This window comes from Schistocerca serialis, chromosome 5, assembly GCF_023864345.2.
Source record: "Schistocerca serialis cubense isolate TAMUIC-IGC-003099 chromosome 5, iqSchSeri2.2, whole genome shotgun sequence".
Taxonomy (NCBI): domain Eukaryota; kingdom Metazoa; phylum Arthropoda; class Insecta; order Orthoptera; family Acrididae; genus Schistocerca; species Schistocerca serialis.
The window spans coordinates 513,823,196-513,895,284 of record NC_064642.1 but is presented as its reverse complement, the minus strand read 5'-3'; the positions used below and the strand labels follow the sequence as shown (position 1 = coordinate 513,895,284).

Sequence of the window (72,089 nt, the reverse complement as noted above, 5' to 3'; positions counted from 1 at the left end):
CCAAGTGAAGAAAATGCATTTATTTAGTATACATTGCCAGCTTTATGACTGCATCGCGACAGGATATTTAGGATGAAAACTCATCCAGAGACAAGGAAGTCGTTTCAGATATGCCTTAGAGAACATTCTAGGGCCTAAGTACATTAATAATATAAATTGAAATTCAAAATTTTTTGCAGATGCACCAGTTTTCAGTGAATAAGCATCTACAAAAAAGTAAAGAAATACCTACTCAAATCTTGAAAAGATATCTGCATAATATATAACCAGCCACCTAAATCCAAAGAAAAACAAAGTCGTGAACTTGACAAAACATAAGCATGCTTGGTATTTGTAATACCAGATCTTATGAAATGAAAAATATCACGTAGGTCGAGCTGTTTGTAAAGCAAGTTGTAAGCTACGATTGTTTCATAGGCTATTGGGAAATGAACATGTCTATAGAACTTGTCGCCTGTCAGACGCTTGTACAGTACATACTGCGTCGAATTCTTATTAGCCAGAACTATCAAAGCACATCAGGCATGCAAGAATACAAGAAATGGTTATATGAATGACCATGGTTTTGTTTGTTTCATGAGGATAGTCACAGAAAAGCTGAAACATGTGAGCAGATAGACACATACAAGAAACGCAGGAAAGCAGTAGAAAAATACGTTTAGAAAATTCCAAGAACTGATTTAACTACACATACTTCTTATTTGTATTCATTTTGTTTCGTTAAGTACAGTAAAAGTACCACAGCAGCAGTACGACGTCTCAGAGAGACATGTAACTAATCATTTCTAAAAAAAATCGGAACACAAGAAACTTTAATCATTTTCGTAGAGGAGGTATTTTTAAATTAGATTTTTCTCGTTTTGAACAAAAATTCTATTACATAACTATACAGTGTAAGTATATTTTGTTGTGGTAAAATGTATGTTGTGGTTGATTGTAAAAAGCAGTGTAGGAAGGAAGGGTGTAGCAGTTCTGCAGTCCCTTGTTCCCTAGATGGAAATTTGTGTGGTGGTAGACGCAGAAGTGAGACGATTTACGGCAAGAGTCACATGCAGCTCATGAGCCATCCTGTGGTCACCGTTCTTATACAGGGAAGCAGCAGAGCTTCTGACTTCCATTTCTTTTCTACTGGGATCACGCATTACACATTCAGCAAAGTGTGATGTCACACTGTCTGTGTTGTTAACAAGAACATTGCAAAGTTACTCCTGACATGAATGCGTATCCGTCGGAACAGCCACTGGGGCGACTACAGCTGTGATGAAATACATGAAATGTATAAGCTGCTGCGGACATGAACAACTATCAGCTGTGTAAGCAAATATCGACAACGAAAACTTGTACCAGACTGGGACTCTAACCTGGATTTTCCACTTCATTTATGACGAGCAGTCGCCATAACTGCTTTGGCCACCCGTGCATGACCCACGACCAAGCATGTGTGTTCAAAGGAACATTGCATTGTTCTTCTTAACAACACAGGCACTGCAATATTGTATTTATCTGTCGATACCGGGAGGCGTTGGGGGGAATTTCAATTAAAATGTCCTCAAAGTGTAGGAATTACATAATGTGTGTACGAGGACAGGTTGTGACACAGTAACGACGACATATGGAAGTTTAGGTCTGACTGAGTCGTGCACAGATATCCAGAGCGGTTAAGACGACCACTAGCGTAAAGTTGAAAATCTGGGTTTGAGTCCCAGTCTGGCGAAATTTTCATCTTTGTCATTCCATTATACAGCTGATGGTTGTTCGTATTTGTAACTCTAAATGCGTTTCATGTATTCATGAAAGTCATGTCAATATGGAAGCTGTTTGTATATCTTACACTGAAACTTTCCCTTGAAAAATTAAGAATGATTGTTCTGGTAAACTTATACGTTATTTGATTTTCAAACAGCTCAGCAAAACTGAAGGTACTCAGTTCTCTCTTCACTTATTCTGATCATAACTAAACTGACACACAATATTTTTTAGCGCAACTCAATCTGACTTTCAATAATCTCTACAAAAGAATGGCCCTAACTAACAATAACCTATACCTTTCATGAATCACTTACCTCACACACACACACACACACACACACACACACACACACACACACACACACACACACATAAAGTTCATGACATCCACTCTTACAAATTTCCTTTTTCTGGTGGACACACCTTCAGATCGTCCGCTCTCAAAACTCTAGCATCTCTCCCCACATCGACCACTGTTGGCGGCTCACCTCCAACTGTCCAACGTTACGTGCTGTTCACGTCCAACTGCCCAACACTACACAAGCAAATATTCCAACAATGAGTCCAACCAGCCACAGACTGCACACAGCGTTGTTAGCGATTTTCATACAGAGCACTACGTGGCGTTACCAACATAAAAACCTAAACAGCTACTTACAATACATTCCTCGGTAGCTGATAGTTTACATGTAGTATCCTTAAAATTCTTATCGATTGCGACATACTGTAAAGTGATTAACCAACGTTTCCTCCACTGCTACAACTGTCATTCATGAGAGTACATACACTCCTGGAAATTGAAATAAGAACACCGTGAATTCATTGTCCCAGGAAGGGGAAACTTTATTGACACATTCCTGGGGTCAGATACATCACATGATCACACTGACAGAACCACAGGCACATAGACACAGGCAACAGAGCATGCACAATGTCGGCACTAGTACAGTGTATACCCACCTTTCGCAGCAATGCAGGCTGCTATTCTCCCATGGAGACGACCGTAGAGATGCTGGATGTAGTCCTGTGGAACGGCTTGCCATGCCATTTCCACCTGGCGCCTCAGTTGGACCAGCGTTCGTGCTGGACGTGCAGACCGCGTGAGACGACGCTTCATCCAGTCCCAAACATGCTCAATGGGGGACAGATCCGGAGATCTTGCTGGCCAGGGTAGTTGACGTACACCTTCTAGAGCACGTTGGGTGGCACGGGATACATGCGGACGTGCATTGTCCTGTTGGAACAGCAAGTTCCCTTGCCGGTCTAGGAATGGTAGAACGATGGGTTCGATGACGGTTTGGATGTACCGTGCACTATTCAGTGTCCCCTCGACGATCACCAGTGGTGTACGGCCAGTGTAGGAGATCGCTCCCCACACCATGATGCCGGGTGTTGGCCCTGTGTGCCTCGGTCGTATGCAGTCCTGATTGTGGCGCACACCTGCACGGCGCCAAACACGCATACGACCATCATTGGCACCAAGGCAGAAGCGACTCTCATCGCTGAAGACGACACGTCTCCATTCGTCCCTCGATTCACGCCTGTCGCGAGACCACTGGAGCCGGGCTGCACGATGTTGGGGCGTGAGCGGAAGACGGCCTAACGGTGTGCGGGACCGTAGCCCAGCTTCATGGAGACGGTTGCGAATGGTCCTCGCCGATACCCCAGGAGCAACAGTGTCCCTAATTTGCTGGGAAGTGGCGGTGCGGTCCCCTACAGCACTGCGTAGGATCCTACGGTCTTGGCGTGCATCCGTGCGTCGCTGCTGTCCGGTCCCAGGTCGACGGGCACGTGCACCTTCCGCCGACCACTGGCGACACCATCGATGTACTGTGGAGACCTCACGCCCCACGTGTTGAGTAATTCGGCGGTACGTCCACCCGGCCTCCCGCATGCCCACTATACGCCATCGCTCAAAGTCCGTCAACTGCACATACGGTTCACGTCCACACTGTCGCGGCATGCTACCAGTGTTAAAGACTGCGATGGAGCTCCGTATGCCACGGCAAACTGGCTGACACTGACGGCGGCGGTGCACAAATGCTGCGCAGCTAGCGCCATTCGACGGCCAACACCGCGGTTCCTGGTGTGTCCGCTGTGCCGTGCGTGTGATTATTGCTTGTACAGCCCTCTCGCAGTGTCCGGAGCAAGTATGGTGGGTCTGACACACCGGTGTCAATGTGTTCGTTTTCCCTTTTCCAGGAGTGTATAAAAGCAGGAGAGAAGATGGTATATTTGCATTCAAGCGCATTGCTGCTGTAGCGTGACAAAGCTTGGTGAAGGCAGCTCGAAGAAGTGGCCAGTACATTGGAGTGCAGCCCAGGTGAATTTTATGTTATCTTACTGTTGCTGTGTAAGCCTAACGAACATCCAGTGTGCACAATGGCTTCTACTGTGTTGGTGTCTTCAACAAATAATAGGCACTTCCTCAGCTTGGAACTAATGTTACTGACACTCCTTGAGGTCATTCTTTCTATGACTAGGCAACTCGAGTGATGAACATCAGTAACAGACACCTGTGGCAACGGTCTCAAACCAGCTCAGATGAGTGGAAAAATCTTCCCTTAGTAGTAAGAGTGAGCCTGAATTTATCAGTCCTCCGTACACACTGATGTATTAGTATGAGTCAGTGGCGTATGCTCGCGGCAGGCTTCGCGCCGTCGCGGCCGGTCTAGCGGATCCAGCAGAGGTGGAGCGCCTGCTGGCGGAGGAGGCGCGCTGCCTGATGGAACAGCAGCTGGCCGACATCGAGCGCAAACACCTGCAGGGGCTGCTGAGCCGCGAGGAGGCGGCGCTCGCCAGGCAGGCCGTGCTGCAGCGCAACCGCGAGGCCCACCAGCGCTGCCTCCAGGAGGTCAGTACAGCTGCCATCGCCCTTCCCTCCGGAATGATCGCGTCCTCCACCTTTTCCTGTTACGTACTATTATTTTCACCCCCTTCTTCTACTTCAGGCTCTATATGTGCACTCCTGGACATTCGCCTCCTGCAACTATTACGGTGTTTATCTTTGCTTGATCGTCTGGATGCAGCTTCTTCCTGCAAGTCGATGGATGTCGTCCCTCTATCTACATCTACATCTACATCTATACTCCGCGAGCCACCTTACGGTGTGTGGCGGAGGGTACTTATTGTACCACTATCTGATCCCCCCTTCCCTGTTCCATTCACGAATTGTGCGTGGGAAGAACGACTGCTTGTAAGTCTCCGTATTTGCTCTAATTTCTCGGATCTTTTCGTTGTGATCATTACGCGAGATATATGTGGGCGGTAGTAATATGTTGCCCATCTCTTCCCGGAATGTGCTCTCTCGTAATTTCGATAATAAACCTCTCCGTATTGCGTAACGCCTTTCTTGAAGTGTCCGCCACTGGAGCTTGTTCAGCATCTCCGTAACGCTCTCGCGCTGACTAAATGTCCCCATGACGAATCGCGCTGCTTTTCGCTGGATCATGTCTATCTCTTCTATTAATCCAACCTGGTAAGGGTCCCATACTGATGAGCAATACTCAAGAATCGGACGAACAAGCGTTTTGTAAGCTACTTCTTTCGTCGATGAGTCACATTTTCTTAGAATTCTTCCTATGAATCTCAACCTGGCGCCTGCTTTTCCCACTATTTGTTTTATGTGATCATTCCACTTCAGATCGCTCCGGATAGTAACTCCTAAGTATTTTACGGTCGTTACCGCTTCCAATGATTTACCACCTATGGCATAATCGTACTGGAGTGGATTTCTGCCCCTATGTATCTCATCAAAGGATGTCCAACGCTCCTCTATGACTTACTTGTACGCCACTGCAACAGTCTTTTGGTCCATTAGTAGTTGTTCCTTGCCTCATGTCCTGTCCAACATCTCTTCAGTCCCACTATTCGCTCGAAAATGTTATAGACACTTGTTCTTCTCCTTATCTCTTCACTCTTGATACTGTCTCTCAGACTCACTCCAAGCATTACTCTCTATGTATTGCCCTTTCGATTTGCACTGTTTGTTGCAAATATCATTGTTTTCAGTCCATATGTTTACAGAGGATGTAATCAAGTTTCTAGAAGGCCATCGAGAAGAGACCAATTCCCTGGGTGATTTCTCCTGCCTGGTTATCTTTTCCAAGTTGGATTATCCCCAAAATGAAGATGGTTGAAACATTTTCCATCCATATTAAACATGTTTTGTCTCCAGCACAGACACTTGAATACGTCCTCCTGTGTCAAGGTCAATAATTTAGGTGATATTTATCTTCTTGTCTGATGCCTCTTCTCACAGGAACCTTTCCAGTGATCTAGCTTTCCTTTATTTTCACGTGTACAGTTGCATCCTCACACGTGGCATCCCCAGACGTCTTCGATTCCCAGTTTACTCAATATTATGTTCTATGTAGTACTAAAAGTCTTGTGCACCACCAAAATGCTTAACCTCGAGTGTTTCTACCAGTACCAAGTTAATCATTCTTTCATTCTTTGCAGGTGGACCACAAATATGATTTTTTAAACTGCACTTTTTCCATGAAGTTATACAAAGCTCTCAGGTTCGCAAAGAGTGAGAATGCAGAAATATGGCGCGACATATTTATGAATGTCGCTTCCATCACATTCTGGAAAAGATATTTGTCACAAGATGATAAGAGTCGAACTCTTCAAAATATCGTGCTATACTGATGAACTCACTTGGCTTCTAACTCGAGAACGTTATATTAGACGAACCTGACGACAAAGAAAGTGACATTATCTCATAAATTTTTTGCTCTCCTATCTGTCATAGTTCTTCTTAACTTTTTATTTTACCTCTGCATTTCATTTTTTGACAGTCTTCCGTGGCATCGCATTTCGAATGCTTCCAGTTTCTTCCCTTGAAGTGCCGTAATGCCTGTCATTAGCTTTCCACATAATATGTTGCTCCAGTCATAAATTTGTAGAAACCACTCCCTCAGTTACCTGTAAATACTTGATACAGGTTAAGTTCTTTCGATAAAGGAAGCTATTTTCTATTGCCTCAATCTGCTTTTCACGTCTTACTTTGGCTATTATTTGTAATCCCAGTTACCCAGTAATGCTTTTTATCAAGATTTTAATCTCCCTTATACTATTGTTCTTCACTTTCCTCATTTCTTTATTTCACCTTGAATCAAATTCTGTATTAATTAATCTGCTCCAAATCTTTCTTATTTTTTACTATAAGAGGTATGTTTTCATTGAACCTTAGCATTTGTGTTGGTTACCCTTTCACTTTTATTAAAGTAAACAGACTTCATTAGTAAACATAAATGTGGGACCAAGAAGAACGACATGAATTATGTGTCTTGCTTTTGTAAGTGCAGGGTTATCCGGTCCACTACAATGAAAATAAATGAAACACTTAGTATGAATGTAACTGTGAAATGTAGTCCCAGTTGAGTCTCGAAATTTCGTTGTATGTTTGTTTCTCAATCCAGGCATAAAAATTCTATTTTCAGCCACTCTCAAACAGTGTTGTATTACAAGTTCAGCTTCCAAAATCTTGATGGTAGAAGAATGTTAAATTCAGAGTCTGTCACAAATCAGAACGTTGGGTTAACTGTATGAAATAGGAAGAGTTCATTTTCAGCCTGAGATTACCTTTTATACGTATTAATACACTCAAAATTAGGAGGCTTCATACATGATCATAGAATTATATGTTTTTATGAGTGTTAAAATTGTGTGGAGTAAAGTAAGACTATGGTTTTGTTTTAAGTATGAGTCAAAAGGCAGTTTTACATGCAGTTGACAGGAACTGGGCAGAACACACAGTGTGCTGTTGGTCTTGACGTCCACATTTCGAAGATTTTCTCCTTTTTATGCGAAAAATTTCATTGCAAGTCGTGAGAAACGTAATATTACGCTACTCGAATTTTGTAGGTCTCCAGAACGCCAATGCAATGTGTGTTGTTCAATTATAAATATATTTCTTCAATGTCTTATTAGATAAAAAAGATAGAGACATTGGAAACGCAACAAACTGTCATACCTCTGCAACCTAACAGCTGCTTAAAACCCTGCATTGCCATCTTCAGCTGTTCTGGTAGCATGTAAATATGTCAGGTTAAAATATTATGAATATCACTCTGTAAAAGTGAAGCACATTAAATATATGAAAAGAATACCCATACTCATAAAATACCTACAGCTTGGTTCCGATGTGGTGTTACAAACTTTCAGGAACGATAGAGAAGGGTAAACGAATCAATTTGAAGTAAGGGACTCTGGTCCAGAAAGGCCAAGTCGAAATTTATTAGCAGAAATCGCTCTAGTACCCCTGACAGTGGACTACATGTATCACTACTAGTAATCCGAACAAGAAAAAAAATAGCGAGTAAATATGGGCGCCAAAATGCATATCTTAATAGCTGTGGCCACTCGTTCAGTAGAAGAGAAGTGTTTCAGAGTACTGAAGATGAAGAAGTGGTGATACTTCTGAAGGTATACTATTGGTATACTATTAGAGCTCATGTTTACTCGATTTTTTCCTTGTTTTGGTCCATACTACCATGTCTCCAAGTTGCCTACCCAACAGTCTTAGGAACAACAGTACTGACATATTTGTTCCACTGTCAGAGGCATCAGTACGATTTTCGGTTGTAATTTTCGACCCAGTCGCTACTAGATCAGGGTCCCTTACCTCAGATTGATACATTTACCCTTCTGAAAATTTGTAACATCATCACGAAATGACCCTATAGGCAGGGTGATTTTTATTAAAATTTAAAAGGCGATGTACAGTACCTGGTGACGTTACATGTTCAACATTTGTCACCCACTTTCAGGGTATTTCCCGACATTTGCGGCCCAATGTGTCTTATATCAAATCACTTGTCTCGTTGTATATAAAATAAGTCGTCTCAGCATCATCTACGTCGCTTTGTGGTTTTTTAAACGTTAATAAGAATCACCATATATATCTGAAACTCTGTAACAGTATAATTTGAAGAACAAGATCAACAAAAGAAGGAATACCATTCAAAAGCAAAAGATTGCGAATCACAGAGTTTGAGAAGACACAGTAAAGAAATTAGGGCCAAAATAAGAATCAAGCGTGGAACAATTTACACGGATAGATACAACAATTCCACACGAACAGATTAATTTGTTCCTAATGCTGAACTTGTTCGCTATCGCTACATTTGACTTTGTGTTTCTGTCAGAGTGAGGAGCTGTCGGCGATGCTGGAACAAATGCGGGAGGAGGAGCTGCTGAGGGCGCAACAGATGGCGGAGAAGAGCCGCGCCGTGCAGCAGGCGGCGCGCGAGGCGCAGCAGCAGCTCCAGAGCCGCAGGCACGCCGCAGGTGGGTGGCGCGTGGCGCTGGCTAAATGTGCTGTCGCGTGGCAGCAGCTACTGTCTCTGCTGCAGAGCACTCTCCTACCTACAATGCCTGGCAACCTGGACATATGCACTGATTCGGTTGGGAAGAGGGTCATAAATCCACCGTATCCTCTCAAGACACAAGCTGGCCCACAAATATTGCACATGGTCCTCGATATGCTGGATGGCAGTGGAACAGAGTTGATGTCTGAGCTGGACCCACACATGTTCTATTAGGCACAGATCTGGGGATCTTCCTGGACATGGAAGTACTTAAATATCATGCTGATAGTTCATAGAGACATGTGTCCTGTGTGAATGACCACTGTGCTGCTGAAAGAAGGCACAACGATACTGTCACATGAGACATAACACATGAGCATTCAGGATGCCCATCACGTGCAATTATGTCTTCAGAGTTGTCTCAATCACTGTCATATCTGACATGAAGTCGTACCTGATGGCTCCCCGCACCATGACACCAGGAACAACATTTCCATACCCCTCCAAAACATGGCAAGAATGAGACCTCTTTCTAGATCGCCGCCATAGTCGCTGACGACTCATCTCTGAACACAATGCGACGCCATCCATCACCAGTCCATGCTTCCCAGTCACAATGCTACTCCTAATGCAGCTGTATATGCTGTGGCGTTAATGGCAGCCTATGAATGTGTTGGTAACTACCCACTCCAACTGATACTCCCTTGTGGTATGAAATGTGGTCGATCAGAACTTTGACAATGAGTATGCCTGCCCTGATATTCCCTTCCAGGGCAGAATTGTGCCATAGCCATATTCAAATGCCCCACAAACCTGAATATTGCACAAAACCTGCAATGAGGCACTATTCATACTCTGTCGGGTGCTGACATTCCTGTCTCACATGAGTAGGCGGGGTCTCTGTGTCCTTCACAGTAAATCAAAATCTGCTGCTGTTTATGCCCCTTGAAAATTCTACCAGATCTAGTAACAATGCATTCTTGTATCCGTTTTACTTGTCACAGAGAATTGGAACTTTAATCAATTACATACTCACCAATAGTGTGTATGTGTGTGAAGTTACATTGAAATCCGAGAATGTCGTTTTGGTGCTTCACTTCTTTTGTCAGGAAGTGTATACATCACTGTCATATCATCACTTGGACTGTAACGAAGGAAATTGGGCAGCACTTAGGTATTAGAATCTCATTCTTCACAAACAGGGTTCAAATCTCTATTGCTCATCTATCAACACTGTCTTTCTCTTTATCATCCAATTCTCCATGTCCTTGCCCAAGTAATTTCAATCGACTTCCCCCCCACCCCCCACACCATGAACTCATTCTTGAGACATAGCCCTCCTGCTAGTGACAACCTACCCAGTCCATCCCATCCAGTACAAAATGAAGGCTCCAGTCCACCATTCCCTTCACCAGCTGGCATCCCACTCATCTCCTAACACCCACATCCTACTGCTAACGTATCATTTTGTGGCCAAGACTGTGTGTTCTTGTAGCTACTGTCTACTCCACAATCAGTATGTTGGGGAAGGGAGTTTCTCTAGCCTGGATCTGATGTGCTGCTCTTCCTCCAATCTTCCTAAATTGATTTTGGAGTAAACTTAAAAGACTCGATTAGGTATTAATAAGATTCCCAGGATGGCATGTGTTTGCATCACCTGTCGCTGACGTGTGACTGGTCAAAAGGTCTGAATGTTAAGTAGTTTTGTTGAGCGGTCTGGAGCTCGTGGAATTGAGGAGTCGCCAGTAGTCCCCACTGGTGTACATGGTATTGGGTGCTCTCTGGGGTGGAGGTACTCTAAAGCATGATTCTGAAATAAGTAGTTGGTGATACTCAGTGATCAGCCAAGATATTTTACCAGTATGGAAAGGATATACAAGCAATCTAAAGCGCTTTCCAGTGCACCAGCGTGGAACTCTGTTTAGACACTTACAAATTTTCTTGACGAGTGTTGTCTATAAGAAATCGCTCACGTGCCCAATAGGTAGAGCCCTTACATTGGACTGCAGGGTCAATTGCTATCTCAATGTTGGTATTTCACTGAAAAAAACGAAGTGGTGAGGTTTAACTAAAGGAAATGAATTCCATTTGATTCCGTGCAAATCTGACCGTTGTGTTTTTGAGAGACTATTCCCTTTATCGAGACTGAACCGTATTTCTGTTTTGTTTTGCGGAGATGACCGGCAGAAGTTGATAGGAGCCATTAGGAGGCGATGTAGGAACTGTAAGCGGTGTACATATTTCATCGTAGTGGTCGGATTTCTAAGTGGTAACATAGTGTTGACGTAGGAGTAGTGAGAAGTTTAACCCTGTCTCCCGGATCAAAGCGAAGCTGCCAGCCCTTATTCAGACTGATTAGAAAGTGTAACAGAGCAAGCAGAGCAGAGAATTAATCCAGGTCCGCCAATAAATCTTGTCACGGCCGCGAGTGGGACTTCACTACCTGTCAGTTCCTTCCCACGCAGACGTACCACATATCCTTTTCTATATAGTAGCCTCCCCAACGTTTCCCAAATCCCAATCACTACCCACAGTTACCAGGAGCTCCCATAATATCATGCTCATGAAAAAAATAATGTGCATCACATCACTTTATTCATCTACATCTATATCTACATCCATACTCCGCAAGCCACCTGACGGTGTGTGGCGGAGGGTACCTTGAATACCTCTATCGGTTCTCCCTTCTATTCCAGTCTCGTATTGTTCGTGGAAAGAAAGATCGTCGGTATGCCTCTGTGTGGGCTCTAATCTCTCTGATTTTATCCCCATGGTCTCTTCGCGAGATATACGTAGGAGGGAGCATTATACTGCTTGACTCCTCGGTGAAGGTATGTTCTCGAAACTTCAACAAAAGCCCGTACCGAGCTACTGAGCGTCTCTCCTGCAGAGTCTTCCATTGGAGTTTATCTGTCATCTTCGTAACGCTTTCGCGGTTACTAAGTGATCCTGTAACGAAGCGCACCGCTCTCCGTCGGATCTCTATCTCTTCTATCAACCCTATCTGGTACGGATCCCACACTGGTGAGCAATATTCAAGCAGTGGGCGAACAAGTGTACTGTAACTTAATTCCTTTGTTTTCGGATTGCATTTCCTTAGGATTCTTCCAATGAATCTCAGTCTGGCATCTGCTTTACCGGCGATCAACTTTATATGATCATTCCATTTTAAATCACTCCTAATGCCTACTCCCAGATAATTTATGGAATTAACTGCTTCCAGTTGCTGACCTGCTATATTGTCGCTAAATGATAAAGGATCTTTCTTTCTGTGTATTCGTAGCACATTACACTTGTCTACATCGAGATTCAATTGCCATTCCCTGCACCACGCGTCAATTCGTTGCAGATCCTCCTGCATTTCAGTACAATTTTCCATTGTTACAACTTCTCGATATACTACAGCATCATCCGCAAAAAGCCTCAGTGAACTTCCGATGTTATCCACAAGGTCATTTATATATATTGTGAATAGCAACGGTCCCACGGCACTCCCCTGCGGCACACCTGAAATCACTCTCACTTCGGAAGACTTCTCTCCATTGAGAATGACATGCTGCGTTCTGTTATCTAGGAACTCTTCAATCCAATCACACAATCGGTCTGATAGTCCATATGTTCTTACTTTGTTCATTAAACGACTGTGGGGTACTGTGTCAAACGCCTTGCGGAAGTCAAGAAACACGGCATCCACCTGTGAACTCGTGTGTATGGCCCTCTGAGACTCATGGACGAATAGCGCGAGCTGGGTTTCACATGACCGTCTTTTTCGAAACCCATGCTGATTCCTACAGAGTAGATTTCTAGTCTCCGGAAAAGTCATTATACTCGAACATAATACGTGTTCCAAAATTCTACAGCTGATCGACGTTAGAGATATAGGTCTATTGTTCTGCACATCTTTCGACGTCCCTTCTTGAAAACGGGGATGACCTGTGCCCTTTTAAAATCTTTTGGAACGCTACGCTCTTCTAGAGACCTACGGCAAACCGCTCACTCTGTCATGAGGATTATCATGTTTTACCTCCTTAAATTTTTTTGTATGAAATTGTAAATTTTATAATGTAATGACTAAGAGTGCCGCCAGCTTGCTTCCAGTAGGAAGAATGTAACTGACTGTTTTAACAAAATCCTGAATTTGGCTTTCAATGGTTTTCTAAATCATTCCAGATTAATACTAGGATGTTTCCTTCATTAGGATCACAGATGAACTGTTGATTACTTTGAGTGATCCATCATTAATGATCCTCATGTCAAATGGACTTTAACCTGCAAGCTTCCTTCCTATATTTTTCTTCTCTCTTGTTGCGTACCTGCTCCACAAGTAACAGCAGTCACTTTTCAGTCGTTATAAGGCAGGTAGAGTGAGCTTGGAGTGTCACAAGGGGTTTTTCAATAGTCAATATTTGGAAGGGGATTTGCACCTCCGGAATTTCGATCACAACCAAAAAAACCCTCCCAAACATATCCATCGAAAGCGAGAGATTGTCCCATTTTATTTTATCAGTGGGATATCGAAATCTAAAGTATGAAAGACTACTGTACGCAGGGATGTCTGGTTATGTACACAAACGAGTAAAGTTGATAATTGTAATCTAATTGTTCTGCAAAATAGTTCTAATGCAATCTACTTGTATGTTTAGAAGAGACCACCAACACTGGTAAGGACGGAACAAGCTTTTACATTTACGAACGTACGGAAAAGAATTGTGAGAACCACAATAGCTCACGGTTTGCACATCAGTCGTGTGAGAGTGTGTGCATTTCTGCGTTCACACGAGATTTACCGATCCAGAAAATTGTCTCTGCGAGAATTCTAGCTGCTGTAACTATGAATGTTATCATCATTATCATCAGCTCATCGCTGCAACAAGCTTGTGCAATCGCATAAGCAACAAGTTTCTCTGTTCACTGTTTTACGCCGACTGGGGAATTTGTCTCTCTGACAGAACTTAGGTATTTAGCCCAGGACGTTTCTTTAAAAAGGTTTTTGCCGCCTTTCTGTTCCAATTCGTACCCTGTACATGAGTAGATCAACACAGTCTTTTTAGTTCTACAGTACTGGCCAATAAAAATGTAACAACGGGCAAGTGGCACGCAACACACGCGAAGTTAGCATTATTACATTATGGGATATGCGAATGGTTAGCATTTTAGCGCGACCACACAAAACAGCTAAGAGTAACGCTATGTATATAAGTGGTTGGATAAGCTGCACGCAACTCTCAGGAGCTCACATACTCATTACCGTCAATGGGACGACGACGAGTGAAGCGTTATGGTAGCTAAATCATTCTTCAGGTTAATAGCAGCTTCGCCGCTTTTACGTTCATCTCCACCAAATGTCTCTTTTAAATACACTAAACTCGAAAGAGTCTCGCCGAATGAGTAGAAACTGCATCATGAATTTATTCAGTAAAATTTTCTGACAGTATGGTTTTGGCCTTCAGTAATTATTAGCTGTTTCTCCAAAATCATATGGGCCAGTCACGGATACTATGTTTAATGAAGAACCAGTGAAGTTACCAACCCGACTAGTCAGTGAAGTTTAATTTTACTCAATTCAGCAGACAACAGATGAAGAACTGGAATGCCACTTTCTGCCACATCTATCATAAGCTCAAATATTTGTCTAGTCAGTTACCAGTTTCGATCACTTTGATCATTTTCAGATAGATATGTCTTACGCAAGCGACGACCAAAAGACGTTATGAGGCATGTGTGGCTGCTATTTTATCATGATTTAACTCGACGTGATAATGCCATGAAGGAAAATCAGTCTAAAGATGATCAAAATGATCGAGACCGGTAACTGAACAAACAAATATTTGCGATCAGTGGCTGTTGTGGCATTTACAAAATTTCGTAGCTTTGGATAGTTGTTACCTTCACAGTGACTGTGTCACTCCTAATCAATATCATGAACTCATCACACTAATGTCATTGGCCATATTAATAAATGTAGACATGTTTAACACAACATTTAGGATATACAGAACGAAAGTGTTTTCTCATAATTTGATGAGAAATCAATTTTAAATAATTTTTGAATTTAATTGTTTTAATTACTTCACGAAGTTTTCTGTAAAATCCTGAAACTTGTCTCAGATTTAATGGCACATTTAAATGTTGCTTGTAAGCTGAGAAACCATGCAGATTTCTATCTATGGTTAAGAGAATGACATCTGTGTCAAGGGTTCATTGAAGATTTGATCCCGAAAAGCGTCTATAATCTACATCTTATCAGCTTACATTGTAGCTAATGTTAGACACAGGTTGTAACAGATGACAGTCTAAAAAATGAGAGGAATAGTCTTCAGTTAACTCATTACTTGACAAGTATAACAGTTTAATGAAGCTATAATATTTGGTAACCATAAATTCACTGGTGCAGATTTTCGACTTGTACTTTCTTGTAACGGATACGAAAAAGTGCAACATACGTGTTAAATACAAAAGCTGCCTCACATCACTGTAAATCCAGATTTCCAGTAGAGCTTTGATTATCCGAAACAGTTAGGAACGAAGTGTTCGGATAACTGATTTTTTAGATAATCGATCACTTACGAAAACATATCTTCCAAATAACACAGAGAACTGACTACATATCCTCCTCTGAACAGTTCCAAATGGCCATTAAAGGAGGCCTACAGTTAAAGAAAAGGAGTCCAGAATTTGTTTTTGCTGCTAAATCCACCCGCAAGTGTTTTAAGGACAGCGTTACATTGTTCTTATTTTTTCCACTCCATCACCATCTGAAGGCAGTGAAAAGCTTGCCCACTGAATGGTTATTTTTCAGCAACAACGTTGTCACTAGGCTCTTCCTCATCGTTGTAAGGGTCATTGTAGTCGACAGGACTGGCAATCGTCATCAGTTTGACAGCCAGGGTCATTGATCACATTCGAACGAGCCTTCAATATTTTACTGCTCGCATTTTTCAAATGCTGAAGATTCCTTAACCAGCCCAGCCAGCGTGCGTACGAATTGGCTGTTTGGTGGCTCTTCGGGTTACGGTGACAGACTCATCTGAAGGAAGGAGCTGATTTCAAGTTTTTGCCAGTGCTGTGTCTTTGACAGGAGTCCAAGCCTTTTTCTCATACTCTTTTAACATCTTTCTTTGACTGATTTATCGTTTCAAGTTTATAGGAAACACTTAAGACCAACGCCTTTACGTTCAGTCGTCACTGCGAATAGCACAACAGCACGATCTGTCACAAACGAAGTTTCAGACGCCAACACAGAACAGCAAGAACGACAATTGGCAAGGAAGAAGAAACTCTCCAGATGGCCAGCCCAGCCTCGTCAGAAGCGCTACACAGCGCGCGTGCAAATCTGAATTTGGCGACTGGGACGCTTTTCGTTAAACGACGTTTCGGTTGATCAGTATTCTCATTATAAATGCTCTGCTGTACATTCAAATACATGTCCAGTAATCTTAAAGAATGTTATAGACGTTTGCATAACCTTCTTCTCTTTCCTCTAACACGTAAGGGCAGGCCTACTAATTGTAGATACATACGTTGTGTATTATGTAGTGCAAAGTAACGTAATTACTAATATAATCTCTCTTGTTACTATTAAACTGAAGTTTGTCATAACAGTATACGACTAAATGTCCTTATCTTTGTTGCAGTTCAAGAAATGAATGAAGAAACCAGAGCTATGCTAGAGAAAGCACTGAAGGAGGTAAGTCTGCAACATTTCGCGCGAGTACTGTCAGAAAATTGTTATATTTATTTCCTTATTTCGTACACAAAAACCTAATTTAGTTGTGGATAATGTAAAATCTAGTACACTACCACCTTTAATCAAACAAATCTACGATTCAAATACGCAACACTTTTACCGGTACGTGCTGATAAAGCAGCAGTCTCAGTTTCGAATTATACACAAGAACAAATCATTTTCTTTTATGGACAATAACGGCGAACTTCGCCAAAATATGTTTCATGTGTGGAAAGATAATTGACCAGATCAATAACACATCAACAGTTACTTTGCTAGCTCAACCTAAGACCGAATATTGTTTATGAGAGACTCTTTCGCCTATCGACACAGCAGTTACATATTGTTGTAAGTTGCCATTTGGAAGGTACAGTAACACGATGATCAGGTAGAAAGTGAGAAAAGTCAGACGAGACGTTCCCAAAACGTCGTCTCCAAGTTAGAACAGGTAGCAATGAACTACCTTGACTTCGACTTGTCACCACTGTTTAGCCGTTGCAGCGACGTTCTCGGCATCATATGTACAGGTATCCAGGTGTTTGAGGAGTAAGCACCTAACTGCATGAATATTTTCTGACGTCTCGTACTGCGTGGACTTATTTAGGACCATACCGCAGTTGTTCAGTTCACTTTAGGCACTGATCGTTAAAAATTGCATCCTTTTTGTGAGTTAACGAGCATTGCGCTCTCATTTAAGTATATGGCCGAAAGAGTCATCCTACGGGAATTGTGAAACGGACCCTGTCGCCCAGGAACGCGTGCCACAAAGGGCGCAGATCCACCACGAGATGGGGAAACTCACAGGAGTCTATTGTCTATTGAGGCCTAAGCGCTGTAGAGTGTGAGTGAGACAGACGAGGACCTATGTCATAGGGAAACCCAGTAGAAGCCATTTGTGGCCGAGCAGACGTAGCAGTGTTAAATATAGCGGACCTAAGATCGGATATAAAGGGAAATATTTATGGAAACTATTTAATTCTGTAGTAATGCAGGGAATCAAACCACAGTAATTTTAATCTGCCATCCTCCATAAATTTTCATGGTGATCCCAATATAACTTGAATACTGATCATATCTATAATAGTTTAGGATTCACTGTCAAAGTGAAATTAACAAGTTTTGTAACAAAGACGTGCATGCTAAAATATGAACGCTTTGGTCGATCGTAACGACCGACATTTCATATAGAAGCGCGTAATTAAAATGACAAACGTTGTAAATATCAACTCTGTAACATTATTTGTTTAAAAGATATGGTAAATTTAAATTACAAATCATCATTTCCTCCACACAAAACACATTGAAGGATGACAGCATGACACCTTATTGAAGCATTAGGTAATAGAATATTTGTTGTGAAGTTTAGTGCGTAATAGTTTTTTTTTTTTTTTTTTTCTTTATTGTATTTCAATTCCCCATCGGGGCGGGCTGGCAGCAGCATATGCGCTGCTCTTCAGCCGAAAGACATAGAACAAAACAATAGAAGACATTGAAAAACAGCAAAGGAGAGAAGAAGGCGAACATAGATATAAAAAAGGGAGAACATCATGGAAGGCAATATACAAAAAAACGGGGTGACTGTAAAACGGAGATAAAAAACTGTTTAAAAGTAGCACACACAAAAAGCCACACTCTGCGACGATTAAAAGAACACAAGGCACAGTATTACTGGAGCATAAAGGCGTTGATGGATGGCATAGCACACAACGTAATACTGACGGCGAACCTCAAGGCAGTACACAATTAAAATCACACCTCCGGACGCACACGAGAAACAGCACGAAACACAACACTGACGTGGCACACTGATGATGATCAATACAGAGGATCTGCCAGGTTCAAGGAGATGAGGGAGACCTGAAGAAAGGAGGGTGGGGAAGAGATGGGGGAGGGGAATGGGGGGCGCTCGGAAGAGGGCCAGGTAGGGAGGGATGTGGGAAGGAGACAGGCAAGTATGGGGTGCAGGGTCTCAGGGGAGGGGGGGATGGAGGAAAATCCGCTCTGGGAGGAGGAGGAAAGAGGAGAAGGGGGCCCTGGGGAGGGGGGGGGGGAAGAAGGTCGGGTTATAGTTGGAAGGAAGGGTATATGACACGGCGAAGTTCGTCATCCGGGAGGGGGAGGCGTTGGAAATTGCCCTGATGAAGGAGATGGAGGGTGTGGAGGTGGAGAGAGGGAGGGATACAGCGATAGAGGCGCGGCAACGGGCGAGGGGTGGAGAGGAAGGAGGAAACCAGAGGGTGGGGGGGATCAACCCTGCGAACAATGTAAAGGATGCGGAGATGTTGGAGGAACAAGAGGAGGTGGGGGAAGGGGATCAGTTCATACAGGAGCCGTGTGGGGGAAGGAAGGCGGATACGGAAGGCAAGGCGGAGCGCATGGCGTTCAAGGATTTGGAGAGCCTTGTAAAAGCGGGTGGGGGCGGAGATCCAGGCGACGCTGGCATAACAGAGGATAGGACGGATGAGGGATTTGTAGGTGTGGAGGATGGTAGAAGGATGCAATCCCCATGTCCGGCCGGACAGGAGTTTCAGCAGGCGGAGGCGGGAATGGGCTTTCTGCTGGATGGTCAGGAGATGAGGGGTCCAGGTGAGGTGTCGGTCAAGGGTGAGGCCGAGGTATTTCAGGGTGGGGGTGAGTTGGATAGGACGACCATAAAGGGTGAGGTAGAAATCTTGGAGGCGAAAGGAGCGAGTGGTACGGCCTATGATGATTGCCTGGGTTTTGGAGGGGTTCAGACGGAGGAGCCACTGGTTACACCAAGTGGTGAACTGGTTAAGGTGGGTTTGGAGGGTACGTTGAGACCGTTGAAGGGTAGGATAGAGAGCCAGGAAGGCGGTGTCATCAGCATATTGGAGAAGGTGAACTGGTGGGGGTGGCTTGGGCATATCAGCTGTATACAAGAGATAAAGGAGAGGGGAGAGGACAGAACCCTGGGGGACGCCAGCCGTGGGATAAAAGATACGGGAGTTGGTGTTGTGGAGGGTGACATAGGAAGGACGGTGCGAGAGGAAGGAAGCGACCAGACGGACAAAATTGATAGGCAGGGCGTAGGTTTGGAGTTTAAAGAGGAGACCGGGATGCCATACACGGTCATAGGCATTTTGGAGGTCAAGGGAAACAAAAATGGCGGAGCGACGGGAGTTGAGCTGGAGGGACAGAAGGTGAACAAGGTTGAGGAGTTGGTCGTCAGCAGAGAAGGAGGGTCGGAAGCCACACTGGGTAAGGGGGAGGAGGTGGTGTTGAGCAAGGTGCCGATGGATACGGTGGGAGAGGATGGATTCAAGGACCTTACTGAAGACGGACGTGAGGCAGATGGGACGATAGGAAGAGGCGGCAGAAGGGGGTTTGTTGGGTTTGAGGAAGAGGAGGACGCGGGAGGTCTTCCACAGGTCAGGGTAGAAGCCAGTAGAGAGGATGACATTATAGAGATGGGCGAGGACAGTTAGGAAGGAATAGGGGCTTTCTCGAAGGTGACGGTAGGTGACACAGTCGTGACCAGGGGCCGTGTTGCGTTTGGACTGGAGGAGAAGTTTAATGTCTTGTGCTGTGATGGGAGTGTTGATGTCGGAGGGGGGCAACTGCCCCAAGTACTGGAGACTAGGAGCAAGTGGAGCGACTGAGGTATCAGCACGTTCCATGACGGTGGGGAAAAGAGAATAATCAAAGTGGGGATCATCGGGGATGGAGAAGACCTCGGAAAGGTGGGAAGCGAAGTGGTTGGCCTTACTGAAGTTGTCTGGAAGGGGGCGATCGTTATGGAGAAGGGGGTAGTGGGGAGCGGAAAGGGAACCAGTAAGACGATGGAAGGCAGACCAGTACTTGGAGGAGTTGATAGGGAGGGTGGCATTGAGTCGTGTGCAGGTCTGGCGCCAGTCCCGGCGTTTCGTTGCTGTAATAAGGTTCCGTACGTGTCGCTGTATTTGCCGGTGGCGTTGGAGTGTATCCCTGTCACGAGTGCGGAGGAAGGAGCGATAGAGGCGGCGGGATTCACGGAGGAGGAGGACAGCCCGCGGAGGGAGAGTGGGACGGTGTGGGTGGATGGTTTTAGTAGGAACATGGGCCTCCACGGCGTCAGTAATTACCGTCTGAAGGAAGGACGAGGCGCGGATGATGTCGTCAGGATGGCGATAGGTAAGAGGGTGGCTTTCGACCTGGGTGGAGATGGAGTCCCGGTAGGCATCCCAGTTGGCACGGCGATAGTCATGGACGACCTTGGGAGGGGGTGCAGGTTGCGGAGCTGGAGGGGGGCGGTTTGCAGACGTTATGGTGAGAAGGACAGGGAGGTGATCGCTACCTGTGGGGTCAAGGACGGCGACAGTGATACGCCCAAGGAGGTTGGCGGAGGCAATGACAACATCGGGGGTGGTGTTACTTTCGGGTCGGGTGTGCTGGGGAATGGGAACAAGGTCACCCTGGATTGTGGAGAGGAACTGATGCCACCGCCGAAGGGCAGCAGGAGTGCGGCTATGGACGTTGAGGTCGGCGGCAATCACATAGGTGGAGAAGGTGTGGTCAATGTGTGAGATGAAGTCATAAGGAAGAGGAGCAGTGGAGCGGACATAGATGGTGGCACAGGTAACAGTGAGGGAGGGGAAGAAGACGCTAAGGATAAGGTGTTCAGTGGGGTCATTGAGGAGAGGTTGTGGCCGGACGGGGATATGCTTAAGGTGGCCAATCGCGACTCCACCCTGCGCACGAGGACCAGGAGCATCAGTGCGGTGGAGGATATAGGGGGAGGAGCGGATAGAATGGTGGGGCTGGAGAAAGGTTTCGTTCAAGAGGAAGGTGTCGACCTGGTGGTGGGAGAGGGTGTGCATGAGGAGGTATTTGTTGGAGCGGAAGGAGCGAATGTTCTGGAAGAGGATGCGAGACTCGTACCGCGCCATGACGGGAAGGAGGGGGGGAAGAGAGGGAAGGGAAGAGACTTAAACTAGGGTGTCGAGGCGGGTGAAGGTGAAGTGGGCTTGGTTGTGGGAGTAAGTGGTGAAGGTGTTCAGGTGGAAAACAGAGCGAGCAGCAAGGGATATTCGTTGGAAGGTGTGTGGGCGCTGAAAGGGGTGAATGTTTTGGAGTACAACGGTAATGAACCGGATGATGTCCTCGGCCGTGGGGGGTGGACGGAGGGAATTGTTAGGATGGACAGGAGGATCGACGGGACGAACTGGGACTGTAAGTTCAGGGGTGGCTGGAGGGGGTTTAGCTTTACACTTGTGGGAGTATGTGGGATGGGGGCCATTGCAGGTATTACAGGAAGGAGGAGCAGCGAGGTTGGGGCAGTTCTTGAGAAAGTGGGAGGCCTTGCAATGGGGACAGGTGGGGGGGTTTTTGCAGTTGGGAGTCAGGTGGTCATTGTACATCAGGCACCGTTGGCAACGGTAGGATTGGGGAGGGGATTTGGAGGATTCAACAGGGTGGCGACGGTGGTATATCAGGGCACCCTGGGTGAGGAGATGGTCTATGGACGGGGCGGACTCTGAGAATACCCGCATGAGGTAGGTGGGACCAGAGGCATTGTGGATACGGCGAGCAGAGCGGAGCGTAATAGTTACTTTTATTCTTTATTTATTTATCAGAAAGGACATTGATGCAAGGCTACTGGCCGTGACATTCAAAGTTAAGAAGGAAATTGTATTGGTTTTATGTAAAAGAATTTGACGTTTATTATGTAATGGATATTACTGTTACTTTATTTAGAACATGAAAGTGGTCAAGCTTTGATTATTTAATATGTTAAAATGTAAAATAATGCAGAATAAGCTGTAGCCAATCAGATGGACGGCTTCAGGAAAGGGAACTGCCCTAGTCAGTTGAGCGAAGACGGGCAGAGGGCAGTACTGGTGCAGACGCCAAAGCGGACAGTTCGGCTAGACACACCGAAGGGGACAGTTCGGATTGAGACCCGAAAGCGGACAGTCGATCTTTAGGCAGCTAGGAAGTGAATCGACTTAGAAAATTTCGCGTTGTGTGGTATCGCGTGACATAGTCTGAGCGGTGAGCAGCCGCGCGCCTGGTGTGAACTCAAACTTCTCGCATCGTTAACGAGGTGGAGTAGTGAACTTGTATTTCGCGATGAGATTGTGAATGATCGAACTGTGTCAAATGGATGCGCTCGAGTGTAGTAGTAACTCTACATACGACCACTTTCGCAACTAGTTTGCTTTCTGAATAAACATTATTCTAACCAAATCGCAACTGTGTGCCCTACAACATTTATGGGTCGTTAATTTAGTTCCCGATATTACTATTACTGTTATTATGTCATATTAACTTCATACAATTTCGAAAACTTGCCATCAGCCAGAAAATTTAACCATAGGGTCACAAGTGTCTAATTTAGGGCGTGTAATGCGACACGCGCTGTTCAACCCCTAGACGAGTTTGGGCCAAGACATTTCGACGAAGAGAAACCGCGTGTGAGCCCGAACATCTTTGGGATGTTAGCTCGCACTTTGGAAGGATGGGTATGGTTTAACGTTCCATCGATGACGAGGTCTTTAGAAATGAGACACAAGCTCTGACTGGAGCAGGATGGGGAAGGAATACGGATGGATCTCTTTCAACTGAACCAACCCGGCACTTGCTATAAGCGATTTATTATATGAATGCGTTGTGTCTGTTCTTTCAGACATTTACGTTCGACTTCCGGCGGGGATCTAAAATTAGCAAGCGTGGGTGACATGGACGAGGACTGCAGATAAGGGGCGCTAGTGGCAGTGTGGGTCCACCAGGCACTGTACCGAGATAGTCCGCACATTTGCGATAAACACCATGTACGGGTGACGTACTAGTTAAGGCAGCTGCCTCTCAAGCAGGAGTCCCCTGGTTCGAGTTCTGGTCCGGCACACATTTTGACTCCTCGCCGCTGATTTCTCATAGAGTCCCGGCGTATCTGAACGATTTAGGTAAATCACGGAAAACCTTAATCTTGATAGCCTGATCGAGATTGGAACTGTTGTCCTCCCGAGTGTAAGTCGAGTGTCTTACTACTACGCCAGTTATTTTTAACCTCGCTTGGTCTCTGCAGTGTACCGTTTCTTCCTATACTAGTATAGCACACCTCCAGCGGTGCACCTGTGAAGTCTTTCTTTTATCCTTGGCGTCTCGTTCAAGAGCGTAATAGTCTGGAAGAAACCGGTTCAGGTGGGGACACTAAACTTGAGTCTGAGAGAACAACAATTCCTTCAGCGTTTCGTTCAAGAGCGTAATAGTCTGGAAGAAACCGATTTAGATGGGGACACTAAACTGGAGTCTGGGAGAATAACAATTCGAATCTCGATCGGGTAGTCCAGATCTACGTTTTCCACCATTTTCCTAAATCTCTTAAGACAGATGTCAGCATGATTCCTTTGAAATGGCTGGCCGATATCCTTTCTCACTCTTCCTCAACCCGAGCTTGTGCTCTATCTCTAATAACTTCGTCTCTGACGACGCGGTAAACCCTGATTGGGAAAAGTTTTCTTCGCCAGATTTTGCCAGGGAGAGAAAGCAAAGTTACTGATCTCGGGTGCTGAAGTCGACAAACCTGATTTAATCCAAAAAGACTCCTCAGTGAGCCTGAAGCCTCAGAATACAGTTCATGGCAGTCGTCTCTCGTTCCAACATGAGCAAAACAGGCTGTCTGATGCTGCTCATTCCACCTCCACAATAAAGCATTCTGGCCAACAGCTCCTGAGACAAAGGTTCAAACTACACTCATGTTCATAAAAAACATAACACCTTGGAGGACTAGAGATAGGACGTTCATATTCACAGGACATGTACATTAGAATGTTCTGCAGAAGTGATTAGCATTTGATCCCATGGTCGCTCGCGGGTCCAACGTCAAAATCGATATCGCGGCGCAATACAAATAAAATGTTCCTGCGGCTCTCGTTTTTGCTGTAAACCAAATATGGATCAAAATGACTGGAGTAGGCGTGCAGGATGCCTCATAAACGTATGCGCGAACCATACAGTCAAGCCAGTTAGTTTGAAAGAGGGTGGATTATTGGCATGAGAGAATCCGATGCATCAATCCGGGAAGAAGCGAGGGACGAAATATTTCGACAGGGCAACGGGTGTGTGCCGAATGGTTCACGGAAGGCAGTAGAACACGACGAGATGGGCCAGGTTTCACCACCCAGACCACTCCTGAGAAGATCGACACCTCATCCGAATGGCATTGCAGGATGCGTCCTTCTCGGCTCTGGCGCAATAGCGGAACAGTGTAACACCTAGTACACTGTCAGGGGTGACAGTCCGTCACCGTTTATTACGGCATGGATTACGTGCGCGTCGTCCATTTTTCCGCCTACTTTTGACGAACGTGCAGAAGCATGCTAGATGGCAATGGTGTATGAAACGACGTCACTGGGGACAGGAATGGCATCAGACAGTGTTTTCGGACGAATCCAGGTTCTGTTTCTTTGCAAATGATGACCGCATTTTTGTTCGCCGCAGACAGGGGGAGCGGCTTCACAGTGACTGCCTTCGCACGAGATATACAGCTTCAACTCAAGGTCTTACGTGTGGGGGTGCTATTAGGGTACAACCACAAATCACAGTTCGTCCGTGTCCAAGACACTGTGACCAGTGTGACCTATGGGAATGACATCCTGCGACCGATAGCCATACCCTTTCTGCGCAACACCCCAGATGCCATTTTTCACCAAGACAATGCGCGATCACATGCATGAACACGTCCCTTCTTGGTGTCACAGGATGTCAGTCTTTTGCCCTGGCCTCCCAGATCACCAGACGTGTCTCCAATTGAAAATGTGTGGGATACTGTGAAATGACCCAATGCCAGCCACCAAAGGTGAACTTAGGAACCAGGTGAATGCAGCATGGTTGACTAACCAGAGGACGCCATTTTCCGCCTTGTAAGCGTCGATGGCCTCACGCATGGAACAAACTATCAGGTGCCTACCAGGCAACAGGACACATGCTGAACCGAGGTGACTGAAATGCTACTCATTTCTGTAGAAAATACTAATGTACACGTCCTGTGAATAGGAACTTCTATCTCTGGTCGTTCAAAGTGTTCTGTCTTTTCTTAACATGAGTGTACTATTGTAATGCTGCATGTTATATCAGAAGTTAAAACAGCTATTCATAACCTTCCAAGCATTAACAAACATCCAAGCATGAACTTGTAATTATTAGTATGATTTTATCTGTTAATTTTTGTCGAACATTAACCTGAAAATAAAGATACAAGTCTAAAAAAATTATTTTTCTTTATGAACTGGCCACTGTGCTGTTTCCTCTGATTCCTTCATTGTCACAATCCACCATATCATATTTTCTGCAGTATTGTGCTCGAAAAGTGAGTACAAAATGGCTGCGTGCGAATTTCACCATTTGTGATACAGACCACACTCGCTGTGGAAGTATCCAACGATTTGTACAACACTGCGAGTGCCACTGAAATGTCTTCTAAATCAGGAACACCTTAGACTAGATAGTAAATTGCTTGTTGGTGGAGTGAAATTCTTTCTTCTTCCTTTCCAAACCCATGCTGTTCTTCACTCAGCTCCTTTTCTATCTTTTCACTTATTCGATTTAGTAAAATTCTTTAAAAAATCTTGGCTATATGGCTCATAGGGATTATTCCTCTGTAGTTTTTACAAAGTCTTTTAATGCCTTTTCTGAAGATGGGAACAATGTCTCCTCCAGTCATCAGGTATTGTACTATTTCTCCACACACTTGACAGTACTTTCTACAGCCACTGCATTCCCACTGGACCTGCTGCTCTTATCATGTCCACTGATACTTCATCTGGTCCTGGGAGCTACAACAAGTTTCAAATTTAGATGATAAAGTAGACCAGCTTGACAAGGCGCATAACATCTTGGAGAACCAAGTGGAAATCATCAGCAAAACTATTGATGATATTACGCAAGGTTTAGAACAATGAATTGACGAGGGTGAGTCGGAAATTATGGTTCAAATGGCTCTGAGCACTATGGGACTTAACTTCTGAGGTCATCAGTCCCCTAGAACTTAGAACTACTTAAACCTAACTAACCTAAGGACAACACAAACACCCATGCCCGAGGCAGGATTCGAACCTGCGACCGCAGCGGTCGCGCGGTTCCAGACTGCAGCGCCTAGAACCAACCGCTCGGCCACTCCAGCCGGCTCAGAAATTATGGCTTGACTTTATGTTGGCATACAATTTCAGTCGCGCGTGACTGAACCACTCCGTCAACTGATGGAAAAAAGTTGGGAGTATAACAAAAGGGTGATAATGATTTTTGTAGACATAGAAAAGGCATATGACTTAATTAACTGGGAAAGACTCTGGGAAGAAATGAAGACGATAGATATAGAAGATGGCTACATTAATGTGATAAAGACAGTGTACAGAGGACACAACTGTAGAATTACAACACCACTGGGGAACTCTGAGTACTTCGAAATAAGACAAGGACTTAAACAAGGAAGTAGTCTATCTCCTGCACTTTTTAATGTTATGATGAAGGCAATGAACAGGGCAGTTAAAGATATAGCAAAAGAAAAAGACAAAAAGATGATTTTTTCAGATGATATGGTAATTCGGGGCAATAAAGAGGTGGATGTACAGCTACAGTTTGATGCGTGGAAGGAAATAATGATAAGGTATTGATTAAAAATAAATAAAGATAACAGTGAAGTAATGGTATCTGGAAGAGACAAAGGGATCAATGGGGTTATTACTTTGAATGAAGAACCCCTCAAAGTGGTAGACAGTTTCACTTATTTAGGGAGTGAAATGTCTAGTGGCGGAAGAATAACCTACAACATTAATGGGAGGTTACAGAAGGGAGACAATTTCTACCAAACAATAAAACACCTGATTTGGAATAAGGAAGTTTCTGAAAAATCAAAATTCCTTATGTATAAGAGTTATTACTTACCTATTGTCACCTATGGCAGAGAAACATGGACAATGGCAGAAAGGGACTGGAGCAGACTGCAAGCAGGGGGAATGAAATTTCTCAGAGCAGTTAAGGGAAAAACAAGAATGGACAGAGTAATGAATGTAGATATTAGAAAGGACCTTAAACAAGAAAGTATGAGAGAAGAAATCGAAAAAAGAGGTTAAGATGGTACGGGCATGTTAAGAGGATGCATGGGCAGAGACTTCCCAAAATTATGGAAGAACTAAAGATGGATAGAAGAAGACCTAGAGGGCTCCCAAGAACACGTTGGAAAACGGGAGTGAGAATATCTGTGGAAAGGAGAGCTGTGACCTGGGAGGAAGAAAATTGGTGGGAGGACTGAGCCAAATGGAGAGGACTCGTCAGCACCCAGAGCCGGCATTAGCTTGAGCGGGATCTGGATACATACATACATTGTTGGTGGAGTAAAACTTTTAGTTACAAGTAAAAAAAAAAAGTCATTTCAACGATAAACGGACAGCTGACCGTTCTGTGGATTAGTACCACAGCAGTTACGAAATTGTGGTGGAATATATACAGAATTACAAAAGAGTATATGTAAATTTTATTTAAAGTTAATAGTACACGAATGAATTTTGGTGATTTCTTGTGTATATAACACAGTGACGTAGCTCCCATTGTTGTTTACACTGTTATATCAACATACACAGTTGTCAAAGATAAAATTACAAATTTAAAAAAAAATGACAAATTTCGTGAATATTTAATTCGTATAAATACACTAAATAACTTAAATACTATACAACACAATTTAACCTTTAAGCAATTTTTTGTTACATATCCTGCAGAAGAAATAGTAATGTCATCTATTCTTGTCAGTGGTGGAATTTGAGCATGTAAATTAGTGTATCAGGTTACAAATCATAGGTGAATTGTTTAACAATCATGCAGGTTTCATACATGCAAGAATTCTACTATATTGTGCAGGAATACATAATGCAAAAAACTTTTTATACCATATACAATAACCATTTGTTAATACGACAAATTAACAGAAATTATTAATAGCGAACTCATAGGTGTAATCAGATTGGGTGCATGGAATATGTTGACTGACAGAAGAAAGCAAAAGTTGGGAAAAGAAGCAGAGGTGGGAATTTCTGAATATTGTTAGAACTTTGCTGAATTAGTGTTTAGTCTTTTGAGTCAGCTGATTTAACTTATCAGATTGACTTGGTTCGTGAATTAATTTTGAAGCGAGTTTTCTCTGGATTGTGAATTAATGTTAAAGGTGTTTTGTATAGAAACTTATATTTGTATGGCACTGCTGTACGATGTTTGCTATTTTGTAGGAAGGTTTTTTGACAAATTCAAAGCTATGGTACCTAACTTTCTCATAGCCAGTGCCTTTTATGTGTGCATCTGTACCATGTGCACGATTTTGTGCTATTAATTTCTGATGGGACTGATCAGTTTTCCAATGTGGATAGTCATTTTTATTAGTTTCAGCTAAAACCTACATACATTCTTGTGTAATTGTGTGTATACTCCAGGACCATTGCGTACACTGCAGTTAATGATGCTCTGTAACTTCCGTTGATATGTGTCTCTTGCATACTGACATTGCAGTGGAGGTCGTTGTATAACAACTCAAGCCCACTTGATGAAGCTGTGACTTCTTACATTGACAAAGTAAAAACTTTGTTAAGCGACAGAAGGCAGATTATATCGTTATGTTTTCTATTTATTTCACTGCCTGTGCCACGATGGCTAAAACGAAATACCCTACTATAGTTTAAACGGTAGTTGGATATTGTTGCTATAGTAAGGTAAATTAAGGAGTATTTAGTGATACAGCGCTCAGTTTACTTAAACTCGCTGTAAGACGCATTCATGTCGGCGTTTCGAGTGGGTAGGCAGCCGTCTGGATGAGCCCTCCCACGACTTTCCATTCGCGCCAGCGGGAGACATTCAAGCCGATATTGCGTCACGGGCAGAAGATGGATGGGCCGACGTGCCCAAGTGCTGCGGCGTCACTGCTCCACTGCGTGGCTGTCTCAGCAGTTCCTGGACCGTTTCTGCGCGGTTGTCCCCCAGTGCTGTTGCGAAATCCAAGCAGCTTCCACACAAAACCGTTCCTCTTCTCGTAAAAACCTGTCGGCATAGCTTTTTAGAGCCTCTCATCTCACTCACTCCTTTTTCCTTAACATATTCTACAGTACTTACGCCGTCTTATCTACGTTGGTTGTTGTTATGACCAGACGACACTACTTTCTCCCAGTCATAACAGACAGTTCTCTGATTGCACGGTGAAAAGGCGACACATAGCAGTTGTAACTCATGAAATATTAGTTCACTTTATTAAATCAATGAATACAAGATCTACGTAACTTTGACAGACTTCTGTATCACAGGAGTACTGATGTGAGATTTAAAACTTTCCCGGCGTACATATTGTTCCACAAAATCTCGGGCGAACTGCCGGATTTTTGCAACTTCTTGCCACAATATTTCGGAACAGAGTCTTCTGGCCATCTTCAGGTGATACTAGCGAAAACTCCCTGACCTCTGGTATTTAAGGTCCCTCCGGCACATGCGTGGTGGATTCACTTGTCATTTCGCGTGCGCTACTTGAGCGCGTTCGATTCTGCTGCGTCGCGCGCCCTCCGTGGTGAAAACTCGCCCCATCGATATCAATTCGATTGTCTTTCCGCCGGTTCCATCACAGAACTACGCCGGATACGGAGAACACGAAGGTTTTCGACGATTGGATTCCATGCCGAATTCAGCTGGTAACCGCCGTCACGATTAATAAGAGACTCATTGCCAGACAGCCGTATTTCCACGGATTCGTTAAATAATAGAACTCCAAAAGTCAGACGTATGGGCCACAATTTTTGCCTCATTGTAATTCATGGCATGACTAGTGGAAATACAGTGTTCTATGGCAGACTTACAAGGCTGAAGAAGGCGTGTATGCCGCTTATGTTCTACAGTGCGATCCAGGTTTACCAGCACAGTCATTCATAATTTTCCAAAGGGGACGTTTCAACCTTCACACTGACTTCTGTGGGAGATCTTGCAACAATGAAGATTGTACTTGAAGGAACTTTGTCCCAGTACTAGTGATTTGCCTTTAGATTTCAACGTATCTCTTAGGGCTTATAGTCACCTGGAGCTACCGGAAATTCTTTCATGTTCTTCAGTCTCTATTTGTAACAATTACACCAACCTAGGTGCTTGAAGTGATAAACACACTAGTCCTTGTCTTCATCAACTGTGAACTTGTTTTGTGCAAAGTTAGTTCTGTCTACTTGCGCATGTTCTGTTTTTTGTGTATTGCTAAGTAGCCCTGCTTTACTTGCTGCTGTGGCGACATTTCGCTTATGTCCGCAAGATCTTGTTCACATTCGCTCACCAAAGCTATGTTCTCTGGGTAAGCAAATATCTGGAACCCGCCACCTTCTATTTATAGACCATTACATTCTTCAACTTTGCTGTCTCTTATGACTTCCTCCAGTGTGAGATTAAACAGTGCACCTGACAGTGCATCCCCCTGACTTAATCCATGTCTTATGGGAATAGGCTACAAGTATGTTCCTGCAGGTTGCGCTATCACTCTTGATGCAGTGATACATACCCTAATCACTTCAGTTAGTTGGTTTGGAGTGGAGAACTCTTTCAAGGTGTTACGGAGGCTGCCTTGATGCGTACTGTCATAAGCTCTTTGAAAAACTATTAACAGTTCCGTTTCCCTACAATTTGCGTAACAGTGAACACACTGTCAGTAGTTGAACGGTTTGGGCGGAATCCAGTCTGATGTTCTCCAATGATAATCTCTGTAAATGGTTTTAGTTTTTCTAAAATAACTGTAGAAAGGATCTTGTACGCCTTGTTAAGTAAACTGAGCCCTCATTAGTCAGGGCAGAGCATCTTGTTTACTTTCTTGTATACTGGGTAAATGATTGCTGTCTTCCAGATTTCTGACAACGCTTCAGTCTTCCAAATGCGCTAAATGAATTTGCATAGCTCAGTTTGTAGTCTGTTCTCACCATTACTAAATGTTTCTGCATCTACCATATCCTCTTCTGTTCTGTACTGATTTTCGTCTTCCGTGTGGCTTTTGCTATGTCTTCCTTCGCGATGTCAATCTCTGTGTAATTTGTTTTTTCTTGGTTTTCACTGAAACTTAGCTCTTGGTTAGGGCAGTTGAATAGTTAGATGAAATATTATTTCCATCAGTCTGAGACTGATTCAGCGTCCGTAGTCATGTTTTCATTTTCATTACTGAAAACATTAAAACTCAATAAATTAAGGACAATATGTACAAGGAAAAAAACGAGTGTGAGGGATAAACTTCTATACACCACAGACACTATGCCAACATACCCCTATACTAAGATTTGAACTCGCTCCAACAAATTTTTTAGACATGTTTTACAAAAATTTAATAAAGCAATCCAGCACTTTAATAGAATTGTTATGACACCTCATCACAACAGTTTCAAACGTCTTCACGCATTCGAGAGCGTCACAGAAAAACAAAAACAAACGCATGAAGTAAAATATTCACCTGGGTGGAAATCAGGAAAATTGCACTGGTTTTTGTATGTCAGTCCTCACCGTACTGAAACTAAAGTGAGAGATGGCGACATGGTTAGACTCTTAGACATGGGCGCTACTAGAGCTCAGTGATAACAGCTGTGCTAGAAAAAACTGAATTCCATCTTACCTCTTATCCCAACTACCCGTGGTCTCCCTTAGTCAACGATGGGTCGGTCAAGCGTTCTGTAGGCTGTCTCCTTTATAGGTGCACTACGTTTTCCGAGACTGTACCATTATCTGCCTTCCCAACAACTCTTTGTCGCTGTTCCATTTCATGTCGTAGCCGAAAATTACGCCTACACATTTTACCGAGATACTGAGTCTAAATAGGAGGTAGAATTTTTGAAAGGCAAATGCGTAGCGTTGTAAAGTCAGTCTAAACCTGTGATGCGGACCCCACTTGGAGAAACTGGAAACTAAACTGCAAATATAGCATTTCAGTACATTTTTCGAATTAAAAGCCTGTAATGCATTATTTAAAACTTATTGTTTAATGATATAAAATTTTAGTATACAATGAATTAACGAGATTAGAAGGTTAGAATATTTATTTGGCCCCTACAATTTTAAATTTTTAATTCTTGTTTTGTTGTTAGTTTGTATTTTGTGGTGATCCATAACAATATGTTACACAGATAAATCCGAAAACCAGGTTATTACAGTGGTAGATTTTCTTTCCTCTTAGACTGTTATTATTCGCCTACAACAATGGATACAGTCGCCACAGCAGTTATCAGCTTTGTGCTACATGTTAGGTACAACCCTGACAATGCTGCAGTAGGGATGTTAGCATATTTTCGTGGTTTCCAGTTTGTAGTAGTATAATTGTTACAGCAACGAAAATATTTCTCATAAAATTACATTCGTATTAAAAAAAGCGTTTGTATATTTGACTTTTGAACTTCCTGCTGAAACAATCATGTGACATATCTACAACGTCAGGAATGAATTATTATCTTCTCACACTATATGAATCTGAAGATACGTTATTTATTTCTCCACAATATCTCCTTAACTTTAGAGACCAGTCGCTTAGATGAATAACGAGCCTACGGAGCCGGACACTTATACCATTTTTAAAGCGTTACGTGCACATATGTAATTGATGTATTTTCAAGCGTAAAAATACTAAAAAAAGACCAATCTACATTTACTTTTCACATTTATTTTAGTTGTCTGATAGATTACAAATTTTACAATATTTCTTACAAAAATATAATTATTCTTATAAAAAAAAGGATGAAGCGTGTTATTGCGCAATTTCTTCCTCCTCTTCTAATATTTTTTGCACCTTCAACAAACATACCATATTTGTAGCAGAATTACAGCAAACTGCGAAACTTGACGAGTACACGCACGAAATTATGTCAAAGCCATCATATTGGCTCGACCATTCACGACAGCAGCTGTTATATTCGTTTATGTTTCTTTCGAAATAATTCTACAAATTCACAGCAAAAGGCAGCACTAGACAATGGACAGGTCGTGAGTCGTCCGGACTTTGTTGTCATACATAATGATATATACTCGGGCGCGGTCCTTTAATACAAAATTGTAACCCAAGGTATGTTCGAGTTTGGTCTGCAAAGTGTTTGAATAAACTTAACTGAAAATTGTTTAACTCACCTTTGAGATTCAAGACTCCTTGTCTGGCCTAGATAAGTAACAGATTTTGTGTGTCCCGGTTTTCGGCGAAATCGAACTCACTTCAACTGTTAGAATTTCGCTAGTCGTCATTTTAAAAGCCTAAGCGATTTCGCCAAGTAAAGTGTCAAGAGATCGACTGGCCGCCAATGCGGCGGCCAGTAAATGCCAAACGATCATTTCATTTTCTTTACCACGAAATTATAACGAAGACATCTATACATATTACAAATTAAAGCCGCCGCTGCGTTTTTCTGTTTATATGCGAGGTTTATCTCAGGGATTACTGTAGGGATTGTGATGTGATTTTCACTAACAGACAGATTTAGTCATGAGGGAGATCTGTGTATATAACTAACGGTTATACGGGGGTGATTACTCGTTAACACAACGAGGCCGGCTGCTGTGCCCGCAGTGCGGGTGATAGGATGTTCGCAGTGAATATAGGACAGTTTGGCACGTAAGTTATTTCTTACACACACAACATAAACACTTGCCGGCCGGAGTGGCCGAGCGGTTCTAGGCGCTACAGTCTGGAACCGCGCGACCGCTGCGGTCGCAGGTTCGAATCCTGCCTCGGGCATGGATGTGTGTGATGTCCCTAGGTTAGTTAGGTTTAAGTAGTTCTAAGTCCTAGGGGACTGATGACCTGAGAAGTTAAGTCCCATAGTGCTCAGAGCCATTTGAACCATAAACACTTCAAAAGGAAAGTAAATTACTCACGTATATTAAGCAAGGAGATGCTGGAGCTGCCTCCCTTCGTTGTTTAAGAAATTCTCACACCTACTTAGCAAATTGCTCATTACACTCTGCAGTTCCCTCGGAGAATGGTAGCAATTTCTTGACGGATGTTAGTTCTAAGCTCATCTAAAGCGTGCGGATGTGATTTGCATACTTCCTCTTTTAATACACCCCAGTCATAGAAATCGCTGGGGGTTGAATTGGGGACGAGGGGCTCGTATGTTGTTTGTGATAGCTCTATCTTGAAATACTCCAAGAATATCCTGTAATGAGAAGTTGGTTGTATCTGCCGTCGCAGATTTCTTTTGAAAGGTAGCGAAACCAAGTTCTCTCTCAATTAATTGGTAAAAAAAGGCTGCACATTTTTTTCCAAATACCTGTCACTGTTAATTCTTTCCTGAAAAAAAAATAAGACCTAATATTCTCTCATCGCTAATAGCGCGCAACTCTCCTATTTTTTGATCATCCAGGGGTTCCCTGTGTTTTACGCTTGCCTTTTCAGAGCTCGAATAACGGTTATTTTGTGAATTAACACTCGCATTTAGGAGCTGCCACGATTCATCTGACAAGAAAGTTAGGTTAGGGTGAATTTCTCCATCATACACGCTGTTCAAAATCCATTCACAAAACCGCAACATTTTTGCAGGATCACCCTATTTAAGTTATTTTATAGGCCTGTGACTTAAGTAGATTCGTAGCCATTGTAACAGACCCATAGGAAATTCCCATTTGCTGAGAAAGATACTAAACTGATTTTTCAGGAAACCTTTCCAGAGCATGTCCTATCTAGTCCAGAGTTTCTTCCGTGAGTACTGTACATGGTTGATTGTCTTTGTGTCCTATCAAGAACACTTCCTGTGTCACGAAATTTATTTACCGATCGATGAATCGTACTCTGATTAGGAACTTGAACATCAGGAAATTCAAAAATGTTGTTTGGCCACTTGTTGACAAACTGCCAATTGGCTTCTGTCTTGGGTTCTTTGGTCGTTCGCTGCAGTAGGGGAAACCAAGATCCGTTTACCTTAAGGTGAACCGTCGCAGGTAGCCAGAGGAAAACCGCACCGAAAATAACCACGGAGAAGCCCTCGGACGTTAGCGCGCCAGGTACATATAGTCTGCGGCCGCGAGCTCAGCTCCAGTTCACCACCGGCGATGGAGGGTGAAGCTTTGACAATGCCAGCCACTCGTGCTGTAAGCTCATCAGACGAACGTCGGCAGAAGAACCCGAGACAGAAGCCAATAGCCAGTTTGTCATTAGGAAACTCCTTTTGAAATAATCTCTCAAAATGCATTCGCTGATTCTGTACGCAAGTATGAATCATAGATTAATACTCTTTGGCGAACAGAATAATTGTATTTCCCCATCTCACTTGAAACACTTTTACTCAATACAGTATACTGCTCCACCTAACGCAAACGTGCTACTTGCGCTAGATTTCTACACTCACAAAGGACCTGCAGCAGATGGAGAACATACTCTCCAACAGCACCGCCAGGCGGTTGCGTTAACGACTGTCACCCTGTAGTAATACTGTGAGTATAATATTTGTATTGCTGTCTGTCTCATATTTAACTGGCGTTTGCAAAGACATCTCGAAGCAATGATGAGAGCTACAAGCAGGTGAGGCACAAGGACTCTGTCTGGCGGCAAAAAGCAGTAAACAGTCACCACAGTTCCAGAGAGCAGCGAAGCTTGATCATAATCTATGCATATCTACACACATTATAGTCCGTCTGCTTAGCTGGGTGGTAACATGCTCCCCTCCTATGCACACAGGTCCGGTTTCTATTGCCGTCCGGGTGGAGATTTCCTCCGCTCGGGGACTGGGTGTTGTGTTATCCTCATCCACGGCGCTCAAGTTGCCCCATCTGGCGTCGACTGAAATAAGACTTGCACTTGGCGACCGAATTTCCCCGAATGGGGCCTTCTGGCCAACGATGCCATACGCTCATTTCATTTCATTTTACACGCATTATAGATTAAAGTCCCCCGTCGCTTTTTCCGGTCTGTATGTGAAGGTAATTCTTAGCACTAATTTAGAGATTTTGATATGATTTTTCGTTAATAGACAGGTTGATTCATGGGGAAGGTTTATGTATATAATTTATAACCACTAATCCAGACAAGTCTGACTGTAGACACTTAATTATACTTATGCAAGCACAGAGCACGTTTAGCTTACTATTTACGACCGTCCTTACTGGTTAACTAACACGCTAAAATATCTTGGACGAATCCTCAACTGGCAGTTAACGTGAAAACCTCACCAACCATCCAATAGAAAGCCCACAGTAGACTAAAACTACTATAACTAATAACGGGATGAACTGGGAATTACACCCCTCGACTACTCTCCGCACTTACAAATTCTGGTCTGACCAATCCTGTGCTATGAGAATGTTGCATGGATATCAGTCCCATCACCTTGAACGACTTACGCCCCATCTTGCTTTCAGTACCCATTTACCTTCCCGCACATGGATCCTCTACCATCTCATGAAATTCCTAACCCTCGTCACCTACACTGAACGCCTCTGCTTTCATATGCTATATGTAAAGTAGATTCCAATAACCCTATTGTCTCCCATTTGATCACCAACCTAGGTATGCTGACGCACCCTTAGAAACACATCCCACTATCCCTACACCTACAACCGAGCGAGGTGGCCCAGTGGCTAGCCCACTGGACCTGTGATTTCCCTAAATCACTTCAGGCAAATGCTGGGATGGTTCCTTTCAAAGGGCATGGCCGACTTTCTTCCCCATCCTTTCCTAATCCGATGGGACCGATGACCTCGCTTTTTGGTCCCCTTCCTCCAAATCAACCAGCAACAACCTACACCTACATACATTCCACTCCTGTCTCAACGAAACTTCAGCCAACTCCATCTCCCTCACTCTTACCAACTTCAACTCTTCCTACATACCCATTACACGTCAGGACTCCCCTTTCCTTATCATCTGCATGCATCCCCCATCCCTTTCTTCATGTTACCATTACCCTTCCCACACACCAGACTCTTCCTCACCTTCTGTCTCCCCCACCTTCTGTATGCTGACTAGTACCCCAACCCCTACCTTCCTCTCCATATCATATAACTGACCCCTATCTTTTCTACCCCACACCCCTCAGTCCTATGGAACATATTCTCTGCTCCCAAAATAATTCTCAAGCAGCACATGGCCTTCAGATGTTATGTGAAACTGTAGTGCTTCAGTGTTTTTTCTCAGAAGACTTTCACCATTTTGCGATATGTTTTCGGAATGTATATGTTTTCGTTTTTTAACTGTCCATCTTTGATTTTTAATTTATTATAAAAACAAAAGCAAAATAAGGATAATGGAATGTAGCCCAATTAAGTCCGGTGATGCTGAGGGAATTAGATGAGGAAATGAGACACTTAAAGTAGTAAAGGAGTTTTGCTATTTGGGGAGCAAAATAACTGATGATGGTCGAAGTAGAGTGGACATAAAATGTAAACTGGCAATGGCAAGGAAAGCGTTTCTGAAGAAGAGAAATTTGTTAACATCGAGTATAAATTGAAGTGTCAGGAAGTCGTTTCTGAAAGTATTTGTATGGAGTGTAGCCATGTATGGAAGTGAAACGTGGATGATAAATAGCTTAGACAAGAAGAGAATAGAAGCTTTCGAGTTGTGGTGCTACACAAGAATGCTGAAGATTAGATGGGTAGATCACATAACTTATGAGGAGGTATTAAATAGAACTGGTGAGAAGAGGAGTTTGTGGTACAACTTGACAAGAAGAAGGGACCGGTTGGTAGGACATGTTCTGAGGCATCAAGGGATCACCAATTTAGTATCGGAGGGCAGCGTGGAGGGTAAAAATCGTAGAGGGAGACCAAGAGATGAATACACCAAGCAGATTCAGAAAGATGTAGGTTGCAGTAGGTACTGGGAGATGAAGAAGCTTGCACAGGATAGAGTAGCATGGAGAGCTGCATCAAACCAGTCTCAGGACTGAAGACCACAACAACAATAAAAAACAGTTCTAATGTTTTTTTCTCATTCTCGTTATATTGTATCCATGACAGCCCTCACCCTGCCCACGAGGGGCGAGGGGAATGAAATCACAATAAAGGAAAAAAAGAAAAACGAGCAGGTCACTAGTTTACTTGTGTGCCCAGTGTTTGTGGTGCGGGTCTGTCTGTGGTGCAAGCCCCTATGCTGCAGCCTACTTAGCCTGCAGACCCGTGTTGAGCAGTAAGCTGCCAGCCTCTGGTATCTGTGTGTGTGTGTTGCGCAGCGCGAGGAGGAGCTGCGGCAGCGCGAGGCGCTGATCCGGGAGGTTCGCGCGCTGCAGCAGGTGCGCGCGGCCTGCGCACGCGCAGAAGCCGAGGAGCGACGCCGCGACGACGCCACCACCGCAGGCCTGGGCCTGCTCTGCGAGATGTCCATCGCGGAGGTCAGTCTGCCCAGCGTTACAGCCATCACACCAACTTAACTGCAAGCAAATACTTCTCGTAAACTCTGTAGTGGCTAAACTACTCATACGTGATACGTGTCTCACGCATATGCTCAATACCGACACATTTTCACACAGCCTCAGGCGAGGAATTCGCCATCAGCTATTGAGAAGCGTTACTCTCGTAAATCAGACATTGAATAAACCGTCTTATACGCTATGTTATCTTCCTTTCGTATACAGGGGGTGGACAAAATAATATGAACACCATGCAATAGAGTACATCTTGTTGCAAGTTGGCATCACTGCATACGCGGAAATACTGCAAGGTGGCTGCAGTAAAGAGTTGACACGCCAAATCTTGGAGGTTATCTTTCAGTGTATAATAAGGGGAGTTCTCATGATGTAACAGACTTGAAGCCGACGTCTGCAATGTTACGAGGGTCACTCCAAAAGAAATGCACACTATTTTTTAATCCATCTTTTATTCTACATGTTTGAAAGTTTTACAGTGTGTAGATACAACCTTTAGGAACAATATTTTCATTTCTCCACATAATTTCCATCCCTCTCAACTGCCTTACGCCATCTTGGAACCAGCGTCTGTTTACCCACATGGTTAAAATTCTGGGCCAACCTGTCTGGCAGCGTGCACAAGGGAGTCATCATCTTCAAACCTTGTTCCACGAACACAGTCTTTCACTTTCCTAAACAGATGATAGTCACATGGAGCCAGGTCAGGACTGTAAGGCGAGTGTTTCAGAGTTGCCCATCCGAGTTTTGTGATCGCTTCCACGGTTTTTTGACTCACACGTGGCCGTGCATTGTCGTGCAACAGTAAAACATCCTGCTTTTGCCGATGTGGTCGAACACGAGCTTGAAGTTTCTTCAGTGTCGTCACATATGCATCAGAATCTATGGTGGTTCCACTTGGGATGATGTCCACTCCATTGATTCCCTCTTCGTCTCTGGTGAAAAATGATGGAGCCATGTTTTATCACGTATCACAATTCTTCCAAGTAATTCATCTCCACCGTTCTCGTACTGTTCCAAAAGTTCGCTACATACCGTTTTTCTTGTTTCTTTGTGAGCCACTGTCAATATCCTGGGAACCCACCTGGCACAAACCTTTTTTAACGCCAACACTTTCAGTATTCTGCAAACACTTCCTTCCCCCATCCCAATGTAGTGTGACAATTCGTTTACTGTGATGCGTCTGTCAGCAGTCACCAATTCGTTAACGCTCTGCACATTGTCTGGAGTGTGTGCAGTGCCAGGCCTGCCGCTGCGAGGACAATCCTCAATACTGCCGTGCCCGCTTTCATCACATAACCTGCTTACCCACCCACTAACTGTACTTCGATCGACAGCAGCATCTCCAATCACATTTTTCAATCCCTTGTAGATGTTTCCCACTGTCTGGTTTTCACAGCACAGGAATTCTATGACAGCACGCTGCTTCTGACGAACGTCAATTGTAGCAGCCATCTTGAAGACATGCTGTGACGGCGCCACTCACTGGAACAGGTTGAACTAAGTTTGAAAACAAGCGGGAAGAATGTATCTACCCACTGTAAAACTTTCACACATGCAGAATGAAAACTGTATTTTTACAAAAATAGTGTGCATTTCTTTTGGAGTGACCCTCGTAGTATGGCCTAACATTAGCTTCTGGTGGAAGTGTTTTGATTACAAAAATGCCAGCTTGCTTCATTTACATGTGTACTAGTCGTGCTGATTGTAGTGTAAAGTGTAAAGGAATCAAATTTCACTCGTAAGTGGACTCGCTCAAGCGATATTTTCCTTCATATACATGAATTTTAGCTGTGCTGGTTACTTTTGTTGTAGTGGTTTTATTTCTGTAATTAGACTTTAGATTTCCCATCAGTACAACTCGAAGAGCTCTGTGAGTGAGCGCTGTGAGAAGGGAAATACTGCAAACCGTCCAGACATAGCAAAATATATTCTCATCATTTTCGGGAGGAGTTCAAAGACGGAATATCAGTTTCCTCATTCCATATGAAGGAAAATGCTGTATTACGAAAGCAGCCCAGAACTGTGTAACAAAAAGATAGTTACATAAACAAGCCGCAATGCGTCGTATTAAGGGATGAAATATGCCTTTAAGACCAGAAAAACGTCTAAAAATGCCTTCCTGACACTGCGCTATCCGCGAAAACACAGTGATATTTACTACGATGGTAATCCCAAAAGTAAGGTCTCCTATTTTTTAATAAGTACAGAACTCTGTTTCTATGGCTGTTGCTCACACTGTCATAAAGAGTGCTTCACGCGCTGTGTGTAAACATCGCCAATTGACGGAAGTGTATGGTGAGTCGTGCATGGATGTCAAAAATGTTCGCAAGTGGTGTAGAAAATTTGCAGCTGGTCGGACCGAAATTCACGACGAACAAAGGAGCGGGAGACCGTCAATTTCTGAGGAAACAATGTTCAAGGTTGAGCAAAGCATGCGTGAAGATCGGCGGATCACCCTGGATGATCTCTGCACGTTGGTTCCTGAGGTTTCCCGAAGTATCGCTCACAGAATTTTAAGGGCCACATTGAACTACGGGAAGGTGTGGGCAATATGGGTGCCACGCATGCTGACTGAGGACCACATGCGACAAAGAGTTCTTCATCTACATCTACATACATACTCCGCAATCCACCATACGGTGCGTGGCGGAGGGTACCTCGTACCACAACTAGCATTTTCTCTTCCTGTTCCACTCACAAACAGAACGAGGGAAAAATGACTGCCTATATCCCTCTGCACGACCCCTAATCTCTCTTATCTTATCTTTGTGGTCTTTCCGCGAAATATAAGTTGGCGACAGTAAAATTGTACTGCAGTCAACCTCAAATGCTGGTTCTCTAATTTTCCTCAGTAGCGATTCACGAAAAGAACGCCTCCTTTCCTCTAGAGACTCCCACCCGAGTTCCTGAAGCAGTTCAGTAACACTCGCGTGATGATCAAACCTTCCAGTAACAAATCTAGCAGCCCGCCTCTGAATTGCTTCTATGTCCTCCCTCAATCCGACCTGATAGGGATCCCAAACGCTCGAGCAGTACTCAAGAATAGGTCGTATTAGTGTTTTATAACCGGTCTCCTTTACAGATGAACCACATCTTCCCAAAATTCTACCAATGAACCGAAGACGACTATCTGCCTTCCCCACAACTGCCATTACATGCTTGTCCCACTTCATATCGCTCTACAATGTTATGCCCAAATATTTAATCGACGTGACTGTGTCAAGCGCTACACTACTGATGGAGTATTCAAACATTACGGGATTCTTTTTCCTGTTCATCTGCATTAATTTACATTTATCTATATTTAGAGTTAGCAGCCATTCTTTACACCAATCACAAATCCTGTCCAAGTCATCTTGTATCCTCCGACAGTCACTCAACGACGACACTTTCCCGTACACCACAGCATCATCAGCAAACAGCCGCACATTGCTATCCACCCTATCCAAAAGATCATTTATGTAGATAGAAAACAACATCAGTCCTACCACACTTCCCTGGGGCACTCCAGATGATACCCTCACTTCCGATGAACACTCATCCTCGAGGGCAACGTACTGGGTTCTATTGCTTCCCGCGCATTTCTTCACAGCCTTGCAGCCGAACAGGGCATCTTTCTGGACTTAACTGTCACGGGTGACGAAAACCTGGGCATACCACTTTACACCTGAGACCAAACAACAATCACGCCAGTTCATAACTTTCTGAACAGCATGGCAGCGAGCTGGTATGACATGGGCATACAAAAACTGCCAGAGCGCCTAGAAAAATGCATCGACAGAAATGGAGATTATGTCGAGAAATAGCTAAATGCTCAAGTTGTAAACTGATGTAAACCATTGTGCAAATAAACAAGTCTATGTACTTATAAAAAATAGGAGACTTACTTTTGGTATTACCCTCGTATTTAATTCCACTCTTGCGTGGGCGTAACAGGAATCAATAACTAGAAACAATTGTAAACAGTAGTCTGCCAACATTTCGGGTCTACTAAAATGACGGCGTCGGCTTCAGAGTAATGTACAGCGGTAATCTGTAGCCCCATCGTCCTTTATTACTGCTCCATTATTAAACACTTCGTTCTGCGATCGTTAACACAAGCGATCAGTGAAATGTGTGATCTCTTCAGGCTTGCAAAAAGGGGAAAACGTTGGTGCGCGAATAGCGGGAGCATCTGCGACGAAAACAGTTGAGTTGTTTAACGTTACGCGAGCGACGGTAAACGACAGCATACCCAAAAGATGGTAGAACATATCGGCGAAAAGGAATTGTGGACGAAAGCTGAAGTTACCTGACAGAGACCGGCGAGGGTTAAAAAGGATTGTGTCCACACAACATTTAACTACGGTGACAAAAGTGACTGCGGAATATGTCACTCACTTGAGTAATACTGTGTCAACAAAAACAGTGCGTCGGAACCATCACAAGGCTAACGTACATGGGAGGTATGCAATTACGATACTCTTAATAAGGAAACCAACGCAAAACTGCGAAAGAAGTGGTGCCTCAATCATAAGTCCTGGACATTTGATGACTGGAAGGATATGCTTTGTTCCAATAAATCATCATTTACATTGTTTTCTACAAACGGTCAGATTATGTATGGAGAACACCAAAATAAGCCTACGATCCGGCCTGCCTGCTTCCTACAGTCAAGCATGGAGGATATTCCGTTATGATTTTGGCGGCTATATCGTGGTGTACCCTCATTGGCTGCATTACTGCGAATGAATATCTGAACATCCTCGACAATTAAGTGCTTAATATGACTAGCATAGTGCTGCCAAACACTGCCATATTCCGAGACGATAGTGCAACCTACACATAGCCAAGAAGGTTAGGAGTGATTTTTGGAGCATCAGAATATCATCAGACATATTCCCTGGTCAACAAAATTGCCAGACCTCAGCATCACTGAACCGTTGTGGGTGTTTTAGAGCAGAGAGTCGGGAGCAGATTTCCAGCTCCAGCATCGCTGAAGGAATTGCCGAATGTTTTGGTACAAGAATGGCAGAACATTCCGTTGGAAACTATTCAGACGCTCTACGAGTCTATTCCGCGAAGAACTGCAGCTGTCCTCAAAGCCAATGATGGCCCAAAGCCTTATTAATAAAAAAAAAAGAATTGTGTACATGTCAGGTGTTCATTTTGTCAATCCCCTGTAAGAGTAACTTCGGATTAAACGAGGTATCAACAATAGTTAGCCACAGACGAGGATGATTTCTGCGACAGGCGAGAGACATTGAGCAGCTCCCCGAATATTTTTGATGAATCTGGCCTGCTGCTCCCAGACCCGTTGTTTTCCACTGAAGTACAGGCCCTTGCCGTTGGACCCAGTGTTTTAGATCTTGCCGGCGGCCAGGTTCCTTCGTGTGTCGTGTAAAGCGGCAGCTTTTCGTAATTTATCGGTGGACCCAGGACGGCGGTGTGCGCTACACGGACTTCAGTAGTTGCGACTGTATATCGCCGAATATACGTTGTACTGTGCGACATTTTTACACACTGTTTTATTGTAGTACATTTTGTGTTCTGAAACTCGTTCATGCGGTCGACAGTATGTTAGCTTGGACCATAGTAAGAAGAAAATTGTGGGAGTCGCCAGCCATTTGTACGCTATGTACTCATATATTTCTCGAAAGAAAATGAGTCAAAAAATGGATTTCCGGAAGGCAACATTCCAGACTTATGGATATGATGCAGAGTCGTGGACATTCCTCTGAGAAACGTGAAGGTTCGATTGCTAGGAAGAAGGCGTACTTGATCCTCTGTAAAGTACGGTAATTCATAATAGCTGCAAAATAAAAGACGTAACACTGACGTGTGCAATATAATATTGAACATAGTACAAGCAACTATTTACTGACGTTCACTATGTTGTCGGTTTGTACAACGTACTTCTCCTCCCCTTTTCCACTTCTTTCAGAGACCTGCATCTTTCTGAGCTCTTGTTTTAAACATGATTTCAAATTTTATAGCATAGATTTTATTGCACTTTACTCCACGGTTGGAATAGCGTCTATAAATGTTTCAACCACTTCTATGTATGCTCTATTTTTTACATCCATGTCCCTAAAATGTTCATTTGTCAATGTCCCCAAACAAGACACTTTGCGGTACAATTGTATAAGTTTTTCAATGATCTCATTGGCGCACTCCTTCACTAAAACTTCCTAATACCTGAAAACAACAAGAAAACTCACGAACTTTCTGGCTGAAGGCCGTCACAGAAATTCACTCGTGCGTGCCCAACTGATGACGCAGGATCACCAGTTTCGAGAACTGGAGGTAACGGCCTGCAGATTGTGTCTCCACCAACGCACGAGTATTCCCTGTAGGTTTTCCAGAGTCCGTCAAAAATATCGATGTCCCGCCGCTAATATTTTCTCGTGTGTGGCTAACTAATGTGAAATACAATGTAAGACAGAAAAAGACGACGCACAGCTAAGGAGTTATTCGAATGGGATGGAAATCAGTGTACAGAGAAAAACAAATGATTACAATATCAGAAAAATTGGATGATTTATTCAAAAGAAAGAGCGTCACAAATTGAGCGAATCAGTAACATGTTGGTCCACCTCTGGCCCTTATGCAAGCAGTTATTCGGTTTGGCGTTATTGATAGAGTTGTTGAACCCTCCTGAGGGGTATCTCGCCGTATTCTGTCCGATTGGCACGTTAGATCGTGAAAATCCCGAGCTGGTTGGATGATCCTGCCCATAGTGTTCCAAATGCTCTTAATTGAGGAGAGATCTGGCGACATTGCTGGCCAAGGTACTGTTTGGCAAGCACGAATACAAGCAGCAGAAACTCTCGCCATGTGCGGACGGGTATTGTCTTGCTGAAATGTAAGACCAGGAGGCTTGCCATGAAGGGCAACAAAGTGGAGTGTAGAATATTGTCGACATATCACTGTGCTATAATGGTGTCGTGGGTGACAACCAAAGAGATCCTGCTATGAAAAGAATTGGTATCCCATCTCTGTACAGGGCGTCTCCAAACACGCCTTCAGCCTGGAATCTCATTGACTGGAGTAGAATTATTTTCAGTACTGAGTCCTACTTGGAGCTGAGTCCCAATGACCAGCGAAGACGTGTTGAAGGTGCCGAGGACAGTGGTGAGATACCAACCCGACTGTCACCTGCCATACAGCATGACCACCGGGAATGATGTTCTGGGCTGCTATTTCCTTTCACAGCAGAATCCCTTTGGCTGTCAACTGTGGCACCCTTGCAGCACAGTGATACATCGACGGCGCGAGTTTCTACTGCTTGTTTTTTGTGCTTGCCAAACCCTACCTTGGCCAGAAAGATCGCCAGATCTCTCCCAATTGAAAACATGAATGATGTTCCAGGCTGCTATTTCTTTTCACAGCAGGGTCCCTTTGGCAGTCAACCACGGCACCCTTACAGCACAGTGATACATAGATGGCGCGAATTTCTACCGCTTGTTGTTTGTGCTTGCCAAACCCTACCTTGGCCAGCAAGATCGCCAGATCTCTCCCAATTGAAAATGGGAATGGTGTTCTGGGCTGCTATTTCTTTTCACAGCAGGATCCCTTTGGCTGTCAAGCGCGGCACCGTTGCAGCACAGTGATACATTGATGGCGCGAGTTTCTACTGCTTGTTTTTTGTGCTTGCCAAACCCTACCTTGGCCAGCAAGATCCCCATATCTCTCCCAATTGAAAATGGGAATGATGTTCTGGGCTGCTATTTCTCTTTACAGTAGGATCCCTTTGCTGTCAACTGTGGCACCCTTGTAACACAGTGATAAATCAACGATGCGAGTTTCTACTGATTGTTGTTTGTGCTTGCCAAACCCTACCTTGGTCAACAAGATCGCCAGATCTCTCCCAACTGAAAACAGGAGTGATGTTCTGGGCTGCTATTTCTTTTCACAGCAGGATCCCTTTGGCTGTCTACCTCGGCACCCTTGCAGCACAGTGATACATCGATGGTGCGAGTTTCTCCTGCTTGTTTTTTGTGCTTGCCAAACCCACACCTTGGCCAGCAAGATCGCCAGATCTCTCCCAATTGCAGATGTTTGGAGCATAATGGGCAGATCCTTCCAAGCAGTCGGGAGTTTGATGATCTAATGCGCTAACTGGACAGAATTTACACAATATCAATCAATGCCCAACCGAACAACTGCTTGCATACGGGCCAAAGGTGAACTGACTTGCTCCATTTGTGAAGCTCTTTCTCTTAAATAAATTGGGCAGATTTTTTGAAACTGTGATCAGTTGCTTGTCTTTATACGTACACCACATGTTCAGATTCCCATCCCATTCGGATAATTCCTTCGTGGTGCTTTTTTTACGTAATTTTGATACTTGTCAGTCGAAACCAGTCTAGCTAGGGAAGATTTTAAACGAGTGTTGCAACTGAACTCGGGCTCGTTTACTACCTATTTTTCACGTGGCTCATCTGTAAAGGGGGTTGGTAGTAAACGGTTGCATTTGCGCCCCTATTATTGAGTCTGATATTGGCTGGCTTTTGAAGAGCAGTGAATTGAACTATACACGTTCAGATTGAAACTTATTTATTCAAAAGAAACACTTTAACGTTGTGGCCATGCATTTTTAAGTTCACAAATAATAATCCGTGCAATTCGTACACTGTTTGTCTCACACCCACACACTTTCACTTTGTTCCTTCGCATACCCTGGCGTCCATGCTTGCACTCGCGGCACTTTGCCGCTCCCAACTCGCCACCACAACGGCCAACGACAAAAGACCCCGATTTTCCCGCTCACATCCACAGTCCTGAGTCGGGTCACATGACACCACAGTAGTCAAAATAATTGCTAAACATGGCCACAATTCGTTTACAGTATTTTATAATATTTAAATACTTAAATCTAAATACATTATATAATTTTACAAATTATCACCACACTTATATAATTCGTTGCAATTAAAAGAAAACCAAAACACTATCCAACGGAACTACAACGTCCATCAAAACACAAACAAATATTTTCCGGTCTATTTTGCCCAGCATATTATCTCTGCTGCCGTGCTTTAAATTTTAAATTACTTGAAAGAGTTCCATATTATCGCCTGTTACCTTACATACCCCCACTTCATGGAGACATTACCTTAGTAACGGCAACATGAAGTAGCACCAAATGGAGTGAACCCATATTACTTTATATATTAAACATTTTAATTATAACTATAATGGCACCAAAACACGTAGAACAGTGTTATAGTGGTGAGTTAATCAGTGTATGTACTGTCATTAGGAAACATACATACATAATCCAACAATGTATCCAACTCAAATATACAATTAGATAGTATCCTATTGAGTGACTGGGCAGGCAAAATAAATGCCCATGTTAGTCTATATGTAGGTTGCCCACCACTGCACATTAACACTTCCACTTTTCACACAGTTGTTTCTGTAAGTTGCACGAAGTTGTTGTAACCAGATCCTTGTGTTTATGCATTGGAATACAGTCTTTCCAAACTTGTCAGCCAACAGCACTGTGCTTCCTCTCATTAGCCAAGTCATCCTATCAAAATTTAATCAAATCCTCATAAATCTTGCCTAGACATGCAGACCCACATTTCCCAGGAATCAGGCTATCCAAATCCTCCCTTGAACATCCTGTTTTCACTGATCAGTTCTTATTGAGGTTTGTACAAATGACAAACATGCACACAAATCAAACACAAACATGGCATAGTTAAATATATTCTATTTCACCCTTCAAATGTTCCCAGATCAGGACCTCCGACACTTCTACCCCCACGTACCAGTATCAACTCCAGGTGCCACAGATACATTAGAAATTTTAATCAAATCTCAACTATTTTTTTACGAACTATTTGCAGATTTCCTCCCTCCTATATTCTCCACATATTTATACAGAAATAGACTATATGTACAGTAGGTTTCAGTTCCCGTATGACTTTCAACAAGGCTTCTATCACACCCACACCAGTTGTGCAAATCCATTGGACAACAGATTCTCTTATTGCAAATATATACAGTATAATGAAGTTTGTTGACCACCAACAATGGCATCGCAACATACACAGTAACACAAATAATACTCGAATTATAAATACATGTATACATAGCCCCCAATAATTTTTTTTTTTTTTGTTTTTAACTCGACAATAGTGTACATGGGAATCTCACTTCCTTAACCTTTATTCTTTTACCACATATTTTTTCAACTCCGTTACATTTCTCAGTCCAAATGGCTTTTTGGACACTGGATATACCAACCTATATGCATTAGGGTGTGGACAACCCGTTATCTCAAAGGGTCCATGGTATAATTCAAATAACTTTTTGATTTCGCCATCAATGTCACTGGATTTTTTCTTGTTCATCACCAGCACCTTATCTCCCTCCTTGAACTTTGTTGTCTTATATCTTTCTCCATGCCTCCTCTGTCTCTCATGTCCTTTCTTTAACATTTGCTGTCTGGCCACCTGCATCATCTCTTGACTTGTCAAGTCTTGAGATGGAGGAAAATCTATGTGTTCTGCTATTAGATTGTCAGGCTTGATATCTTTCATGAGCTCATAGGGTGAGAATCCTGTTGCACAACTCTTCACTGTGTTCATAAGATCCTCAAACACAGTTATATATTCGGCCCAAGTACTATGCTTTTTACTGCAATATGTCCTACATAGCCTACCCAGCTCCCTCATATACCTCGCAGCAGGGTTTCCCGCAGGGTGATACACTGAAATCCTTATATGCTTCATCCCAGATCTTTGCATAAACTTCCCCCACACACTAGATACAAATTGTGCTCCATTATCAGACAGAACATTCTCTGGTTTTATAACATTCACAAAGTAATCTTTCTCTAGCTTGTTAATTATATTCTGGCTAGTGGCCTTTTTCAGTGGATACAGCCTTACAAACTTTGAGAATACATCAACAGCTAAAAGAACATACTTTACGCCCCCTCGACCTGTTGGCAGCCTCCCAAATAAATCAATAGCCAGCAGTTCACCATTTCTTTTAGGAACAATATTCTGCATCTCTCCTTGTACTGCAATAGTATTATACTTCACTTTTTGACATTTGTCACAAGAAGCCAACTGTCTCTTTACTCTCCTGGCCATGTTGTTAAAACTAACATAGTCCTAAAGTATTTCCAAACATTTTTGAGCCCCATAATGCCCATGGCTAAGGTGGATGTAATTTATTAATTTTTCCACATGCTCATCTGGAAAACATACCTTCCATTCCTCTTTGTCCAAATTTCTTCGTCTAAATAAAATACCTTTATAAATTCTATAATATTTAGCTATTTTTTCATGTTCTTTACTTCCAAAGTTTGTTTTGATAAACTTCAAGGTTTGGTCCCCATTCTGAAGTCTCCTCATGTCCTTACAGATGGATCTGATTTCCTTCTCTCCACCCACTCCTTTCATATACAATATCTGTAGTTCTTTCTCGTCTCCATTCCCTACATGTTCTTCTCCAATGAAAGATAATCTTGATAGGGCATCAGCCACATTGTTATCTGTGCCCTTAATGTATCTCATCTCATAGTTAAACTGCTGCAAAAACATGGCCCATCTCATGAGTCTATTATTCAACAGCTTACATTCTTGCAAATAGCTCAGAGCCTTATGGTCTGTGTAAACAATCACTTTCCTACCTTCCACATATATCCTGAACTTCTGAAATCCAAAAACTATGGCTAAAAGTTCCTTCTCTGAGATACCATACATCAATTCATGTTTGGATAGCATTCTGCTTGCAAAAGCGATTGCCCTGTGCTCGGTCTTCCCATCTACTACCCTCTCCTGAAATAGCACTGCCCCTATCCCATAATCTGAGCTGTCTGCCCCAATACAGAAAGGCAAAGACAAATCTGGATAGAACAAAATTTTGCTGTTTTTTAAGCTATTCTTGATGGCTTTAAATTCCCGGTCACAGTCAGGTGTCCAGCACCAGGTTACACTTTTCTTTAATAGTCTACATAAGTTAGGTGAATTCAGGCTATAATCACTTATGTACTTCCTATAGAATGAACATAGTCCTATAAATGATTTCAATTGTTTCCTGTTCATTGGCACCTTGCAGTCAACAATAGCCTTGATTTTCTCTTTATTGGGCAGAATGCCATCAGGAGTTAACTGATGACCAAGAAATAGTAATGTTGCTTGAAAAAATTCACACTTACTTAACTTAAGGGTCATCCCCCCTTTAGATATAGCCTTGAATACATCCTCCAACAGCTGACACTGCTCTTGCCAATTGCTACTCGTAATCAAAATGTCATCTACGTACACGGTCAATTTTCTCATTAGTTCATCACCCAACACATGACTTAAAGCCCTTACAAAAACTGCTACAGATATTGATAAACCAAATGGCACAACTGTAAACATATAAGTCCTGCCCTCAAATAAGAAAGCAGTGTACTTTCTGCTCTCTTCAGCCAATTGCACCTGCCAGAACCCTGGAGTCAAATCAACACTTGACAGAATTTTAACATTATAAAATTTTTGCAACAGCTCATCCATGTTCTCTGGCTGATCATTTTCTTTGACTATTATTTTATTTAGCTTTCTTGCATCCAGTACTATTCTTATAGAACCATCCCTCTTTTTCACCACTACTATTGGATTACAATACTCACTCCTCCCCATTTCCAGTATGCCCCACTTCAACATCATCTGTATCCTTGCCCTTACAGCCTCTCTATTAGCTATTGCTATAGGATAAGGTTTGGCCCTTATCACTTCATGTGGCAATACCCTCAAAACATAACTGAAATCTACGACTTTTCCAGGTCTGTCAGAGAACACATGCTTATGCTTACACAATAAACCTGTAAGCTGCACCTTTTGTTCCTCATTTAAATGTCCCATTTCATTTACTTTGTCATGTATCTGCCGTTCAGTGCAGATCTCATCACCTACCTCTTCTATCCTTTGTAAATGAGTAATTGTCTCACCTCCTTTTAATTCCCCTTTAAATTTTATTCTTCGTCTATTTCCACCAGCATCAAATTCTACCACTCTGTCCTTTACAAAAATGCTACAGTCATACTTGTACAAGAAGTCCATACCCAAAATTACATTCAATGCCAAACCCTTCACCACAAAGCAACTAATACCAAAACAATACTCATTACTATTAAATTCCAGTAATACTTCCCTGCTGATGGGCCTGCTACATGTCCCAGTTGCTGTCTTAATTTTGACTCCTGTAACTGGTAATTCTATTAATCCTAAACCTTTAATTTGCTGCCAGAAAGATTCAGAGATTGCAGATAAACTTGAGCCAGAGTCTAATAATGCTATAGCTGCAACTCCTCCCACACTGATATCAATTATTGGCTGTATCACCTCTATTTCTACTCTGTTCAGCCCTGATTCCTGTAATAAATCTCTTTCTACTTCACTCCTGCTTTCCTCTTGCATAATGCAAATATCTTTAGGTCTTTCTCCAAAACATACATCAGTATCCCCTTCAAACAGATCCTTAATAGCAAACTCAACATTCTCTTCTTCACTTAATTCTTCCAATTTTCTGGCAATTTTAAATTTTATTTTACCCCATTCTTCAGGCATCAAAGCTTTATGTAATTTTGCATAGGACACCCAATCACTCAAATCATAATCAGCCTCCTCCTTTCCTAACCATCCACAATTAACATCTTTGAGGCTTGCATCATCAGTTAAGAAAACATAGGTTTCAATTTTATCTTCTGGGCAACCTACAGCAACATTCTCCATATCATTACACATTTCCATATCCACACTGAAGTCATTATCACTACCACAGTTAACACCTGCACCCACAAGCACAGTAACCTTATCAGTAGGTGATTTACCAGCATTTTCCACATTGTCAAATACACCACTCATATTAGCCTTTACATCACACTGAATAACCCTCGCCTCACCTTTTCCACAATTCTCCATACTATTTCCAATAGACATCTCTACCCATTCATCACACCCATTATTACTGTGAACATTGCCCCTTAATTCCATATCCACTTCTGTTCCCCCTTTTGATGAAACTACCTCTGTCTCTGATCTTTCAATGAATTTTGCTGCACACAAACCAATATTGTCCTCCTCTGCTTGTAATTTCTCCTCCCTTTTAAACATGTCATCAATGTAAAACTCCCACTGTTCATTGCTGATATTAGCCTTGTTCCCTTTTTTCCTCTTGTACCTTTTATCTGTATTTCTACAATTGTTAAAACCCTCCATAGATTTTCATTTCCTAAGACAGCATCCATATGACATATCCCAATTTCCCTATTTTCCTTGCTGACTTTATTACTCATCCCATCATGTCCTTGTCTGGCCCTGTTCACATAATTACCAGCCCCCCTGCGGACCTTAAGTGAGGCATCAATTAGTTTTTTGATTGCCTACCCTGTCCATTTGCATCTGGCATTCCTACTCTCATACCTTCTCTATCACTCCTCATCTGATCAAAATTGTCTCTTCTCCCTCCAAAATTTCTGTTATACCTTTGTGGCTTGCTTCTCCAATCTCTATCCTGATTATTCTGATCACTTCTATTTTCTCTCCACCTGTTATGGTTAATTCTGTATTCATAATTAATACTGTTTCCCCTTTCATGATACCTTCCACTCTCCCTATGTTCCATGTATTTAGGTCTGTAACACAATGCCCTGTCCATATTATCCACAAAATTAAGAAATTCTTCCACTGAATCTGTTGCACTGTGAATCAAATCCCATTGCAAATGCTCTGGTAATCTTCTCTTTAGTGTAGATATTTCTGTTAATACGCCCAGTGCCCTATCCAGATGATTTAACTTATTCAGTTCTCTAACACAGAACTCTCTCATACTTTCCTTTCCACTCTTGTAACTGGATCCATTCAAAAAATCGTTTTGCAATCTTAATTGTTTTGCTTGGCCCCAGTATTTGTTCAAGAACATGTTTTCGAAGGTTTTAAAATCACAAAATTTATCATCATTTTGGTTTGCCCATGTTTGAGCTCCCCCTTCCAACTGCCTCTTAACATATTTAATTTTTGCCTGCTCACTCATCCCTGTCACAAAGTTATCCTTACACGCAGCTAGAAAGTCAACTGCATGGTATTTATTCTCCCCATTAAAAGGTTTTGACTGAAATCCGTGCCCCAGAGGATATCCCAACAATAAATTTCCATTCCCTGCTGCCACAGTATTAACTGTTTCCCTCAAGACATTTATTTCCCCTTCTAATTCCTTCTTATTGTCAGTAACTCCCTTATGGCAATCCAGCACTCCTATCTTAATGGATTCAATGTCTGCCTCTGTTTGTCTTTGAAATAATGTGCATTTCTGTTCCTGTACCTGAATCTGCCCCACAAGATTACTTTGCACAGTGTCCACCTTGGCTACTAGGCCTCTTTCAACCTCATCAACTCTCTCAATAATTCCCTCAACAATTTTAGCTGTGTTTTCAACTTTATCTGTAATTTGAGTGAATTTGAGATCTAGCTGATCAAATTTTTCACTCACTGTCTTTATTTTATCACTAAGCCTTAATTCCATATCCCCTATTTTCGAATCCATTTCTCCAACTATTGCAGTTTTTATATTCCCTATTTTCGAGTCTATTTCTCCTAATTTACTAGTAAGTTTTACAAAAAATGTGCTGAGGTCACTTCCTGGTATTCAGCCTATTTCTTTTGGCATGCTAGGGCTACTACAGGTACGCCTAACATCCACTGATTCGCCTTCACTTTGAGATTCACGCGTCTCATCGGCCATGGCTAATGAAAGGACACAATTTTGCAATGTAGCTGCTGGCTGTACTTATCTTTTAAATCCTCGTATGACGCGACGTTTTGCAGTGAGCTCCGCAGCACAGCTATGCAATGAATCTTAATCGGCGGCGTGGACACACAGCAAACTCAATGAGGAGCGAGAACACGTTGCGTAGGCCCCTGGCAGCATGTAGTCGTGTTGGTCGGTGGCACGGACGACGGCGTTGATCGTCGGCAGCACGTGGATACAGCATCGACTGCTTTACCCGTAGCAACACATGGACGTGGCACGGACGACGGTTTCTTCTCGCGGCAGCACGTATCGCGGCACGGACGACTGTTTTACCCGCGGCAACACGTGGATACGGCAAGCACAGCGGTTTTACCCGCGGCAACACGTGGTCGACTGATCAGACTGTGTAACTGACTGCCTCACAATCGTGGTGGCCTTATATCGGCGTAACCACGGGGCAGCGCGTATCTTGTCCAGCACAAACACTCCGGTACTGCTAATGCACCGATTTAGCTCAGAGCCCCCACACTGACTGTTCAAAAGCCTAACATCAGACGGATATTCGATTCCGAAATACTATGGAATATGGAAGAAAGTCCTATCCCGGACGAGCCCCCAATTGCAACTGAACTCGGGCTCGTTTACTACCTATTTTTCACGTGGCTCATCTGCAAAGGGGGTTGGTAGTAAACGGATGCATTTGCGCCCCTATTATTGTCAGATATTGGCTGGCTTTTGAACAGCAGTGAATTGAACTATACACGTTCAGATTGAAACTTATTTATTCAAAAGAAACACTTTAACGTTGTGGCCATGCATTTTTAAGTTCACAAATAATAATCCGTGCAATTCGTACACTGTTTGTCTCACACCCACACACTTTCACTTTGTTCCTTCGCATACCCTGGCGTCCATGCTTGCACTCGCGGCACTTTGCCGCTCCCAACTCGCCACCACAACGGCCAACGACAAAAGACCCCGATTTTCCCGCTCACATCCACAGTCCTGAGTCGGGTCACATGACACCACAGTAGTCAAAATAATTGCTAAACATGGCCACAATTCGTTTACAGTATTTTATAATATTTAAATACTTAAATCTAAATACATTATATAATTTTACAAATTATCACCACACTTATATAATTCGTTGCAATTAAAAGAAAACCAAAACACTATCCAACGGAACTACAACGTCCATCAAAACACAAACAAATATTTTCCGGTCTATTTTGCCCAGCATATTATCTCTGCTGCCGTGCTTTAAATTTTAAATTACTTGAAAGAGTTCCATATTATCCCCTGTTACCTTACAGTGTTTCACTAAAATTAACTGAACTGTTTCTAGCTACTTAAGTGTAGACACCAGGGTGTTCACTAGAGATATTCCAAAGTGTTATTATTGCTTTAAATTTAAATTGGGTAGTATGCTTGCGGATCTCCTGCTGAGAACTTGGGACCCGTAGCACATGCTACTCGTGCTGTGTGGGTAAACTGTGTCCAGAGTGGAGAAGCAAAGAGAAAGTACACTGATAGTAGGTAGCCACTTTTCTAGAAGGAATGCAATAGTAACAGCCAACGGCTGATCTCCGTGTGTTGGGCCGACAGCTGCGTGAGCGGCTGCAGCTGCTGCGTGAAGAACTGGAGGAGGAGCTGCAGCTGCGGCAGCGGCGGGCGAGAGAGCAGCGACACGACCACGACGCCCTGCTGCAGCACACGCAGCGCTTCGTGCAGCAGCGCCGCTCCGAGTTGAGGTACGTTCGGTCAGCTGGGATGCATGTGTACGTTCCTTCTGTCCATATTAGTGCCTTAAAACTATCGACATTAAATATTTCACTTCTGGGCGTGCGTGTCCGAAGCTCGTGGTCGTGCGGTAGCGTTCTCGCTTCCCGCGCCCTGGTTCCCGGGTTCGATTCCCGGCGGGGTCAGGGATTTTCTCTGCCTCGTGATGACTGAGTGCTGTGTGATGTCCTTAGGTTAGTTAGGTTTAAGTAGTTCTAAGTTCTAGGGGACTGATGACCATAGATGTTAAGTCCCATAGTGCTCAGAGCCATTTGAACCATTTTGAATTTCTGGGCGTGTCTGACAGGCACCAAAAACTTCACTATGACTGACAGACAGCAGGACACCCACGGGCACAGGTTGGCAGAGGTGCGCAAATGGCTGACGCACGGGCAGTGAAGCAGATGAGACGCAGCCTCTGTGACAGCTGTGGACCGGCCGAGTACATAAAGGCAGGGTTGGCCATGTGGTGGGCACATGCGCAGACTGCACGTAACAAAGCCAGCTGGCAGGTAGATGTCTGCAAGCTAGTTGAAGAGCGCCCGGCAGTTCTCGCATCGTTTGAGGCAGCGTTGGAACGGCGTAATGTAGACCAGGGGTCTCCAAACTGCGGCCCGCAGGCCGAAACCGGCCCGCGAGAGCCGGCAAACCGGCCCACGTTAGCTGGCCGGACACCCCGGTAGCCGGCCCGCCAAATATCTGAGGTGGTACCTACACTGCCAACAATTGAGTTTCGAGGCCTATCGCGACCAATACACCGCGACATTGGCTCTGCTACTCGCTACAAGACTGCATAACTAAACTTACTGTTGCGCCACTTGGAATAACAATGCGTTGGCATACTCTAGCTCTGTTACGTCTTGCAGTAACAGTGTTGCTAACAATGATTTTGAGATTTTGTAAACTTTGCAGGACGCTTTTGTGAAGAATGTGCAGTGACATACTTTTTTGTCGGTGAAATTCGTCAGAATAAAATACGCCAGAATTTCGGTCAGGTACGTCCACCAATCACAATTATGTAATTAAATAAAAATCGTAGTTCGTTTCTGTGCTAGCTATTCTCACAACCTTAGATTTTTGCGATTGCATCTTTCCTTTAGCCTTACATTATGGTGATCGTGAAGTGCTACGGTGCTTTAATCCCACTAGGTAGATCTTGGCCCTTATGACTTCTTGGAGGAGTCAATGTGGCCCGCGGACTACAAAGTTTGGAGACCCCTGATGTAGAGTGTAGAGTATGCGAAAGCAGCAGTATGCCGCAGGTAACTGTAGGAGCGAAGCTTTCCTAGTCCTTTCGCTGCTAACAGAAGTGCTCTCTCCATTTTCTGCTGAGCGCGGATTTGTTGTGGCTTTACCGCTCGTCAAATGCTGATATCGATGCTGAGGGGCGGCGTTCTGTTCGCTATGGAATACTTGTCATCCGACGGTTTAAAAAAAATAAAATAAAATAAAAATTACTGAAAAGAGTCGATTTTACGCACCTTACGTCTGATATCTTCGCTCAATAAAGGACTGAATTTCCTTTCGTTATCTCTCATAGTTACTGTGCTGCATGAAATAAAGTAAAACATTGCACGCTATTTTAAAGAGTTTGCAGAGGTAAAAATCCGTTGAGTGAAGTTTGTGTATGGTTGATTTTAGCTCATACGTTGCGATGAATGACTCTACGTAAGGTATCGAAATTTTATTTAAAACTGGGAGCAGAACGCTATCTCATTTTGTTCTCGAGTTATTGACTTTTATATCCGACTCGCCCATTTCGTCCCTGCGACTCGTAAATTATGTGGTCATAGCAATTGTCACATTTCATAAACGGTTCAAGATATTGAAACGAGGTTTTTTGCAATGATAGCACGAAGAGAGGCACATATGTCGTATGAAAAATACTCCACACTTCTTTTATTCTTCAAGAGGATGGAAGTAACTCGTCCGCAAGAGTGAGAAGTCGGCAGCTGAGGACGCATGCAGATGTCAATAGCACTCTGGGAAAACACAAGCAGCGCACGTATACACTCACACAGCATCGGGAGAACGGCATAGCAAGCCGTGTGTACACGTCCGCAGCAGCGAAAGGGCTAGTGACTGCAAAAACGCACAAGTCATTCCCGTTTAGAAGAAGGGTGCACACAATTAAAGGCTTATATCATTTTCAGTTTGCTCTAGAATTTTAAATCAAGTTATATGGTCGCGTATAACGGTCTTTCTAGAGGCCGAAAATCTCCTTTGTAGGAATCAACATGGTTTCTGCGGACAGAGATTTTATGAAACCCAACTCGTTCTGGTCAACCGTGAGATTGAGAAGGAGCTATATACCGATACCCACATTGGTGCCATGTTCCTTGACGACCGGAAGATGTTCGGTATTGTTCCGCACTATCGCCCAATGTACAAAATACGAGTGGGCAGAGCAGCGGACCAGGTTTGTGACTAGACTGAAGAGGTCCTACGAAATAGACTACAGCATATAAACTCTTACGGAGAGAAACCTTCAGTCGTAAATGTAACTTCAGAGATACCACAATAGAGAGCTGTTGGACTTATTATTTTGACATTAGCCTATGTGTAAAGGACGTAGCGAATAACGTTGAAAGCTCCATCAGATTCTGTGCATGTGATGCAGTTGTATATGAAGAAGTTGACCGCCAGAAAATTGTAGCGAACTGCAGGAAGACCTGCGAGTATCGACGCTAGGTGGAGAGAATTGCTGTTTACTCTTTGCATAAACAAATGTAATATATTTCGCACTAGTATGCAATGATGCGCATTATCGTGTGATGACACGATTGCAGAACAATCACTGGAAGCAGTCACATCTGTAAAGTATCCGGAAGTATGCGTATGGAGCAGTTTAAAGTGGAATGACTACATAAAAGTAACTGCAGAAAAGACAGAAGCCCGATTGAGATTCGTTTTAAGAATCCTTAGCAAGTGTAGACCTCCCACAAAAGAGACAGTTTACAAAACCATCGTTCAACCGATGCTTTAATATTTCTCGCCGTTCTGGGACGTGTGCCATGTAGAATTAATTATAGATGAAACAGAGAAGATGCAAAGAAGAGCAACGTACCTCGTCACAGGTCTGTATCAGCCGCGAAAACATCACGGAGACGCTCATGCAAGTCCAGTGGCACACACTACAAACAGAGGTGATCTGCATCATACTGTAGTGTATTGTTAGAAGTCCAAGAACATACTTTCGCAGAAAGGTCAATCGATATATTGCTTCCTCCTATGCATATCCAGTGAAAATATCGAGAAGGTAAAATTAAAGAGAATAGAGCACACGGAGGTGTACTAACAGTCGTTCTGCCCGTGCAGTGGGACAGAATCACGAAAAGAAAGGCAGAGGAGGGGGGGGGGGGGGGGGGGGGGGGGGGGGGGGGGGGGGGGAGGGTCCGGTATGACAGTGCTCAGTGGTTCAGTGCTGCAAGAAGTACCTTCCACCATGGATGCACATTTATTAAATGAACTGTTACATTCTTCATTGTTAATTCAGCCGCAGCTGACAAGAAGCTCTCATTCAGTGGGTCTTATTTCTAATAACTTTATTATTTGTCCAGAATAAGATTTTCACTCTGCAGCAGAGTGTGCGCTGATATGAAACTTCCTGGCAGATTTAAACTGTGTGCCGGACTGAGACTCGAACTCGGGACCTTTGCCTTTTGCAGACAAGTGCTCTACCAACTGAGCTACCCAAGCATATTTGTGTTCCCAAGCATATTTTAAAGTCGAAAATAATAATGTTTCTGGAAGGAAAGAATCAAATATGATACCTTGCAAATTTAACTGATATGGCTGAGAGATAGTCAATTTATCTATAATATCGAAACGCGTCTGACGATGTACCTCACTGACAAAAAACAAAGAGACAGTTATATGTATCATCTTGTCAGATAGGTGACTGGGTCAAAGAAATTTTATCTAATAGAAACTGGTACCATATACTTGATGGCAGAAGTTCAACAGAAACAAAACTTCCTGTGGCTGTGCACTAATGAGCAAAATAGAAGCACTAGTATTTTCAGTATAAATGACGACAGGTCGGAAATGGGCCAGAGCATTCCCTGGCAGTGCTGTCTGCAAAAATGTAAGATCGTCAATCAACTACTGTAGAGAAACAATCTCACTTAGTGTAAATGGTGGCAGCTCTCTTCAGCCACAGGTGAGTCCAAGATAATGGCGATTGCAGAGAAGCAGAACTCAATACTATTGGATTGCAAGGTTAGTGGTACACTTCTGAAACCTATATATTGTTTAAATATCCAAGAGTGACAATAAGATGTGAAATTAAATACGACGAACTTGTGAAACAAGCAGTAAGGTGAAATGCATGGCAGACTTAGATTTGTTGAAAGGGTTCCGAGAAAATGGAGTGCATTTGTAAAGGAAGTAGTCTACAAGATGCCAGTGCAGCCAGTTCTAAAATACTGCTCCAATGTTTGGAGTCCTTATCAGGCAGACGTGACACCAGACATCGAGGGAATTGAGAGGTACGTTGCTAGGATTGTAATGGGTTCATATAGCATAAAGTAAAACAGAGATGCTGAGCGAACATAAAAGGAAAACTTGGTAGAAAGGCGAGATGAAATCTTGTGGGGTAAATTTTCAGATAACTGGTATTCGACCAAGATTGTGCCACATTTTCCCGCCATCATGGTATACTTTGCATAAATATCATAATAATAAGGTAAGGGAGGATAGAACACTTCTCATACCGAGCACACAGTCATTCGCCCCTCGCTCACCGCTGATGCTGATACGCAGTATCCTCTGCCACGCACTGCCACCATGCTTGAGGAATATGTATGCAGATTTACCTCTACAGTGGAACTCAACCATCTGCCTACAGAGGATGTGTATTAGAGCATATGGTAACTCAAGAAAGAATTACCCTGTGATACTGCCAACAATGCCAGAGAATAACATGCAGTATATATACAGTCTCTTAGCTGTCAATGCACAGGCTACAGGCTCTTGTAAATTTTGCCATAGGCATCGTCAAAGAGGAACTCATTGTAGAATTCTCATACAGTTCTAGAATTGAGAAGATAACCATCATTCTCTGGTATATAATAAGTTTTGTGTGTCACCTATAACATTTAGTCGTTGCGGCATGAGATTTACTGAAACTGACCAATTCATTTACAAAAAAAGCAGTGATTTCACAGGCCCCGCCCCCCCCCCCCCCCCCCCCATAAATTTCTGCAGACACTCACACCGTTTGCATTTGCTTGAGCAGATATTAACAGCCTGTACACAGATTTCCATAATAACACTGTAAGAAGTTCATGTGTTAGTTTTTAATAATATACTGATAATGTAAAATACTGTAGATAATCTGCAGTCAAAATCACTTATGTTATCCAATGAAGTGTGGATTGTGGTGCACATTAGACAGGTAATTTTTGAAGCTGGATCAGTAACAAATGACATTGCCTGCTGTGTATTCCCATGTGTCAAAATGTTAAAAGCACTTTGCAAAACTTTGTTGGTAAATTCTGCTAAAGTATCAACAGATTACTGGAGTACATGTAATATTTGGCTGTCTCGCTAGCAGTATGTGCTGAATGATTAAATTTCAGTCCCCTTTGTTCTCTCATAATGGTGTATCACAGAGTGGAATAGAGTAGAGTAGAATAGAATCTTTATTGTCACATGACATGAAATATACAGTCATTTGATTGAAACATTGGTGACTCGTCAATGAAAATTCTGTGCGTACCTTAGTATACGTAAAACAAGATACGAGATACGTTGAAATAAAGCAATATGGGTGCTCCTGGAAGCACATTACAATATAAAAAGATAATTACTTGTTAGATTTCTTCCTTTTTCTTAAAATTTCCACAGTGGTTTGAAATCATTCTTTAAAGTATTTTTGTTTCTGTAATTATAAATATGGACATACTTCAAAGACCACATCCTTTCATAAAAGTAGTATATATGTTTACATCTAGATATTTAGATACATAGTTCACATGATACACTGTTATAAGTATGGACACATATAAAAAGAACATATACCTCTATTAAAAGGGAACATAAGCATACACACAGAACGTAATGTTGAAAAAACAGGAAAAGCAAAGCAAATGTAATATCTCCTACTTGTCTTCCTCTTTTATAAAATCATCCACACTGTGGTAACATTTGCTTTTTAATATTTTTTCATGTTTGCGCAGGTGAATTCTGGCTTTCAGTCCTTCAACTCTGAACAGATTTATTGGTAAGCTTCAAAGCCATGTAATATGGGGGTATTTTTCAAATAATGTTAGTCTATGGCAAGGTAACATGTAATCTTGTTTGCGCCCTTGTTTCATATATATGAGTAATGAATTTCCCACAAAAAGATGTAGGTTTTTTAACCGAATAGATTTTTGTGAGGAATAAGATTTAGTATCTATATCTACTTCCCTAATTTTATTCATGTACATGCATTAATACACTCTAAGCCTAAGAAAAATTTCCGCACTATGAAAGAATTATCTGGCAAACAAATTATTTCAGTTTCAGAAGAAATGGATGATTTATTAAAGAGAAAGAGCTTCATAAATTGTCCAAATCTGGCAGTTGACATCGAATGATTCAGTTGGTGGATATCCTCTTGATGGATATCGTGCCAAATTCTGTCCATTGGTGTGTTAGAACGTCAGAATCCCGAGACGGTTGGAGGGCCCTCACCATGTGTGGATGGGCATTATCTTACTGAAATGTAAGCCCAGGGTGGCCTGACATAAACAGCAATACAGGGGAGAGAATTATTGATGTACCGCTGTGCTGTAAGGGTGCATGGATGAAAACCAAAGGGGTCCTGCTATGAAAAGAAATGATGCCTTAGGCCATCATTCCTTATTGTCGGGCCTTATGGAGGAACGGTCTAGCTGGAATCACACCTCTGCCCTGGGGTTTCCAGACAACACATCTCTGCTGGTGATCAGAGCTTAGTTCAAAGCAGGACTCACCACTGAAGTCAATGAGATTCCAGACCAAAGCAAGTGTCTGAAGATGCCCCAGACAGTGGTGGAATACCAGTCTGACTATCACCCACCATGCAGCCCAGCAACAGGAGTGATGGTCTGGAGCACCATTTCTTTCATAGCAGGGACTCCTTGGGTTGCCCCTACAGTACAGTGGTATGTCAATGATATTTTATGCCCCGATTTGTTGACCTTCATGGCAAGCCATTGTGGTCTTACATTTCAGCAAGGATAATGCCTGTCCACACATGGTGAGAGTTTCTACTGCTTGTCTTTGTGATTGCCAAACCCTATGTTGGCCAGCAAAGTTGTCAGACATCTCCCCAGTTAAGAAAGTTTGAAGCATTATGGGCAAAAGTCTTCCAACCAACTCCACAGTTTGAAGATCTAACAAGTCAACCGGACAGAATTTGGCATGATATATCTCAGGACACCCAACAACTCTCTCAATCAGTGTCAAGCTGAATAACTACCTGCATAAGGACCAGAGGTGGACCAACACATTAGTGACTTGCTCAATTTGTGAAGTTCTTCTCTTGAATAAATCATCAAAGTTTTTTGAAGTTGTAACCATTTATTTATCTGTACATGTACATCACATCTACCGGTTTCTGTCCCATTCAGCTAATTCCTTTATGATCCGTCATTTGTTTTGTCGTAGAGTGTACTTATGAATGGCAAGCTATTTTGCACATATTGGTATTGTTTCATGAACCAAACTGTTAAAATTAGTTAAATGATGTGACTTTTTATAGATCCGCACCGAAACCACAGAAGCAGGAGCTGAAAGTTCCAGACACAGAAGAACTAGAAGCACTGAGGAAGAAACTAGCAGAGAAACGTGAGCTGCGAAAGAAAATGGAAGCTGCAGAGAAACTTAGCAGTACCACCTCGTCCTCGGCACACAGTGCCGAAGAACAGAGTTGTTCTCAAATTGAAGAACAGAGTTATTCTCAAATTCAGCTGGAAGTAAATAGTACTCATGCCTGAAATTTTTTTCAGCATCTTAGCCCTTTGTGACTGGCGATCACAAAAATATGGAGAAAGAATTATGCCGAATATTCCAACACATCACCTTTGTTCCGTTAAGGCTGTACTCCTAAACAACATTTGCAAAGTTATCAAAATTGTGGTAACCATAGTCAGTGATTAAAGAGAAGTGGTATAATTTCATGTGCACTGACTTTTTTTTACATTAAACTTCTGGGGAAAGAAGTAATGTACCAACAGAACTGACACATACTTACAGGAGGGGCCTCTAAGTACAGTCGTGGAGTCCTCGGGACAAGTACATAGTGGTGCCTTCTTCCACTCCTCTACACTTGCCTCCGCCTCACCCCACTCAGCAGAATGTCACACACGAAATGTTTCTCATAGCCAACTGCTCTGCTCCACTCCACTCCCCCCCCCCCCCACCACCCCCCCACCCCCCCAATCACCCCCACACAAACATACACACAAAACCTGGCTACTCTCCTTCCACTTGAGTCTAAAGAGAAAATAGCAAGAAAATCTTTTTAAAAATTTGTCTTTGGTGAAGCAAAATATAATCTTAACATTTTCCCAATTTATCCATACAACAAACAGCTATTCATACCTGCATTATTGCACATAACAAATGATGCGCATTACCCAAGGTACATTTTTTTACACACAAAACGAAAAAGCTTCTTATGAGAACCTTTTTTACTAATAAGACACTTCTCTTAATTCAGTATAAAAAGATAAAAAAATAATTAAAAAGTGAATAATTTCACAGAAAGGGTGAAACAATATCAACACATCACTGTCAGACAAAACAAGAATGTACAATTAATTCCATAGAAATACATAAGTTTGCATATCCATGTAAAAATTTAAGCTGCTAAAGAACAGTGTATATGTCTAGTGCTCTAAATTCTTCTCTTACTTAAATGAGTTCTTATGAAGCATTTCTGTATGAGCAAAGTGGTACATTATTTTAGCAAAATCAATATTTTATGCTCTTTCATTTTCTACATAACTTACACATCTACATCTCCATCTATACTCTGCGAATTGCGGCAGGGGATACTTTTTACTGAAACACACATAACACTGCGTTCCTCTTTCATTCACGGATGGAGCATGAAAAAGTACGGTGTACTCACATTTTCTTGGCTCCTTAGTAGCCCAGTCAGCATGTAACTGCAAAATTTTGGCAATGTTTTCAGTTTTTTCTCTCCATAATTTATACCATTTCATCCTTGACAAAAATCACCAAGGCTTTTACTGCACAGTGTAAATTTTTTTGCAAAACTTCTGGTCAGTTGCACATTTACACCACTTATTTGCCAAGAGACAGAGCATCAAATGAATGGCAAAATTCTTAAAGTATCAAAAAACTGCAGACTTTACAGCAAGAGCTCTCCCCACTCCCCTTGCCCCCCCCCCCCCCCCCCCCCCACTAGCATCAGTGGGACACTCATTTATGCAGATTTTTCATGGTAAGTGCTTCTAAATGGCAATATTTAATGAATGCTAGAACACTTCCCTCCTCCTTATACAATGTCATTTATTACCAGCTACATCTATCTTTAAATCATGAAAATTACTAGGAATGTAAAAGCATGGAACAAAATACAGAACTAAACAGAAAAGTTAACATGTTGATCTCTTTGGCCCTTATGGTAAGCAAAAATTATGCATCAGCTTCTTCCTCCTCTTTTATGAGTTAGGGTTTCCCTGTCATTATAATCCCTCTCAGCATCCATTTCATTGAGATCTGACATGGATGATTTCTCATACACATGGCCAGAACAGTGTTTGCAGATGGCAGAATACCATACATGAGCTCTGTTTTTTGAAGGTATAGACATCTATGCTACATCCTTTCATATATCTGTAAGAAATTATTTTCAGTAAGGAGTCTGCAACTACATTTTTCATTGTTGTTATGGGACTCACCATTTCTCTTGGTAGCATCTAGTCCTGAACTGAAGGAATCTTTTCATTACTCAGCCATGCCTGTACTTGTTGGTAAATACAAAAAGAAGGGTACAGCAACTTGAGTAGACAGCAGTCTCACAAGTTGGAATTTGTGTTTTGTTACAGATTTAGAGAATGGTGAGTAGCAAGGATCCTCTAGTGTATCTTGTTCATGTCTGCATCACACAGTGTCACAAGAAACCTTTCCTCTGGTTCAGAAATTTGGCATTCTGTTGTGTTTGGATGTTTGAAAACACCAAGAGCTTTTTCTCACAGATAGTGCTAACTTTCATCTTCCCTTGTCCAAAGGGAACTGAAGTATTGTCACAGCTGATTGCTGCTTGAAGAAAAAGAGGATCCCATGTGTACAATTTAGAAGATGATAACAAGTACAGAATGCTGGGGAATTATCACATCCTCTCATCTGGAAATATGTATTATTTTGAGAAGAGGCTACTGCTGCCAGCAATAGAAGGATATTTATGTTATCTTCTGCGACAACACTATCATAGTCAGCAGCCTTAGATATAGTGGTGTTCATTACCATCACATCAGCATCTTCTCTTGTCTTCTTACCCAACATGCCCTTTGCTACCATTTCAGTGGTCAACATTCAAATGAAGTTCTTTTTCTTGGTCTAGGTTGATTAAAAATATGTTTTGGCACAGGGTCTATGGGAGTATTTGATGATAAACTGACATAAAGCTCTGGCTAAGATGCATCCTAGGGGACCATACTACAAAAATTTTAAATAACTGGTGAGTCTTCGTTTTCATACTGTGGCACTGGCCATGTTATAATCACATAAGACTTTATCATAATTATTTCATATAGGTTTGTTCAGCTGAATGCTTCACTTGTCAGCTGATATCGGTTAAGTCAGCTTTCACCTCTAAAACTCCACATTCCCTCAAGTTATGTTCACAGTGGTTCCTGGTCAGTCACAAAGTTCTTCAGTTGACAAAATTGCTAAGAACTTTAAAAGAATAGTTAATGAAATTCTGTCATTTTCAAGTTACAAATAGATTCATTAGTATGAAGTGCAGATGAAAACCAGTTATACAGTATCATTATTTGAAACATCCATGTTAATGCAGATTTTTAGGATATGTATTGTATTTGAATAAAATGTAATTGAATTGTACTTGGTTGTTATATTTCTTTTGTTATTTGCCTTACAAACACATTTGCTTAACTACAGATTCTGAAAGGGGAGAAAGCAGAGCATGTGTTCTCTAGCTTTGTGTGGATTTTGTGTGGTTCTGATAAGAAAATTTGTGCCAGAGGAATGAATCAGCAAGCACTATGTGTCTGAAGATCATACATGTTAGCCACCAAGAGGATGTAAGGCTGGTCCCAAGACTCTAAAAGACCAGCCCCACATCCAGCCCTTGTGCAGTGACTGGCGAATTGCCATTTTCCATCTGGTGACAACTTTTCATGGCACTTGAAACATACAAGTTTTAGACACAGTTATAGTCAGTAATCCTACACTAAACTGGTTGAATGCTCACCCATTGTAAAGGCATTCATAAATCACTGCTGAGCAACTGTCTTTTAAGATCAGCTTGAAGGTAGACCTAAAGACACTTTGTTTTGGTTGTCATTTCATTACATGCCTCACAAATGTGTTAAGTAGTTTAGTGCTCAAATAACAGCTTGTACTTTCGATTTTGTGACATTCTTTAATAGTATCACATTCAGAGCCATCTAAAAGTCACAACAGTGATATCTGTTCTTCTGTTTTTTTAGTCATTTATCTTCTTGTTGGCTTCATGCAGCCTGCCATGGATTCCTCTCATGTTCCATGTTCTTCATGTTAGAATAGCAATTGTACACAACATCTTCAATTATTTGTTGGATATATTCCTATCTCTGTGTTTCCACATAGTTTTTACATCTGCATCTCTCTCAGGTATGATGGAAGTTATTCCTTGGTGTCTTAACACATGTCCTACCATCCTGCCCCTTCTTCATGGCAATTTTTCTTACATGTTCTTTATTTTGCCAATTCTGCAGAGAACTTCAGTTCCTTTCTTATCAATTCACCTAATTTTCTACATCCGTCTATAGTAACACAGCTCAGAAATATTGATTGATGTATTCCTAACATACATTTTTAGAAATTTCTTTCTCAAATAAATCTCAATGTTTGATACTACTAGACCTCTTGTGGCTACGAATGCTCTCTTTGGCTGTGCTGTTCTGCTTTTATTAATCTCCTTGCTTTATCTGTCATGTATTATTTTGCTTCCAAGGTAACAGAATTCCTTCACTTTGCCTACTTTGTAGTTTCCAATTTAGACGTTAAATTTATAACATGTATCATTTCTGCTACTTCATCTTACTTTTGTCTTTCTTGTCTTTCTTCATTTCACTATCAGTTTAATGTAGGTGCTCATTAGACCATTCATCAGTAGGTTCTGCAGTTCTTCCTTGCTTTCACTGAGGATAGCAATGTCATCAGCAACTTTTGTCACTGATATTCCTTCACTCTGGATTTTAATCCCACTCTTGTATCTTTCTTTTATGAGGGATGTTCAGTAAGTAATGCAACACCTTTTTTTCTTAAAGCAGATTGATTTTACTCAGAACTCTAATACACCGTATTATTCCACACTCTTTTGGCTACAAAACCTACTTTGTCAACACAATCTTCATTCAATGTGATGGCATTATGCTACCTTACTGGGAGGGCCAGTACTTCTGTATGGTATCACTCTACTCACTATATCCATGTACTGCTTCCTACAGGGTGCATCCCTCATTGGGCCAAATAGATGGAAGTCAGAAAGTATGTGATCAGGGCTGCAGAGTGTATGAGGAAGAACAGTCCAGTGAAGTTTTGTGAGCTCTCTAGGGTGGGCTGATTTGTGTGATGCCTTGCATTGTCATAGAGAAGGAGAAGCACAAGGAGAAGAAGTAGTTCATTTGCATTTTTATGCTGACTAACATTCTGAAGTAATTTCTTAATTACAATACACTTCAGAGCTGATTGTGGCACCATGAGGGAGGATATCAAACAGAACAATCTCTTCAGAGTCACAGATGATCATTGTCATGACTTTATTGGCTGAAGATGCAGCTTTGAACTCTTTCTTCAGATGAGGGATGGCGTGGCACCACTCCATGGATTGCTGTTTCTTTTTTGTTTTGAAGTGATGAACCCATTTTTCATCACCTGTGGTGATGTTCAAGAAAACATTGTCACAATCAGCAGTTCCATGTATATTGTCCTTCATTGCTCTTTATGGTCTTCTGTTAGGTCGTGAGGAACCCAGGGATCACAGAACTTTGAGTACCCCAATTGGTAAACAAGTGTCAGCACTACCAACAGAGACGTCCAGTTGAACACTGAAGTGTTTGGTGGTGATTCATCACATCAAATGAGACTGTTGCCACGTTCCAACATTGCAGGAGTCACAGCTGTGTGCAGCTGGCTGGCAAGGGGGAGATCAGACAGGTTTGCGTGACTTTGTTGCAATGATGACAGACACCTTACCCAATGTCTCACCATGCTTTTGTTCACTATGAGCTCCTGCAGACATTCTGAAAGCATGTATGAATATCTGTGATGCTCTGATTTTCTGCAAACGAAACCCAATGATAGCTCTCTGCTTGGGATGCAACTACATTACAAAAACCATATTGAAGACCATGTATAGTGCTGACGCCTATGAGATGAGCAGATAAGCAGTTGTTAGCATCTCACATAGGCAGTGAACTGACATCACTTAGTTCCAGTAAGATGGATGTAGAGAAATTATGATCAAAGTTTAAGCAGATTGTAAATCGTGGTCTGGAGAGTTACGTGCCTAGTAAGTGGATAAAGGATGGAAAAGATCCACCATAGTTTAACAACAAAATCTGGAATATGCTGAGGAAGCAGAGGCTGTTGCACTCTCAGTTCAAAAGAGAATGCACAAATGATGTCAAGCAAAGGTTAGTAGAGATTCGTGCATCTGTCAAAATATCTATGCCTGAAGCGTACAATAACTACCTCTGTCACATCTTAGCAAAATATCTGGCAGAGAAGCCAAGAAAATTCTGGCCCTACGTTAAATTGCTAAGTGGGTTTAAAGCTTCCATTCAGTGTCTTTTAGACGAGTCTGGTGTGGCAGTTGAAGATAGCAAAACATAAGCCGAAGTTTTAAATTTCGAGTTCAAGAAATCATTCACACTGGAGAATCATATGGACATAGCATCATTTGACCATAGGACATACTCTTGTATGGATGACATGGTAATAAACATCCCTGGTGTAGAGAAAGAAATGAATGGTTTGAAAGCAAATAAATCACCAGGTATGCTTGGAATTCCAATTCAGTTTTACAATGAGTACTCTACGGCATTGGCCCCTTACCTAGCACGTATTTATCATGAATCTCTAGCCCAGCACCTAGTACCAAGTGCCTGGAAAAAAGTGCAGGTGACTCCAGTGTATAAGAAGGGTAAAAGAATGGACCTGCAAAGTTATAGACCAATACCCATAACTTCAGTTTGCTGCAAAATCCTTGAACATATTCTCAGTTTGAATATATTAAACTTTCTCGAGACTGAGAAATTAACTTCATGAACAGCATGGTTTTAGAAAGCATCACTCATGTGAAATCAGCTCGCCCTTTTCTCACATGTATACTGTGAACTATGGATGAAGGGCAACAGGCAGATTCTACACTTCTAGATTTCAGGAAAGCATTTGACACAGAGTCCCATTGCAGGCTGTCAATGGAGGTATAAGAATACGGAATAAGTTCACAGATATGTGAGTGGCTTGAAGACTTCTTATGTAATAGAACCCAGTATGTCGTCCTCGAGAGCGAGCGTTCATCAGAGACGAGGGTATTGTCAGGATCGCCCCAGTGAAGTGTCATAGGACCATTGTTGTTCCCTACATACATAAATGATTTGGCAGACATGGTGGGTAGCAATCTGTAGTTTTTTGCTGATGATGCTGTGGTGTACGGTAAGCTGTCAAAGTTCAGTGACTGTAGGAAGATAAAAGATGACTTAAACAAAATTTCCAGTTGGTGTAATGAGTGGCACCTAGCTATAAATGTGGAAAAGTGTAAGTCAATGCAAATGAGTAGGAGGATCAAACCTGTAATATTTAGATACAGTATTATTAGTGACTTGCTTGACACAGTCAAGTCATTTAAATATCAGGGCGTAATGTTGCAAAGTAATCTGAGGTGGAACGAACATGTGAGAACTCTGGTAGGGAAGGTGAATGGTCAACTTTGGTTTATTGGAGAATATTAGGAAAGAGTGGTACACCTGTAAAGGAGACCACATATAGGATGCTGGTGTGCCCTATTCTGCTCAAGTTTTTGGGATCCATACTAGGTTAGATTGAAGGAAGACATCAAAGTAATACAGAGCCAGGCTGCTAGATTTGTTACCGATAGGTTTGAACAACATGTAAGTGTTATGGAGATGCTTTGGGAACTCAAATGGGAATCCCAGGGGTGGTGGTGGTGGTGGGGGTTGGGGGTGGGGGTGGGGAGGAAGCAACGTTCTTTTTGAGAAACAC

At 42.6% G+C, this 72,089-nt stretch overlaps 1 protein-coding gene across 1 annotated transcript; it reads left to right on the top strand.

The window, feature by feature from the left end:
- Positions 1–31,225: 31,225 nt before the first annotated feature.
- On the top strand, positions 31,226–64,764 carry LOC126482046 (trichohyalin-like). Its single transcript, XM_050106020.1, has 4 exons — positions 31,226–31,249; positions 38,916–39,074; positions 56,460–56,605; positions 64,366–64,764. The coding sequence occupies exons 1-4, from the start codon at positions 31,226–31,228 to the stop codon at positions 64,598–64,600; spliced, it is 564 nt and encodes a 187-aa protein (XP_049961977.1). The 3' UTR covers positions 64,601–64,764.
- Positions 64,765–72,089: the final 7,325 nt, after the last annotated feature.

Excerpts from the sequence above, each read along its gene's own strand:
- LOC126482046 (XM_050106020.1), top strand. The coding sequence starts at position 31,226 with ATGTCTTATGGGAATAGGCTACAA. Across the intron at positions 31,250-38,915 it reads CTTATGGGAATAGGCTACAA|CGCGAGGAGGAGCTGCGGCA; the intron begins GTATGTTCCTGC and ends TGTGTTGCGCAG. Across the intron at positions 39,075-56,459 it reads GCGAGATGTCCATCGCGGAG|CTGCGTGAGCGGCTGCAGCT; the intron begins GTCAGTCTGCCC and ends TTGGGCCGACAG.